The sequence below is a fragment of the Ruditapes philippinarum genome, unplaced genomic scaffold (assembly GCF_026571515.1).
Source record: "Ruditapes philippinarum isolate M1 unplaced genomic scaffold, ASM2657151v2 ctg102_1_1_1_1, whole genome shotgun sequence".
In the NCBI taxonomy this organism is placed as follows: domain Eukaryota; kingdom Metazoa; phylum Mollusca; class Bivalvia; order Venerida; family Veneridae; genus Ruditapes; species Ruditapes philippinarum.
This window is the reverse complement of record NW_026856168.1, coordinates 155,489-213,074: the sequence shown is the minus strand read 5'-3', so window position 1 is coordinate 213,074 and position 57,586 is coordinate 155,489. Positions and strand designations below refer to the sequence as shown.

Sequence of the window (57,586 nt, the reverse complement as noted above, 5' to 3'; positions counted from 1 at the left end):
CAATTTTTTAAAGTTTAAAAATGACATAATTAATCACAATCAGTAAAGCTTATTATTGAAGATTTATAAACTCAAGACAATACATGACCCTCGGAAATTTCAAAAATGATTTTAGATTGACTGTACGAAAAGATCGGATCGTTCGCATTTAGACCTAGACAATTTCAGAAACCGTTCTTGAGGGCACAAAACTTCATAAAAAACTGGCACTAGATCTGAATGTAATTCTCACAAATGTCAAGAGTATGATTCTGTATTTATCTATAAAACCAACAATAAAACAACATTTTCAAATATTTTCTGTTGTCTTGTTATGTGGTTCCCAAACTTAAAAGCGCTGCGCATTTTGCACACGGCAAAGCTGGAGCCACATTATCGGATGGCTTCGGTCATAGCCGACTGGCACGTTTGAATTTATCGAAATATAATGTCATTGAAGGAAAACGGCGATAATCTTGATATTTATTTCGGCTGTTGCGTTGTTTATATTACCGTTGAAGTTAAAAATTGACCATCATCGTGAAGAATTATATCTTCTGTGTCGATGGACCAAAGGATTATGTGAAAATATTGGAAATGGAATAAAATACATGGTGATTATGACGGTAGGGGTGCGGATTTTTTCCGGCGAACATTTTTATCTTGTGTATTATTATAGATGTTGAAATATGAATTTTTTTCAAAACGGCTTATATTAAGTTTTTTTGATATATATGATCAGTACATGTGCTGGGATTGACAAATATGCATTTTATTTGGATTTTAAAGGCGTTTTGAGCTCCAAACCCCAAGTGTCTGTGAAATTGTACAGTATGACAGATATTTGTTTACATTGACAACTGTCCGTTTCTTAGAAAGGGCGACAACCAAGATTAGCGGCGATGTCTAAACGCCGTATTTCGGACATAGGTATTAAAGACGTTAATACTTGGTTGCTGCTCGCAATTATGCGATAATGGCCCGAAGATGAGCATAATGGCATAAGGGCCGCAGGCCATTAATGCACATTTTCGGACCATTATCGCATAATGGCGAGCAGCAACCAAGAATTAACCTCTAATTAACGTCCTTATTCTGGTACGAATAATTGTCATCTTTAGTATTTCTTTAATTAAAAGTTCAAAATTATTCTCGTCTCTGTTCGTCAAGCTTCGGAAAATAGCTTCGGTTATTATTGGTAATAGCCGAGATGATGGTTCCGATTGAATTGTTCTCCCGCAAAATTTAAATGTTTACACCATTTTACAATATTAGACTGCATATTTGCGTAACGATATGAAATTATATAAAGTAAGGCCTTATCTAAGTGAGCTGCACAAGTTTTGGGGGAATCATCGTTTAGTGCCACAATAAAATACTGTGACGTGAGTAAATATAAAGTTCATTTGTGTCTCTTAAACTTTTTCTTGTAGATGAATTACGATTTCTTAATAATAAAAATAATATTATATTATACAATTATAGTTGCATTATTTAACTTAAAAGTAATAAAAACAAATTTTGCATGGTAAGTGATTTAAGTCACATACATGTACACTGTGAGGGCATATGACAACATCCAAGCTTTGTGGAGACTCGTTTCTATATGCATTATTTATTATTTTGTTGATTTTTTTCTAATGTAATTGCTTATTCTGACGCCTTTGCACGAAATGCTGTACATGGGATCACAAGTCAGCCACTATGAAAATGAAAAAGGAAGAAAGAAAGAAGAAAGAAAGAAGAAAGAAAGAAGAAAGAAAGAAGTGACATGAGTTTATGTTCAGTACAAACCGTACTGAAAAGAAAATTACATTTTATTAGTGAAACTCGGTGTAAAGTACCCATTTCAGTACGATATTTGTGCAATTGTAAATTACCACCTAACATAACAAATAGAATTGATAACGATTCACACCACTGACGATTCGCCTAATAACGACTCGCCACACCTTAGTGTCGATTCGTTGTATTACCAACACATCACATTGTCTTCATTCAAATCATCATCGTCAGAACAGTCATAATATTATGGTTGTTTAAAGCAATTATAATAGTTATAAAGCATGCATCCAGATTCATGCAAACTTCCATGAACATTTTGAAAATGTGCATAAAATAAAATAATAGGAAGTAAACAAAGAAAATTTACGTAAATAACAAAAAAAAAAGAAGAAAAAAGAGCCAGAATATGCCAAAATATTCCATACTGCGTTAGTCACGCTGTAGATATACAGTGCTTTACAGTAAAATTAGTCATTAATCGCAAATAACTTAACTATTGCTTGAATCTTGAATCTTTTTACTTTTCTTAAAACCTTAGTACATTTATATCAAATCTGACTGTCTTGAAAACATATTGGCTTATCTGGATGTATGTAGCTTGAACAGACAATACCGGGTACCGCTTTTTGTAGGTATAATGTACCTGTTTTTTCTATGGTTGCTTTTAACCATCCATATTTAAAGATATTTTCAAAGAGTAAGGGATAAGTATTTACTGTACAGATAATTTATTTACATCTTCTTCACAGACAAAAGATGTTGTCTCTTCTGCTGCTTGTCTGCGTGACGTCATCACTCGGAGCACCTGTGAACATTTTGAATTCATGGAACGGTGGATTTCAAGGAACGTTCACAGTTCATGCTGACCATGCTGTTCACGGATGGAAGGCTCACCTTACATTTGATAAACCCATTGATAGCCTCGAGGTAAACGGAAAATTACGGAAACATTGCAAAAACTCGTAAATTCTCAACAAATTTCGGCAATTGTCGCATCTTTTCGTTTCTTAACAAAATTACATAAGCGTTCAATTAAATTGTCCGGGGACAGCCAGTTTGATTTAATTTTGAAATAAACAAGATACAAGCAATAAGTTTTGTTTCGTGTATTTGAATGGCTGAAATATGTAGGGCTTTTAACTAAATCAAATAAGACATTGATGATTTGTATAACTGGTTTTTGAATTGATATTCACGAAAATAAAAATAAAATCGATCTACAGAATGTTGGCCGTATAGGAAAGAGGTCCGAGTCCGATCCACACCAAAAATGTCTAAGATTTTAATATGAACTTGACATTTAAGAAATTATTATGTCAATGCAAGTCTTAGTTTTTGACCCAAGCTTATTCTATGAATGTCAGGGTCCGATTTTAAACACTGTAGATAACCTTGATTATGTAATTGTCTTTATATAGTATCTCCATTTTTCTTGTCCTTGTTTTGAATCATTATAAGGCAAATAAAATTTATTCTTGTAGTGCAGTTTTTGAATGTATGGAAGTCCACCGACGCATGTATTAAATACTATGTAAAAACACAAAGTATTCGCGTCTGTTTGTTTGTTTGGTTTGGTATTTACAAACGTACGTCGATATCAGCACATATTAGTCATATTACGGTGGTCGGTCTATTAAAACGGCTTTTCTGGATAACTAACCAGAAATTGTCAATTTCCCCGCAAGAGACCGACTTCTTATCACACACGATATATGAATAAGCAGCGAGGAACAAATTACCATAAGACCAAAAGACGGAGATCAATAATCACGAAGGATACTAGAATATGGAAGACCGCTATAGCATTCACCTAATATATGAACTTATTTAATATCAATTTTTATTTATGGAAAACTTCAGGCGGTTACAGTTTAAGGTTTCAAACGACTTGAATTTAGGATGGCCATTTTCATCTTCAAGTTTTGCTTTCAGGAAGGAATTGCCGATTTATACAAAACTATTTTACGAAGCCAAACATGGAATTGCAAAGATCTATGCAAAACATTCGTGTCTGGAATACATATTACATATCCTAAGTCTAGATTATTTCTTATCAATCTGGATTATTTCAGTTTCTATTGTTTGAGACATGACTTGGCAAACGCTTTTGTTACAATAATAATTACTATGCTGCTATTTTTTTAAGATATGGAAAGCCACTGTCGTATCACACAGTCCCACAGAATGGGTCGTGAAAAACATGCCATGGGACGCGGATCTGAAGCCTGGAGAAGACTTAGTAATAGAATTTATTGGTCATATGTCAGGGGATCAAGCACCGCAATCAACTTACGTTATTGAAGGTAGGGGTGGAAACTCTGATGTTATAAGACATTATACAATGTAAAAACGTATTTCTGTTTTTTTTTTAATGATCTTTAATTTGAAGTTTGCAGTTGATTAAATTTGAAGATATCTTAGTCGTGATGTATCGTGTTAAGTAAGACTTGAGGTTCATCAGAAATGGTTCATCGTAAAACGCATCGAAACGCTACAGTTAAACATATTATTCATGATTATTTACGACAAAGATGTAAGTGAAAGTAAAACAAACGCTGTTTACTTACTTACAGGAGCCGGAGCAGGTTCCAGTTCAGGCACAATTGGCACAGGTGGTACCGGAAGTGGTACCACTGGCTCAGCAACACAGGCACCTAATCAGGCAAATACCCAGCCACCTGCAGCTCATACTGGTAACCCAATAACTCCCGGAAGTTCTTCTACCGGAGGTAAACAAATTTAAACTTTCTTTCATTATACATCTAAAATAATAATAATGATGATGATGAGGAGGATGATGATAATAATAAAAAACAAATAGACATGTAAATAAATAAATAAACAAAAAGAAAAACCTGAATGGCTGAGCAAATGTTGTATTCTATGGACTCAGGCTTTTAGCGTTTGATTGCTTAAGTAAGAAATATGACGTCACAGTAAAAAGAAGTGATCTATGATATCTGAAAATATTTTAAAGAGTAAAATTTATTATTAAATATATAGGATCGGCTATGAAGTACGATTATGGCAAAGCCCTCGGTCTGTCAATTTTGTTCTTCGATGCCCAGCGATCCGGTAAACTTCCCGCCAACAATCCAATACCATGGCGCGGTGATTCCGCTGTAAACGATAATGACCAGGGTCATGACCTTAGCGGAGGATGGTACGATGGTAAGTCACGTGTTTACAAAGTTCAGGATTTTTGGTGCCAATAGGCTTAGTAATTAAATCACGTGTCCATAAGCCTGTGAACACCTTGCAGATAGAGCAACTTAATGCATACTAATATCTACTCCCTCACCCCATCCACCATTTTTCCACTTGAAGCAACGTTAGTGTATAATTTCGTAAAAGAGTACTGCGATTCTTTCCGACTGAACTAGATATGAAATTAATGAAAATATAGCAGAACATGATAAGTTGATAAGTTGAAGTGATAACTTAACGTGCGATGATGTACACCATCTTGTGTAATGAATTTTCTTGTCATTTTATCTTAGATTTAAGTCCATTTTGTACTTGTTTTTAGTTCTAACATTTTCATTTAAGCTCGGTAATGAAGTGAAGTCTAGCAACTTTGAATCTTAGATTGATACCTTTTAGCAATGTAGCAATGTATGAGATTATCTTTAGAAAAAAAAAGAGCGAATGAAAAAAAAAAAAAAAGAAAAAAGAAACAGGATATCAAATACCGAAAAAGAAAATCTAGTTCCGTCATGTAAAAACTATATTTTTTCTTCCTTCAGTAAACAATATCTTATTAATTTGTTATAGTAAATTTTAACTCGTGCATACATGTATATTTTCTACAGCCGGAGATCATGTTAAGTTTAACCTTCCAATGGCTTTCTCCACGTGGGTGTTGGAATGGGGCATGCTAAAGTTCAAGGACGGATACGAGGCTGCAGGTCAACTTGACATGGCTTGCGATATGATAAAATGGCCGCTTGAATATTTCCTGAAATGTTGGGTTCCAAGCAAAAACACCTTATATGTTCAGGTAATGTTTTTAACTGTCAATATATTAGCGACTATGTCCAGGAAAAATACGTGATTATGGGACTGATTTTCAGAAGCCATTCATTTAAAAAAAAAAATATTTAAAATATTTATATTTTACGTTTGTAGTTGTAATGAAACGGTTTATGAATATTTTGACAAGTAATCCTTGAATGTATGATTTTTTCCGGATTTTATTTGATGTAAGAGCGAAACTATTAAAAACATTGGCGTGATATCCAATAAAGTTCTTTCTCGACATATTTTGCTACTTAATTATGTTTTGTTAGCTTCAACATCACATTTAAACAGCACTATTCAGTCATTAGTTTCCTAATTTTAACGCATTTTAACATCTTTGGTTTTCCGCCAAAATAATAAGATCTATATTTTTGATTTGTCAGTCATATTTTTGATATAGTGCAAAACTCGATGCTTTATAAAAACAAACTGAAAAGGAGAAAATTCTATAAGTTTTAATTTTCCGTTCTTATATAAAAAAGATATTAATTGTAAATGTAGATTCTATATATTCATATGTATATATTCGGGAAATTAAACTAATAAAGATTTTAATTATTAGCATCAAAATCAAAAGCGATTTGAATTTTCAAAAGTCATAAATGTTTTCAATGTTCAGGTTGGTGACGGTAACAGCGATCATTCTTTCTGGGGTCGACCCGAAAACATGAACATGGCACGTCCAGCGTTCAAAGTAACGCCAAGCTGTAAAGGAAGTGACGTAGCAGGTGACACGGTGTCTGCACTGGCTGCCGGATATCTCGTGTTCAAAGATGTTTGTCAAGGTATTATGAGTCATAAAGTCACCATTCAATGTCGTCTGCGACAAAACGAATTTTACAAGATTTTTCCTTTATAATATTTCTTTTAATAATTTCATTGTATGACATTTAAAATATTACACATATTTTACTTGTATAACCAGTATCAAGTTTATATCGAATATTCTAATCTCTTGTTTGTATGCTTTTTTCATTGGATCCTGGAAAAAATATTACTATTGACCTTGCTCGACCCTGGTCTCGATAACAATTGCATTATCAGTGCTCTCAGTACTTTGATTTTGATAACATTTCTTTTTACAAATTCTAGACACGGCCTTTGCGTCGAAGCTATTAACTGCAGCTAAGAGTTTGTACACGTTCACAAAAAGCAACCGAGGAATCTACACACAGTGCGTCAATGCTGCAGCCCAATTCTACAGGTAAAATGGCATTTTGCTTTCAGTGATTTCCCTTATCAGCAATACTTATATTTTGTGTTTTTTTTCTAACAAAAATAAGATTGTTTTTGTTTAATTGTCAGTCGTTAGAATGACTTTATTGTCAGTTAAAATGGCTTAATAACGTAGTAAACAGAAAACAATTATAAGTTTACACAGTTTAAAGAATTAAAAAAATGAATGGGCCTCTGTCCGTAGTGTTAAATGTAAAGTAAATGATATTTTCCGATTTTTCCTTTTCCCAATTTGTTCAACTCGATGTTAATTTTTTCGTTTAAAGGTTCTAAAGATTTTAGGCTTTAAATGAGATTCACTATCTTAAATTTGATACTCAAAAATGGATGCCGCTAGCAATCATTGTTAACACTGTGGAGAGGTCTGATGATCTCTCTAATAAAGGACCATAAACAAATGCAGAACTGCATAACTTAATATTAAGGTTTGTTATCATTTTAGCTCGAGCGGAGAGAAGGATGAAGTGGCCACTGCGGCTGCGTGGATGTACAAGGCAACTCAAGAGGACAAGTACCTGACCGATGCCAAATCCCTGTATCCTGCTGGAACACCTTGGGGCTTTGCTTGGAATGATGCCAACTCTGGTGCCGCTGTATGTTTCCTTTTTATTTTCAAAAATACTCGTTACACAGAAAACACTCTACCCAATCTTGCGTGCCTTTAACATCCAATGTGTACACTTACTTGCGATTATACGTGTTACTTCCAGTTACTGTACCTAACTTAGGAGCCTATTTTTTTTAACTTGAACCTTCCTTGAAAACTTGTTTATAAACTGTCAGTTAGATATTTTAATGGTAATGTATTAGATACTTTCTAGTCTCATTTGCACACTTATATATCGGGAAGAGGTGTAGTTTTAAGGACCAACAAATCGTAGAGTTTTTGCAGATTGTTTTATTAAAACGAATTGTTTTCATAATAATTTGATAACGATACAAGTTTTATGCTTATTTAACCTTTTTTTTTTCGGACCGGTGACGAGCACTAGTACCATATAAGGAAACATGGTCTAGTTCCTAGCAACTATCCATAGATGAAGGAACCTCTTTACAAATAGATAACCTCTTTGGATCGGCACTTCAATAATGTTGAATCATTTTTTAACATAGTATGTTTTTTTATTGCATTCGGGATTGAACTTTCAAACTCGTGTTCAGTGGAAATTACTCTCGCCCCTTCCCAACCAAGAAGGTCCATTGAAGCAACATGATTGGCAATATATTCATGTTTGTAATCCGCTCCTGGATTCTTTCGAAACTTTGCACTACCTATTTGAAATATTTTGGAACGTGTGTGACACGTGACAGTGTTCTCTACTGTGACGTCACTTCTAGTGGAAATTCCAATATGGTGGCACGCATCTATACAGTAATCCTTGATTGAAACAAGAAAACTTACGTTTGATTTTAGTTGTTGTTGTATGAAGCCACAAAGGATGATACCTATAAGAGAGACATAGAGGCATTTGTAAAGAGCTATTTGCCAGGTGGAGGTATTCAGACCACGCCTTGTGGGCTTGCCTGGAGAGACCAGTGGGGACCAAATAGATATGCTGGTAAGGGGTCATAGATGTATATTTTGTATATTTTTCTGTAGGTGTTTTTCTATGGTTTATAGAGCTAATTGTTAAATTATGGAACAGGGCGGGAAACTGGAAGACTCGCTTCTACCGTTATAATATCAAATAATAACTGTTATATTTTATTTTCATCTAAAAAATAATTATTTTTTCAATTGGGTTAACATAATCATCAATAATGCATAAAATTTATTAAGAGTTTTAATGGTTAAAACCTTGAAGCAATACATGTATGTTTATTGGTTTACCCAATCGACAAATGGCATAACGTACCTTTTCCTCATAAAATGAAATATATTAAGTTTAAGAATTATTGTATCAGCTAATGTAATCTAATTTGTTAGTTAATTCAAAGCCTATATATCATTAAGAATTTGTTTGGAAAAAAATATAATTATTTTCGTTTTGACAAAAAATAATTATTTTCGACGAAATTATAGTTTTTGTTTCCAGCGAACGCAGCGTTTATCGCAGCTATAGCCGCTGAGGAAGGTATCGAACCGGATTCCTTCAAGAACTTTGCCATGAGTCAGATAAACTATCTCCTTGGAGACAATAAATATCATATGAGTTATGAGATAGGTTTTGGTTCCAAGTTCCCTCAACATCCGCATCATAGAGGAAGGTTTAGAATTGTTTTTTTAATTATTTATTTTTATAACAAACTGGAGCTATAGAATATTGTCATACATGCTTGGAAAACATTCTTATATTGCAAACATGGAAATACGAACTCTGAGTTAATCATCACATGATATTGCACGGGTTTAAGTCTACAAATTTTTAATAATAATTAAAATAAATAATAATACTTATAATACTAATAATATTAATAATAATACTTATAATACTAATACTAATACTACTACTACTACTACTACTACTACTACTACTACTACTAATAATAATAATGATAATAGTGATAATAATAATAATAATAACCATCATCATCATCATCATCTTGATCACCACCATTTTCATCTTGATCAGCAGCAACAGCAGCAGCATAGTCGTCATCATCATTATCAGCAGCATAATTTTAAGATAAACATCATTATTATCATTACCATCATCATACTCATCATCTACACAGCCATCATCATTATCATCGCCATTTTTATTATCATCATTATCATCATCATCATCATCATTATCATAATGACCATCTTCATCATTATATTGATATTTTCACAATTTTTATTAGCGTTTTTAAATTTGACTATATAGATGTGAATTTTCTGCAGTTCTTGTCCTACAACAACAACACAGTGTAGCATAGGTGATCCAGGCCCAAACCCCAACGTCCTCAAGGGTGGTCTAGTAGGCGGTCCTGACAATGGTGACAACTATGACGACAGGCGTGACGATTATGTGAAAAATGAAGTCGCGTGCGATTACAACGCTGGTTTCCAGTCGGCCCTAGCAGGTAAATTTTGACCTTCATCTCAATATGCCTGAATGAGTTGTCCATATTACACTTTAAGTAGGACAAAAGTATGCACAGCTTTTAGGGATTAAAAAATAACGATCATCGTATTCAATACATTTAAGCACATTTAGATACCGAATTTGCCTGTAATTTGCTTTTATAAGTATATACGTTTTTCTTTTAACAACATGTGGATACTTTCAGAACGATTTTGTTTTTCCGAAAACGTATCATTATTGTACATGTATCACTATGCTTTCCAATTTTTGCAATGTTAATTAATTTTGTGTGACGGGACAAAGGTGATAGTTTTGAGAGAAATCAAAAATTACAATCGATGACGTTTTTCACAGTTTTCGTACTTTTATTGTTTCGACCCGTCACAAGAAAACTCGTTAATCCACTAGAATGAGCATGTTGGAACTATGACATTATTTTGTAAATAGCAAAACATGTGCACAGTTGATGCACTGTCTTTCAGATGAGAAAATAAAGTTTTGTTTGTCAGATTCATATAAAATTTAACATTTATATTCTTTTTATTATCATATATTATTTTTCTTTTATTTTCAGGATTGAGACATTTTGCTGCAAACAATGCTCTGCCACCAGCACCAACTTCCAAATGTTGATTCTATTTCTTATGTTACACATGTTTATATAAAAAAATGTTTACATGTTGAAATAAATTGTTTTAATGATATAAGACTTGTTCAGCCATTTTGGTATCACACCAACCTGACTAGAATAATTCATTTGAACCACATATTTTTGTATATACCGAACAAAGTAAAATAAAAAACCCGGTCTTTTCAAACAAACTCGTGAAACAGTCGGTCTGTTTTCCTGTGAACACAGTCGACAGTCTGTCTGTCTGTCTGTAGTCTATGCTAATGAGGGTCCATCCGCCTGTAAGGGCACACAATATTGCTTACGCTACCGGGTACGGACTTCGGACATTCCACCAGTCATGCTCTTAAAGAGTTAATTTTGAAGCACCCTAGCATAATTATCTATTCTCGTCGTCTTATCCTTCTTTATAGGGTTACTCCCCTCGGAATTAGTCAGGACATCGGCAGCTGGTGTGCAGTACAAGTTTCGATCTTTTGCGCCATCACAAGTCTTCAAATCTAGTGCCGATGTCCTGTGCCTCCTCAGCGACGAGCACGCTCCAAGGGGAAGTGAGAACTGATAACGACAGTACTAATTTAGTAACTCTTTGTATGTTTATAAGGGGGTTAATCACTGTCTAATTTTACTAGAAAGTTTGAAACAGTTATTTGCCCTTCTACAACGTTTGAAATGTCGCATGTATCTCACACATGACTTGATTTTTACCTGTGCTTTGCCGTGTTTCTAAAAATATTGGTAGTAATATTATTCATTTTTGGGTAATGTGCAAAAATATTACCCCGAATTCTCCGGTGGTTGGTCTTGGTACGTTTAGCTATATCACCAAGAGCGTGAAAATCGTGATAACCTTATGGACCTAATTACATTATATCGTAAGCATTAAGGACTTGTAAAAAATCAATTAAATACGAATGGATAACAAGTCGGAGTAGCTCAATTGTTTTCTTAGGTTTTATACAATTTCAGAAGACTTGGTGGAGTGGGAAAGCAATATCGGATTTTCCAGTTAAGACAATTATGCATCTTAAAGTTTGTTACGATTAGAAAGTGTCAGCTTAGGCCTCTTTCAGTTCCGACATTCCAAATGGACCTTGCACACCTACTAAACAATGGCTCTTTCACATTTTGCTGATCTTTTTAAATGAGAGCCATCGACATTTCCGTTGTAGAGTTATTGATCAAAACAAAGCTGAAAAGGGTCAGGTGTGTGTTTTTGTGTGTGTGTGTTTTTTTTATCGAAGAATGCAACGTCGAACTTTTTTCTCATCATTTGGGATGCAATTCCGATACGTAAAACCTCCAAAATGAATGACGTTACTGGAACTTTTATCAAATATCAACACTTGTGTTTTCTTTCAGGAGGAGCCACATCTTGATGAATTTTTTCTACTGTAAGGCTAATGATGATCCACATAATCTTGCATGTAACAGGCAGAGATACCTTCTTATGAAAGAAAATGTACTTTTTGCAATGCTGATGTAGGTGGCGAATTTCATTATTAGTTCACGTGTCAACAATTTTGTTGCTGAAAGAGAAAAATTGCTAATTAAGTAGTGGATACAATGTCAAAATAAAAACAGAACTTTGGAAACATATATAAAAATTAAGTATTGTTCTGTATGATTAAAAAAAAACCCTCAAATGTTGAACATTTTCAAAGTATGATAAAACATGCATATCAATGAAAGTAGTAACAGGTAATATTTAAAAACAAAATTCTAAGATTTAAAAAAAAGATGAAAATTATAATATTAGATAAGATGATATGTAGGAATAAGGGGGTGTTTACATGTTGAAGAAAATACTTATCTCGTTACATTGGCTCCAGAAATAAACTCCTATTTTAAGAGGAATATATGCAATATCCGAATTATCAACTACCTTCTAGTAGGTAGTTGGGGATTCGCGCAAATAACAAGCTGAGTCCCCTAGTAGACATTGGAAGACGGTGGTGTTTCCTTGTTGTCACGTTCTCAACTACCTTGATATAAATCCGATACGAAAGATGACGCCCTAAAAATCCCCCCCCCCCCCAAAAAAAAACCCCCAACAACAAAAAACAAATAAACAAACATGACCTTTAAAATCGGCGTAAAATCAGAACAAATCGTTCAAGAGCAATTCAAGGTTATTTTCATACGCATTTTCATTGCAGCACGTGTGCATGTATTATCTATAGATAAGGGCTACCTACATACCAAACCACGTACTTAGGACTACAATTTCATCTCATACTTTATTTCAAAATATCTATGTTCCTTTGACGAGGAAGTCTATCTGACATTTTTATCAGATGGGGTTCTTTCGTAATTGACCAATACCAGTAAAAACATATAAAAAGAAATACAGGCACAATACATGCATAGTTGTGAAGACTACACTTGTAATGATTTAAGAATGTTTTTAAGAAAGTGTATACAAATTTAGAGCAAATTACAAGCAGTGTATATTTTGACTATATACGTGGTGTATTTAAAGCATTCAACAATGTTGCAGCTTGAGACGACGATGTTACTTATATTTGGTAAGCATAATTTTGTACAATATACAGTTTTGTTTGAGAAAACAATAAGTCATCCACTGAACTGAGAAGGGTTTCATTGATTTTGTATCAAAGAATATAAGTTATTTGATAATTTAGATTACAATATTACAATATAACACATTTTTTTTTTATTTAGTAATTTATTTTGTATTTCTTAACGTGAGAGATGTTGCCTTTTCTGTTGTCCTTTCCGACATCTCTCTCATGAACATATCCAATCAAACAGAGCCCATTATTTTCACTTTCAAACTTTATGTTTATTGCTCTCCAGTGCTCTTCCCTTTTCAAGTTTAAAAAAAAACACATTTGTCAAATAATCTCACTTTCAGGTTGATGTAATTTTGACTTGTATTCAATTTTACTCATACAAACAATCAATTAATACATTTTCAGTCAGGTTTGACACGGTTACATTAATATCATGACACGATGAATAATATGTTAGTAAGATTTCTTTATAGAACAACTGAAAATAAGAAGCTATAAATGTTTGGTTATTGTTGCTTGAGTAAATAGCAATCAACGTAACAAACAGTATGAAACATAAAGGGTTAGACATTCTTCATACTAGGTTTCTTCACATATCATTGTGCGGCGTCATGCAACGGTCAGGTTCGTGTGCTAACAGATGTCAGTAGAAGAGGGCCTTCGTATGTAATTAAATCGTCTTCCGAGCCTTCTATATCCGACTCTACACTTGCGTCTGGGTGGTACGTGGCTAAGGACAGTGCTAGATACTACACGCTTGTTAATGGAACGTCACCTAAATACGCACATTGTGGAACTGCAAACCCGATTTATATCAAAGGTAGTTTATCATTTGTATATTTGTGGCAACTCAATTCTTTGACTTTATACTTAATTTCTTTTCTGTTTGTTAAGCTAAACAGGGAAACTATCGGATATGTTATTCAGGGGTCGTTGGTTCGACCCTCGGGCGAGGCGTTATTTCTCATTGAGAACTGTTTTCGGATATTGTTTCTAACATGTAGTCATTTGTCTCTGACCTGTTTTAGTATTCATGCGGTTATTACTGGTTAGTTATCCAGGAAAAGTGGTTTGATGGATCGACCACCGATATATGACCAAACAATGTGTTACAATCGGCGTAAAAACAAGAGGACCAAACAAATTTTACCATGTTTACACCCAGGCGTTTATTGAATAACAGCAACAAGATCTGCAGCATTCAAAGATTTCTAATAAAGTTTAGTAAGAGCTGAAATTGTTTCAAATTAATGTCTATACATTAACATAAACGATTGTTTTTGTCCGTGACATTTGCATGGAATCACAGAAATGCAGAATCACATTCTTTTTAACTTCACCTCTAGACAAGCTTGGAAAACTTGACGAAGATAAAGAATATTCACTCATTGCATGCTTAGTTGATTTTGACAACAGTTGTAAACAGCGTTATAACATAAAAGTTCGCAAATGCAGACAGGGAATTCAGTATTATCTTACTCCAACTGATGGGACAAGTGCATACTGTTTTGGTATGAACATATTTGATATGAATTGGTTAAAAAATTTATATTTTTATGAAATGAGACATATGAAAACTGTACTATAAACATCATACATGGAGAAACATTTCAGTTAACTAGACAACTTTCCTGGTCATTTTTTAAATTTAAAATTGCATTTTGTAACTATCAGAGAGAAATTTTGAATTCTTAATGTATATTCTTTATGGAATTAAGAATGGTTTAATGTAAAGGCAACGGTACCTTAACAAATACATAAACTTTTTAAACCTTCTAAATAATATGAATAAAAAATGTGAAATGAAAGTAATAAAACAAATGTTATGTGAAATATTATAAAACATATACTTATTCTTAAATCCTCTTTTTTACAGAACCATCTTCTTTGTCAGGTAAGTTTAAAGATTACACGTTGATCTAAATATCTAACTTAAATCAACAATAACATTTTCTTTTAACTCACAAACATTTGCATATATTTAGAATTTTCATTGTCTTAGCCCTCGATATTTTATGTTTATTACTTTACACTGGTGCTTGGTTTGAAATTGTCATATATTTCAGTGGAGGCAGCTGCACCAAATTACACAATTCCTGGTAACATCCTGGTAAGCGTTGCACTAATGTACAGACTGACAGACCAAAGATTGGAACCGGAACTTGACTTCAAATGTAATTTCGCATCAGAAAACACTTCATATTACTATGAAGTCAGCTGGTAATAGTTTGATAAGCTTATCATTTATTTCTTAGAAATATAAATAAACTTTATAAATATAATTTTAGAATTATAAATACAGTGTAACTTCTGAATTCCGGAACTTCTAAAATCAACATTTTTCAGGGTCCCGAAATTTCTCCTTCTGTTTTCTTTGTAATCAAAACCTCTGAATTACGAAACTTTTAATTTCTGAATTCCAAGCTTTTTTCTGGTAAAATTTGGGTTAAATCAATTAAAATTTACTTCCAAAATCCGGAAATTAAAAAAGGTGTGGAGGAATATTATACTTGTAATTGAAAAACCTTCAAAATGTCAGTATCTTCCAATTAACAGTACCCATTTATCTTGACACCTATTAGAATTACAACCTGTCAAGCATATCAAACACTTGTTTAAAGTGTGAAGGTTAAGACATTGAAAAAAGTAATGTGATGAAATGAAAAAAATACAGGTAAATAGCAGGTACTACATGTATATGAAATATACTAAATTAACATTTTGCCCTTGTATCAGCAAATTCAGTTATAGGTGATTATGAAATTTAAAATACTAAAAGTCCTATAATTTTGCTATTTTATCAATTTAATCATCTTCATATATTTTTCATCATGTCTTACTATAAAACAGTTCATGTATAATAATTGTACTTTGTTCAGATTATTCCGAACTTCTGAATTCCGGAAACTTTAAAATTCCGAACTTTTTGGCTAGTCCCACAGGTGTTCGGTTTTCAGAAGTTACACTGTAAACGATAATATAGATGTTAACAAACAAATACATTCACTTTAAACTTAATCATCTTTATACATCTGCAAATAATACCGTTTATCACTACTGAAACATTTCTCGTTGACCCGGGTGTATATAATGCAAAGTTCGCTTTAATTATATTGAACAACGGATACTTGCATCATCTTTACATACTCGTCAATAAAATAGAAAGTGATTAGTCTATAGTATTGAAGCCAGATACCAGCTTCAATGTTGAACTGTAGTGTTAAAACAAACCTGTTGCCATACTTATTGATTTATATAAGGATAGTCTCATAAGAAAATAAACTAGTAAGCTTTTCATATATTTTCTCAAACGTGGCATTTGTATCATATCGTATTAATATAAAGATGTATTAGGGAATTTGTATAATCAATATCATGTTATTAAAGCAATGCGACTTCTCTCTCCTTTTGCCGCCCTTATGTCCACTCCAGGGTTTTGTTGGGTGTCTTCTTGGTGCCCTACTTGGGTGTGTCGGGGCTACGTCCTGTGAACGTTAGCTTTACCTTGTTGATCTTTATTCTTGTTTTTTAAACATATATGTAATCTTAAAGGATTATTAATGGGCGACTCGAGAAGACATTTGCACCAGTGAAGATAGATGATGTAGATGGTACAAACCTTAATGAGACGACTTTTCGCAGCTTGGGATCCAAATTTGGAATATCTGTATGTATTAACTGGAACACGACATGCAAGCGGTCAGTTACAAAAGAAATGATTTGTATTTTCCAAATATTGAAATACAACACATTATTTAGCCTATTAAAAATGAATACGTTAAAATAAGTATGTTGCATCCAAAATTCTCGTAGCAACTTCGTTATTTAAATAAATGTGTGATACGGTTTACCATTTGTATGTGAAGTTCAAAACACTGAAAGGTCCGTTGATGCCTCAGAAACGCAATTATTTTAATTTCCCAAAAGCTTTTTATCTTTGGTGCTCTCTCATAGTTTCAAGAAAGTTTCTCGTTGGTAAATTACCTCAACCACCTAATGCCTTTGTTGCCTTTTGGCAATGAGATACGGGTATCAGATGTGGTATTTTGTATGGAAGTCAAAATACTCCTTTGTTTACATTTTGTTACTTTAATGACAAATAATGTCACGTTTAACACCACATTCTTCATGTGATAAACAACTAGCTCAAAGTGATTAATAAAAAAATCATTCTAAAAAGAAAATATGTATTCGTTTCTGAGGTAAAATGTGCCTTTACAAATATTTACACGATCACCGTTTTCAATATCATTTGAAGGATAATGTTATCTTTAACAATGGTCCTGTTTCGCAAGTGTTTTTTTTTCTAAAAATATTTCAAAAAGATGTTTAAGAATTGTTAAGTATTGCATGTCTTTAGAAATTTCTTAAATGACACATAATGTTTTCAACCTTTTAGTGTTTAAAATACAATACGATTAAAATGAATTTCCAATAGATTTTTTTATTATGTCTCCAAAAATATTGGGAAGAAACATTGTTTTTGCCTTCGCCGTCTATCTGTCTGACTGTCCCGTTATCCGTCCGTACGTCTGTCATTCCATCCGCATTCAGCTTAGCTGACTTTCACAAATCAAACTGCTGGCAGGATTTCAATGAAACCTCATAGGAGTGATCAGTTCAAAACCTAGCTGTGCATATCGTCTGTACGTTCCGCTTCGCTGCACAAACTGGCCGCAAGAACTATAATTAGAAAAATCTTGTCCGGCTTTCACAGGTCACACTGCTTGCGGTATTTCAGTGAAAAGTCACAGAAGTGATCAGTACCATCCCTATTTGTGCATATCGTCTACACGTTCAATTTGGCTGCACAAAATGGCAACCCGAGCTAAAAATGAAAAAATCTTGTATGACTTTCACAAGTCAAACTGCTGGCGGTATTCCAATGAAACTTCCCAGAAGTGATCAGTACCATCCCTAGTTGTGCATGTCGCTAGTATTTCTTTTGCTCAGCTTCATAAAATGGCCACAAGAGCTATAAATAGAAAAAGCTTGTCTGGTTTTAACAGGTCAAATTGCTGGCAGGATGTCAATGAAAGTTGACAGGAGAGATAAGTACCATCCCTAGTTGTACATATCGCCCGCACGTACTGCTTTACCGCTTGGCTGCACAAACTGGCCACCAAAGCTAAAAATATAACAAATCTTGTCCGGCTTGCACAGCTTAAATTGCTGGTGGGATTTCAATGAAACTTCTCAGACGTGACCAGTACCATCCCTAGTTATGCCCCCTTCGAAGAAGAGGGGGTATATTGTTTTGCTTTTGTCGGTCTGTTTGTCTGTCGGTCCGTCGGTTTGTCGGTCCGTCGGTCTGTCTGTCGGTAGACAACATGGTTTCCGCTGATTATCTTGAAAAGTATTCATCACAAAGTCTTAATATTTCACATAGTGATTGGGCATAACTAGTTAATGACCCCTTTTGATTTTGGGGTCACTAGATCAAAGGTTAAGGTCACAGAGACCTTAAATGTCAAAATGGTTTCCGCTGATTATCTTGAAGAGTCGATGACCCCTATTGATTTTGGTCACTAGTTCAAAGTTCTAGGTCACAGGGGCCTTAAATATCTCATTATCTTGAAAACTATTTATCACAAAGTCTTCATTATTTTTCTTTTTTCCATAATTGAACACTTCCATGTACCCATTTATGGCAAGTTTCTGTAACAAAATTACCAATTATGTGAGTCAAGGGCAAGAAAGGGGGCATATGTGTCGGCACTATCTGCTCCTCTGCATAAAATGGCCACCAGAGCTTAAAATAAAAAATATGTCCGGCTTTCACAGGTTGAACTGCTTGTGGGATTTCAATGAAAGTTGACAGGAGTGATCAGTACCATCCCTAGGTGTGCATATCGCCCACATGTTCCGCTTCCCTGCACGGAATCGCCACCAGAGCTATTAATATATTTTTTTATCCGGTTTACACAGGTCAAACCGCTGGTGGGATTTCAATGAATGTTTACAGGAGTGATCAGTACCATTCATTGTTGTGCATATTGCCCGCATGTTCCGCTTCCTTGCACAAAATGGGCCGTCAGAGCTTTACATGAAAAAAAAATTCCGGCTTTCACAGTTAAAACTGCTGGCAGGATTTTGACAAAATTACAGGAGTTGTCAGTACTATATACGAGTTAAAATGTCACCTAAAACGTAACATTATGTACTCGTATATACCTTGTTTGGGAGACATATGATTTTGTGACAAACAACCCTTCTAGTTATCGAATTAATTCGAAAAATATTAACCATATTAATTTTCATAATTGTTATACCAGAATAATTTTTCATTAATTGTTACCAGATTCAGTGCGCAGTAAGAGTATCAAGTACTTTTACCGGGAATCAAACAAGCCCTCAAATGAGTGATATATTCTACGCTGGTGTAAAGGTAAAATTATGTTTTAAAGTCTATAACTGTAACAGCGATAAACAATCACACTGATAAATGTTATTATACGTAAGATTGAATAGATTAAACCTAAAAATGAATAAACGACACATTCAGATAATAAGGACCAGCAATAGATATCGTTAATCTTAATAACAACCACAAAAATTGTAAAGAACAAACACTTCTTAACCTAGCAGAAGAAGACTCAATTAGGTCAAACTCGGATTTTGGAACGGTTTTGGGTGATCTGAAAACTTTTATAAAACTTTTTAATGAACTTTCTATTGAAGAATTATCTTTTGCAGAGACACTCTTGTAAGCTAGATGTTGATGATTATGTTTTTGTTTTATAATATTAGAAACATATTATACTGACATGCACGCATAGGTTCAGATGGTTTAGGTCTGTATATGTGCTTGTTACATACCCGCTTACCCGATGGGATCTTCACGATATATATGACTGCACACTATCTTTAATAGTATCTAGTATAGCTGAAAATGGAACAGTAGACTAATGCCAAAACTTTCTGTATTGGTGTGAAATATTAAGCTAAAGAGTATATAAATATCTTTGTGAAGAGATATTTGCAGTTTTATATACACTTTCTTGTGTGTTTGATTGAAAATTGGGTACACTTAAAATTTACTATAATATCCGGATGTTTTGTACAAATGTTCAGAATTATATGAAGATGATTACTTTTGCAGACATAGCAATGCCCCATTAGTAGATGATATAATCTGACGGGTTTTTAAAAAAACTACCATCTTTCTGTTTTATCCAACTGTATAATCAACAAAAAATTTTTTAGATATGTTTTTCAGTTGTGTTTTAATTTTTTGCGGATGTGGCGTTTTTACTAATCAAATTGAAAAAAAATTTTTATATGAAAAAAATTCTTTAACTATAAAAATAAAAATCTTTTTTTTTGTTGTTTTTTTGTAAATAAAAATCTTTTTAACCTTTTAGTTTTTTTTCAAACAGAGTGATTTTTTTAATTTTTGTTTTTTGTCAAAAATATAATTTTTATAACTTTCATAATGTTACGTTTTAGGTGACATTTGAACTCTTATTTGAAGTTACATAATATTCAAACTGCCTTATTCCTCTGTTAATAATATCATTTTTAGACAAAACAGTAAGGTTATTACATAACACTTGAAAAGCTGAAACACACATTACACGAAATATATAATTCGAATTTATTTACATCGAAATACTTTTATTATGTAGTCCAGTAAACCTTATACCATTTCTTATTATTTCAGATTCTTACACCTCAGATAACATTATCAAGCGGATCGTCAGATAGTATTCTACAACCAACCATTCCTCTTGGGTGTAGACAATGGATAAATTCCTCAGATGATATCTTACCATGTTTTGTTGATATTGAAATGTTTGATCCTAATTCTAAATATACAGTAATAATTTTACCTATGTCAATATCATTCTGTCAAACGTTCAAAATATTGATATGCACATTTATTATGATGGACTTAAAGAAGAAAATCAGCGCCATGTAGATGCAATCATATATCATTTTTGAATATTGTGTGCTTTTGGTAATCCTACAATGAACAAGAATATCATCAAATATTTTCTAGTTTCCAAACCTTTAATATATATTGGTGTTCTACCAATCGCCTTATTTGTGTCTGTTTTTACTTTTCTCTGACTTTGCACATATAGTGCTAGTCAATTAACTAGTTGTACAAATACATATCCTTTTCAGTGTCACGACATTGCTTTGACTTCCCTAGATAATCAGAAACTATGTGGAAGTAGAATTACTGGCTGGAAGAACGCATCCTCACACGATTGTATGCATCAACACAATGTTAGCTACTGCAGCTACGACAAAATTTTAAATAGACTCACCACCTACTCGATTAACATTTCAGTGTCAAATGATCGACTTCAATATCCAACAGACAAAACATTTACCTTACAGTTACAAATTTCCAAAAATACTAAACACCCATTTTGGGAAAATGTCATTCTGGATCATGTAACGGTATGAAGTTTTTTTTATATCTATTCTTTTATTTATGTAAGAATTACACTTGAAGTGTAAAAAAGAAATTTACTCGCAATGATGAAATTTCTATATGATATGTTGCTTGGTTCTTCTTGTTTAATGGATTAAAATGTAGCAATAGAGAGGAAAAAAATTAAATAAGTTTTCTATCATGCTGAATTGATAAAAAAAAAGATCAAAGATGTTTTTTAAACAAACTGATATGGCCACAAATTTGTTTTAAATTATAGCAAAACCCGAACTTAAAATTATGTGTAACTTCTTTATATCAAGTCGATAATGGCAACTTATTAACTTCATCATACTTCAAGTAGCTGACATGCAATAACAATGTATCAAAACACATGTCAATTTATAATCTGCTGTGCCATGCGCCCTGTACACATGGTGAATTACAGATGAACTGCATGGTGGGTGTACCTTTGACACTTTAAAAATAATCAAGTATTGTTTAAAATATGTGTATCAAAGACAGTATTAATACTTATACACTCGTCATGATTTTAATCAGTTATAAAATATTTTTATTATGGAGATATTAGCACTTTATCAGTTTATGAAAGCAAAACTGTGGATAATTTATTTTTAATGATTCAATAATCTTATTTACAATCATCATGCTAATATTCAATTAAAATGCAAATTGCTGAAAGGAGAAGCGGTGATCTTGTACGTAATGTGTCTGTCTCTCTACAACTCGAGCCTACTGTTATTAAAACAATTTAAATATACGGCGTGTAAACTAAAAAAAACACAAACAAGTGCGATGATACCTTCCTTTGGCAGGTAGCGCTTCTTTAAAAGTAATCTCATTATTGATTTTCTGAACTTTGATATCAAAAACGTGTATTGTTCTTTCTTCGTAACGCTTATGCTTTCTGTGTTCTGTTAATTAATATTGTTTGTTGTTTTCAAAGATAGTAGTTGGATTTAACGACCGCCTACACGTTAAGATAGCTTCCTCACATGAAAGATTTAAAAGTCCCTGGAGAGATTCGAACCAAAAGTCGTGAGGGGCACATGGACAGAGAATTTAAATTCAAATTAACTGACGTTGACTATCATTATGTTTTGCGTACGAATCGTATATATACTAATTTGGTTGGTCTTTAAGATCAAGTATTCGGGAGGAACTCAAAATCTTGAATGGAGAGGAAAAATATGTTCGGTTCAGAACGACCCTTGGTTAAATACATTTGATTGTCCATGGTCTTATATTGAACCATTTAAGCATTACCTTTTGTATAAAGACAAGATACATTTTGCGGAAGTACAAATAAAAACTCAAAAGTGTGATGCTGATCCTGGACATAATTCGTCATGCACTTGTGCGGCTGCAATACAAGCGGGTGGTGATGTGTTTGTAATAGATATATGCCACGCAGTTAAACGAGCATCATTTGTCCATTGTCGTGGAAATGTACTGAATGTTAGAGAAATAAATAGCAACACTTATCAGGTCTGTCATTATTTTTGAAATATTTTTTAAAAATATCTTCTCGTTTACACATTATTATCATATCAGAAATTACTTAGTGATGGTGTAACGAAGTGAAATGACCACGACAATATTTTTGATAAAGACTATTGACGCCTCTGTCACAAAATTATGTCCACTTCGGTCAAAGTCTAATGACCTCCCTACACGTTAGAAAATACGAGAAAATAATATAGGTTTGCAAATAAGTAATGAAGAAAATAGAAGCATGAAATTTTCCTTTTCTAGTAATATCATGATTAAATTTCAAGTCAAATACTGCAACTTGCGTTAAACGATCTTTGCAGATGCAATTTTATCTCATTGGTTTGAATTGTATTTGGAGATCATTGGTTTAAACATTAATGGGGTTACGACTATCATTCTTTAAATTTTACCAGTTCAGGTTATTTCAAGAAAAGTCTTTTGAAAGAACGAATTAAGCTTTAGGCTTTCATATTTAAAAATGTTTCACTTTTTTGTTGAACGGGAAATGCTTTCTTTTAAAATCTGAAATCTTTCTAGAGTTTCTAAAATAGAGAGAAATAAAAATCCCTAAAGAAAGCCCCAGACGGCAACATTGAAAATGTTGCCGGCTTGGTTTGATTTTATGGAAGGGATTATCCGCCACTCTAATTAATATGAATACATTGTAATTAATATGAAGAAATTCTTATTATTTTGAAGGCATTCTTATTGATAGAGAGACATTATAATTATTATGAAAACATTGTTATTAATATGAAGACATTATTATTAATACGTTGTAATCATTATGCAATATTAAGATGTTGTACTTGCTGACGTAACTCGAGTTCTTATTGAAATATGCGAACATTCAATTAACACTTCAGTTCTAAGGCTGTAAACATGCAAACTACAATTAGATATTTAATTTGCTGGCTTTCAAATATTTTTCCTTTATTTGAATTTGCTTTCTAAAATTAATTTGTCACACATTTTATTCTTACAATGTTTCAGTATTTTACAAAAATCATGGTAATTTTAGCCCCATGCTGACATTGTGTATTATGTATTCGAAACAGCAGTTTGCATAGCACACTGAGAGTTTCGAAGTATAATTCAAAATTAATTAGGTTTTTGCGTTTTTCCCCTTTTAATCAACGGGGAATAACTGGTAAAAATGTAAAAAATAATAACCGCTCGCTGACCGGTGTTCACAAATCTGATACTACGAAAACTAATCCGATCATGTGGAGGTTAATGGCTACCAAATATTTCCCCCCATATATAACGTATATTTGAGGCAAATATCTCAAAATCCGCCGCATAAGTATGCCACATGCATACCTTTACTGAAAGATCTATTTTAAGAATAAAAATGATATGTTGCGCATTATGCAAGATAGAACATGTTTGTTGTTGTATATAGGGCAAGTAACAGCTTTTTTCAAGGCAGGGTATCACGATGTTTGATCGGATCTTTTCCATGAGGTGATTTTTACGTCTGCACCGAAAGGGATCAGTTTGTATTAAACAGCGACCTCTGTCGTAAGAAAACGCACTACAAAAATTGGTTCCCCGCTTCGTTTTTTGATAACGTCAACATTGTTATGAAGACGATTTTGTTTTAATGAGTCAATGTTAAACAGCATTTTATACTGTGAATGATGTTTCGATTGTTTTGATTCTATTACAAATGAAGTAACACATATTCGGTAGCGTCTATACACTGAATACCAAATGTTGATTTTAATGTGTGATTTTGAATTAAAATGTATTAAATATATTTTAAGAGAAATCATACCAATTTTTAGAATGAAACAAGAAAAACGTGTATAAAAATAAAATAAACGTATTACAAAGAAATATATTTCAACATACTTTGATAATTATAAAGATACTAAATACACTAAGTCTTGAAAATAACCAAAATCTAACATCATAAACTATCACAAAAGTAAAAACGGAAATTGGAATGTCGTAAAGCATAATAGGTGAACTGGCATTCGGAACTGCCTCGGCTATTATCTATAATAACATCGGAAACAATACGGATTGAAAGTAGTTCTACCACGTTGTTTCATTTGTAAACAGAAACAGAGATAATGTAAAACGAATGTATATATTTGACATCTAATGTCTGTTCCGGTACTCTTATGCTTGAAAATATGTCTGACAACAATTTGTAATTTCAATATGCCTACTGATGTTCAATTTTAAACAAATCCGACTAAATGTCAACAGGTTGGTTTTTTGTACTTTCGGTTTCTACAACTATAATAATAAATATATAATTCTAACACTATCGGATTTTTTTCTATATAGACAAAGAAGGCCGGAAGCGTGCATTATTCTACAACAATGCACTCGCCGTTCTTATTATCTCCCTGTGTATTTTCACATTGAAGGCGCCATTTTGTTTAAAAAATCTGATAAATTAAAACAATTTTTTTCGAATTTTGTTGTGAAAACTATCTAGAATGAAAGAAAATGGTCTAACTAAGAAAATTAATCCGAACACCAATATCTTTAATTCAGTCGTTAACGCTGTACAGACGTTTAAAGTGTTGTTTACGTGACGTCACAATGTAGCGCCAAACAGCACGTGCAAAACAATCAAATCAAGTCGCTATTTAATGTCGCAAACGAGTTTAGTTTTACATTTATTTCACTTTTAATAATTTGTATTTCGCTTGGAAAATTATAAACTGAAATAAATAAACAAACAAAGTTGTATCAACGTTTTCAAAATTCGTTATTTTTCAAAATGTTTCTACAAAACGGTAGATTTAACAGTTTTTTTTCAACCCACTGGAACGGCCTCTAAAGAACGTTTCTATTGGAAACTCTGAGGCGAAAACAAATTCAACCACCAAACATAAAGTCCAACGTTATAATAAAAATTATATTTTTTCTTGACGTATTAGAATGGAAATAGATATCAATTCTTCGTGCATTATTGTATAATAATGCACGTTTTTCGTTCAAATGCTTTGTAATTAATCACTCAGGCCTATCGGCCTTCGTGATTATATTACTACGCATTTGAACTCAAACCGTGCATTATTCTACAACAATGCACTCAGAATTGATATCTATTTCCTAAATAATGTATTGTTTGCTTTTGTACCTATGAATTCACTTATTTTAGGTGGACTTTTACTACATATATTGGAAATAAACTTGTTAACAACTCCCAACATTAAATTGATATTTGTTTACATGTTTAGTTTCTTAGCATAGGTTAGACCGAAATACCGCATCCGTTCTGTGTATTCATACTATTGTATTCGAGGTCCTTATCCGAAGACTGACGGAAAGGGCCGAGTAGTTGCGATTGGGTGAACTGGCGGATAATCCCATCCATATGATTGAGCCTGTTCAAGGCTGGATTATTATTTTCCAGCTGGAGTTAGTATGTATACAAATTACACATCAAGACATTACAGTCGTAATTCTTTTTTACTATATACATGTACATACAAGGAAAATCAATCACCCGGGGGGTGGGGGGGGGGCAATTTTGACACTATGGATTTTGTTTGAACAAATTTGTTTTATGCCAAATGTCTAAGCTCTGAGCTTTCTGATTTGCACAAAAAGTTTTATTTTAGTTTTTACTATATACATATAAGGAAAATCTATGACCCAATGGGGCGGGGCCAACCCTAGGGATTTTATTTAAACAAACTTGGTAGACATCCAATAGAATATGTTTCGTGCTAAATATCTAAGCTCTAGCACTTTCGTTTTTTTTACAAGATTGTTTTTTTAGTTTTTTTTTTATGACCAGAATTAGCATGGAATAAAATTCTTTGAACAATTTTTAAAGGGCTTCATGCAAGGAACATTCTTGCTTAGTTTTTACAGTAGTTGTTTTTTAAGATTTTGACGCAATTTTTTTGACTCTCGACGCCCGACGCATGACAGACGCAGAGTGGCCACAAAAGCTCACCTTGGAGCACTTTGTGCTCAGGTGAGCTACATGGGGTCAGTTTCTATATAGAAAAATGACAGGAGTGTCAATATTCCAATCCGTTACATTCAGCTAGCTTACGGAACGTCGGTGGTTCTACTCAGGTGCCCGTTTGTGCCTGAAATAATGCACGGAAGGGCACCTGAGGTCTTCCTCCATCAGTAAAGCCGGAACGTCGCGGTATGACCTATACTGTGTCGGTGTGACGTAAAACCCGATCAAAACAAAACAAAAACACCCATTTCCTGTTGGATGGACAAGTCTATAAAGTTATGAACACCTTCGGTGAGTAATGAACAACTTTTGCAATAGTTAAATAGTGTTTTAGTAAAACTTTTGTGCAGAAATCGTATGTTACACTTACAGTACCTTACAGAAAATAGGTCTCATTTACTATAGAGTTATAACCTCTAAAGTAAGTTTAATGACCGCCGGTCATTATTTTTATTAAAGAATATTGGCTCCCCCAGGCATAATATTATGCACGAAGTAAAGTGGTCAGAAAATAACACTGAATATATAGCACGCAGCATCTCATTCAAACGTGAAATACTAAACACTTGTATAAACAACATATGCACCCTGTTAATTAATATGTTACGGCCCAGTGGCGCTTATATATACACATCTATTTATCTATGAAATGAGTTACTGGGTATAGTCTGATTTTATTGACCTGTCAATTATGCATACATTATAGAACTCATTTAAATATCCGATCCCACTTCGGTTTCGTCCGTGTAGTTTACGAGAATTAATGTGGAGTATATTAGTCATGTATTGAAAGTCACGCCAGCTTAATGTAAAGGTTTTCGTTAATTCACAATAGTACAGTCGGTTAAGAGAATGCCTGATAATTCAGAGGTCTGTGGTTCGATCCTTGCTGTTGCCATTGTTTTAGTACTCTTTCTTTATTTTTGCCGTATATTTTAATGGAAAAGTTTGTAGTGTGTTTTACAGCATTGAAAAGACATTTATTGATTTAAATCCGTTTTAATTTTAAACATGAATTCTTAAAACATGTTATTTAAAAAGAATATAGATATAACAAAATTAAGTAAAACATAATAAAACAAAACGAACAACATAAAATAATCATATATAGCTCCAATATTGTTGAAAGTATTAATAAGAAAATAAAAACATAGACCTACGCGGTCTCGAACTTAAAACACGTGTGGCACTTAGAGTATAAACTCGTGCTTTACCCTATTGCGCTATAACGCTGAGTACACTTTGTTGAGAGATACAAATTAAATTAAATTCCATCGTACAGCGTACATCTCACGGAACTTACCGAAAATCTACCGAAGATTAATATACTGTGTGCATCGACCGTGTAATCAGTATGTAATTGACAGGTTAATAAAACCAAACAATAAAGGTCTTTATTTTTATAACCATAAGAATAGATTTTTAATATCAAAATTATCTTATTATCGTCAGTTGAGAATCTAAAATTATAAATGTCAATGCCATATGGTTTTCGTTCTTTCCGTAATATTTATAAAATTATATCCTTCACTGGTTCTTTGAAGTAATTTTTAAAATAATCAGTAAGTATTGACCGAATGCATTCTGCTATTGCTCTATCAAAGCTTGAAAAACACTCATTGAAAGACATTGGCAATCTTATTTTCATGTTTGTCACAAATACGCCGGAATTTTCTATAAATGACAGAAAAAACACAGAAAAATAGAAAATGTCCATTTAAATTTATAATAGGCAATTTCAGTGTGTATTAGTGTTTATAGAATATTAAAATTTGATTTAGTTACTAACTTTTTATCCTGACATTAAAGAAAATATAGATGTAATAAATATATTCACTTTGAAATTCCGCTGTTTCAATCCGTAGCGAGAATTAATCTCAATCTATGTTTTTGTATTTTTTCTATTGTCTTGATATTGAATTTATATATGCATACGTAAATTGTTACATGTTATAATAATAATTTAATGATCAGTATTTACGCATTTAACTTTTCAATAAGCTAAAATTCTATGCGGTCTGCATAGTATTTACGTCACATCCGGTAAGGGAAGTAACTCTTCACTTACTGTTATCGCTTAAATGAAAGGGTCTATAGCATTGTAACTGTTGTAGTTGTCATTCCTGAAATTTTAAACATGGCAAAGATACAATTCAGTGTATTTCTAATAAACAACAATTGTATTTAGTAATTACGAATATAAAGAGTAAATATTTCTCCATTTGATTTGAAATTAATTAGGAGTACTTATCATGAACACCTGAGTAGTGAATACCATTTAGACAAAATGACAGTGTGAATAAAATGACAGTTTTAAAATCTGACGACTGTAATATATTGTCCCGTACTTCATCAAATTGTCTTAATATTTTACATCTGGATTATTGATTCCATTACTTTTGCTTGTTGAGGACTGAATACCACTTCTAGGATGCGTGAACGATGTGTTACCTTTTCATTATGTCTCATGAACTGTCACGACCAAACAATAAAAACAACAAGAACAGGACGTTAAAGTAAGTCAGTCTATGTAAGTAAAATCTAACTGTTAAGTTAAGGACGTGGGTAAATGGTAATGTCAAGGTCAAATAAAAGTCACAGAATGAAGACTTATGTTGCGACAACAACAACAGCTTCCAGTTCCAGTTCTTTTTGAGATCGAATATTTCTTCAGAATGAGTCATTATTTATTAGGTACAGTTCATTTTGTCCGTAGAATATTGACCGGGTCGTATTACTCTAGGTGGGGGGGGGGGGGGGTCATTTTACTTTGTTACATCGACTCTATGGTAGTGTTACTATAAGATATCTAGTCCTTAGGATGATTGATGCCAAACGTTTGAGTTAACGATTATCATTAAATCAGTTACATTGTTACATTTTCCTTGCTTCGAACATTAGATCTCATTGATTCCATTGCTTAAATATGATCAGAAATAAAACAATAAAAGGTTATAACTATGAAATATGTTTTATTAGCTTTTAATGCGTTTCCTTACATTATTATTTATAACTATCTGCGAATTATGTTTTACCTTCATGTCTATTTTACGTCAGAAATGAATAAATTGAACACTTATTGCCTTTGTGACTTTTAGATTTACCTCCCAACTGGGACACATATAAAAATTTCTAGGGAGCATTGGCGTACATCAGCTTATCTTAACGTCGAGGTCAACCCATCTCCCTCTGATGTCAATAACGTGGAAGGGTTGTGTGGAAACCTAAACGGAATTTGTGACGAAAATATAAACACGGAATATCTTAATAAATGGGAGTAAGTATTGATCAAGATATTGAGAAAACAGGATTACTCTTCATCCAACTTGTGTTACATGCTGCAAAACAAAACATTTTGTCTTGTTTTAAGAACTGCCATAAATTATTCTAACATAGTGACGCGGGAATTCTGTTTTTCATTTTAAAAATTCAAGAAATGTTTTCTTCAATTCATTTCAAAATTGACACTGTATTCATCCGCTACGAAGCTTTAACATAAATAATTTCTACCCTAAATAATGTCCATTTTATGCTTAAGGTATAAGAAGAACCAAACTCTCAGGAAATTCGCTTAAAAACAATTATCAAATTAAACTTTATTTCACGTGACTATGTAATAATATGAAATAAACCAATTTTGATAATGAATTTAATGTAAAATAGACGATTAATATGTATTTGATGCCACGAAAGGGCATTGAAAATACTGATTTGTGAATACTTTTCTCCTGATTATGATTTGTTTCCGAAAGTGAAGTCATATATTGTCAACATTATGTTGTTTGATATAAACAATTTATTTGTATGCTGTTTGAGGCTTCTTATTTAAGAGAACATGTTCAAGTGTCAGAATTGGCATGCATGAGATAGTTAAAGAGAAATATCATTACTGATAAAAAGGTCAATTTCTACAGGGTATTTTGAGTAACATGTACAAATTATAAGTCATGTCCTAAAAAACTAAGTAAAACAAATACCTAGAGATTTTCAAGTAGGTGATGGAAAAGCAATAACATGTTTTTTACAGTTTCAAAGGGGCATATTCAAAAGAATAAAAATAGATAATTTTATCATTTATCAATCTTTATTGATACTTTCCCTCAAGAAAAAAACTAAAAAAGCTTCCAATCAGTTGTGTGAATAAAAAAGGTAGATGTCAATTAGATTTGTGTAAGTGTCATTGGGGCCTAAAAAAGCATTGTTCTGAAAATCAAAATATTTGTTCATATGAATGTTCAAAAATGTACACAATAAATATATAAATGTTTGAATTGTTTAACATTAATGGTGTGCTTGCTTTAAAGAAACAATTCATGTTACTTTCATCATGATGCTATGTTAGGGGAAACAATTTGAAATAAAATATTTACTGTGTTGACATATCTTTATATCAGTATTTGTATTTGCTTCTCGAAGTATCGATATTTATGTATCTTTGAAAAATCGATACAACGAGCGGAAATTGTCTGTAGGCATTTCTTTGGATATCCATTATTATGAACATAGAATTATGAAAGCAGAGGTAAGACAGAATAATTTGTTAGTCAATCAATGTTTGGACCAGTTTTGTTTATATACAGGTAGTGATATTTAAGTTATATGATAGTTCAAAAAATCACTGAAATGCATACATCAAGTCAAGTGTTAGCTTGTATTTTTCACACACATTTGTAATGCAATTCGTATTTCTTCATTTTAACTTAATTGCAAACCTATTATTCATCGATAATAATGGTTGATCCGTTTTCGTTAAAACACTATGACTGTACATCATTTATTCATATTTTAGAGCAAACATCAGTTTAGATATGTAAATTTATTATTATTCACATGTTCATAAATATAGATGTGCTTTATTCTATAATTTTAACAGGAGTAATATTCATATTTTGAACTTCCCTAAAAAATGTTGTACCTTTTTAGGGCCTCATTTGGACATGTTTGTTTTCTCGGATAATTTTATCAGCATGACTAGTGGCATATTTTTACACCTTTTGCAGAAAAATACCACCAGAGTATTCAAAAATAAACAGTCAAGTAACACAAAATTTGCGGAAAAAATATGTAAATACATGTATATATTTGCAGGTTACAACAAAGTTTGTTTAACACATTACTTTACTATCTTCCACCATCTTGGACGTACGATCATAACGTTTGCATATGTCCTAGGGTTGTTGAACATTTAGATCAATTAATCCAAGGTAATAAAGATTCAAGGGCAACATGTTTCTCCCAGCAGTATGCGACGTGTACAGAGCATATTGAACTTCAAGGAGAACAGAAAACTTGCACGATAAGAAACAAAAGATCTGTAGTGAGGCATAGAAGAAATAATGAAAGGTTGCTTGCTCTTTCATTATCAAATGATAAATTGCATAGCCGAATTCGTAAGGTGAATATGGCAATATTTTTTTCAATTTGGATGCGGTCATGTGTAAGAACTTTACATTATGTATAGTATAAGAACTTTACATTATGCATAGTCTTCCAAATATAAGATATCAGCGCAAAGTGAAATTACAATCATTGCTTGGTAAGAGTTAGAGAGAGTAACATACGTATCAAATGGTGAATACAAAATATATGTTGATATTTGCTATCACCGGATTAAATAAATACAATTCTTACCAATAATTAGATTTAAAGTTTTTGAACATTTACATATTTTGGAATATCAGCATACATTATTCGGTGGTGACCATTGAATCTTACCTATCACTGCATTCTGCACTCGATATAAAACGTGTCATAAAAGATAAAAGAATGAACTCATGTATTCAGATGATATGAGAAGTTAAGACATCTTATCATAGACAGTTGTCTGGAAATAGATTGAAACAAAAAAGGCAACATATCTACTGGATGTGAGAATAACAAACTAGAATATTTAATCTACATAAAGTGAAATAGTATTGTGCGTTTGTGAATAATGTCAATGCTTCAAAACACGAGCAACTCCCCCCCCCCTCACCCCCCCCAAAAAAAACCAACAAAAAAACCCAAAAAACTATAAACTGTATGTACTTCATGTTGTTAATAGTTTAAATCTTTACAGAGAACTGTCAATACTCACATGTCTGAGGAGCAAGCTTACAAAGAGTGCCTCGATGTATTCAGATCAAAGCCTACATACAACATGATAAATGATTTACCTGACATAGCTTTGAATCAATCTTTATCTGCATGCGTCAATGATATGATGGTATGTTGATTTTGCACTTCAAAGACATATTTATGTTGTAACAAAGAAGTGAAAACATTTCCAAAATTGATAAATAATAGAATGCAAATATTTGATGTATTCATCAAAAGAATGTTTGAACACGTGAATTTATATATCGTTGACTTCCATTCAAAATGCCGAAGTTACTGAAATTCACTTTTTCAGGAGAGGCAAAAATATCATTGCCTTGAAATATATCGCACATCAGGATTGTTAAAAATACATATGACATTTTTACATGTTTTGAAATATGTTTTGTGTGTTTTATGAATTACAAAATAAAAGATATTAGAGAAAAAGTAACTTCGGCATTATGGCATTCGAAAAATTGCTCTTCTTCGGCAAATGACTTTATAAAAACACTAAGCTGTGACGGAACAGATACAATGATGACAAAATATCCTTTTACAAATCACTGAATCTGTACATAGTAAACAAGTTATAAGCTGTGAACAAAAGTTTAAGTGATAAAAGTGACATCCACCGATAAAACATGCTTAAATGTGCACTTTGCATACCGTCTATATACAAAGGATTTGAAGTTGATAGGTAGATATATAGGCAGACGGAAATGTTAAGGTATTGTATTAATAAAACAAAAGACACAGTGTCGAAATTTCTAATTTTTATTGAATGTTTTTAATAATCCACCCAAAGCTTTTATCTAGAAAAAATAAAACAAATCATTAACACTCTGGAAATATTGAATAACGATTACCTTTCATTATTCAAGAAACACAACTATAGAAAATAGATTTGAATAAAATACATTTCTCAATGGAATAAAATGTAAAATAAGTAGTAAATTGAACGATCAAAAGTTTAACAACATTTCTTATTACGAAAAGTCCCATTTTATATACATTTTGTATGACACCCTATGAACCGTTATCGAAACACTTAACATTCATATCTTACTCTAAACTAAGCTAAGAAAGTCAAATTCTGTAACAAAAACGTATCTTTTGCTATGTTGTGATCTCAAAGGTTACTGTACAATAATGCTAACTGATACATAATAAAAATGTACTGCTACCTGCGTTTATTTTCATAACTGAAATAAAATGTTCAAATATTGTAACTCTCAAATCACAAACATCCATGAATAAAGAAATCAACATTGACGTTTAAAACTAATTAAGTTGAATTAACGTTGTCACGTAAAAGTCTCTCCCGATATGTTATGATCAATAATGATGACATTACTAATACAGCATAAAAATGTAATAACATCTGTGTCTACATGTATCAGTAAAATAAAACTATTCAAATGTTGTACCTGTCCAACCTTTATGCTTAAGACATTTTGATGTAGTTTGGTACAACAATTTTATTACTCATGAGGCAAAGTGTCGTAATAAGCATGATAGTCGCTTGGGATGACAGCTTTCATTTGCTGCAGGTGCTGATATTTATTCTTTTTTAATTTTATTTGTCTGTTATAGGCAAATGGAACATCGTCGAAAAAGGTGCTGGTCACTGTTCGAGGTTTTCGCAGTTCAGTATACTCTTGATCTGAGTGATTTATCATGTAACAAATATTCCCGTCTGAAGTATATTTTAACACCCGAATGTCTGTAACTACTGCAGAACCAACTCCAACACCAGGTCTGATGCTATTATAAAAGAGTATCTTAGTATAATCTTTAAAGAATGTGTGGTCGACATACTTAATGTCATATGGTTTTTTTCTGGCTCCTTGAATTGCCTCAACATACTGCTGCGGTATAAAAATATCACGGTTCTTCACTTTTCTTTGAATGCTAGCATGTATGCTGTCGCACTCCATGTAGGTGTGGCCCTTTTCTAAATATTTTTGCACAATCTCTATATTATGCGTTACGGAAAATTTAAGTAATGCGTTAGCAAGGGTAGCATTCCGATTCTGGTACGTGCAGCCATCGCTGTACAAAATAATTTTCTCTAACCCACTTAAGTTAATGTTTTGTAAATAGTCGACAATGCATGAAGCAAATGTGCTAGCACTTAGGTCCGCTGCCGTTTCGTTCCAGAAATAGCACATAGCCTCCCTTGTCGCCAAGTCATATAGAGTAAAATTATGGCAGCATAACTTTGTCTTATAGTAAAGGCAACTTGCTTCAAGCTTTGGGCACAGAAGCAGGCTTTGAAGGTCCATAGTGATAACTTTCTGTTTACCATGCAATATAGCATTTTCTTTGTCGAGGGATTTAGATTTTGTTGCTTCTTCCTTTCGTCTGATATGTTGTTCGTATTCTTGTTTACCTAACGTACCTGCTTTAAAGGAACAACATGTATCGCATTGGTCTTTCTTTGGTTTGAAAAACGCTATTTTTTTTTCATTAAACATTCGAGTAAACTGTGAGATACCATAACTAGGCTTATTACTTTGTTCCATTAAATATTTGTATTCTGCATATAATTCACTGAGATTTGTGTGTGATGATTCTAGGTACATTTTCGATGACTGAGCTCTACAATAGTGAGACGGGAGTTTTGGAATATCATGGAAGAACTGTTCAGCAGCTTCCTTTGCTGCACTTTTCGAGTTATGACCCACTCTTGTTTGCTTTGAAGTCTGACATTTTGGTATACCATGTGATTCACTTTCTTCACCTATCCATCGGTATATTGTTTCATTTCTCAATCCAAATGTCGACAAAAATAACGATTGACAAACCTTGACCTTTGTGTTATTTTTCTTAAGATAAAATTCATAACTATATTTTCGTCTGCTCTGAGACTCAACTGTTTTTCGTTGTATCTCTTTCTTTTCAACAAGACTTATAACGTAAATTTTCTTCTCACCCCATGTCATTGTCTCCCAGAACATCCGAAAAATTTCAGCTCTAATATCTTCGTCAATATCTTTGCATCTTCTCCCTCCCCATCCCTTTTGACACCTTCCAGTACATGTTCTTGGTGCTAGAATACGTTCTGCTCTTTCAGCACAAAGTGTAGTTTTTCCATTCTCATTCCTCCTAATACCTAGGTAGGCCTTACCTTGCATTCTGAGCTTTTTATGTTCTGACCTTTTGTTTAATCTTCTCCTTTTACCATTACTCGAGCTTCCTACTACTTCTTCATGATCAACACTATGTACATTCGCATTTCCATTGTTTAACGAACAGTTGCTATCAGAATCTGTCTCTATCGCTTGATCATCATCTTCAGGCTCATAATTTGGATCTTGGTTGCTGTCATGATCAGCACAATCGTCATCATAAGGTTCTCCGTCAGACATTTTTTCACTAACCTTGTCGTTAAAGGTTGCTGTGCACTCTTTGTCTATTTGGTTCTCTGTGTCGTGTTCTAATTCAAATCTTACCTCTGAATATGTATTTTCGGGGCCATTATCTGTTGTCATATTCTCAAAGTTGTATGAGTCAAAGATCCCATGTGCATCATAACTGTCAATGTCAGAATTAGGAAACAAACTATCTTCCTTTTCTGTACTATTGCTTAACTTCGAACTATCATCACTTAATATGCTACATATACCTGTATTATACTGTATGTTTTCGGGAAGAGTTTGATATGTTTCCTCTAGAACATTATCGGCTTCTATAATTGCTTCTGCGATCTTAGTGAGACCATTAGAATTATTGTTTATATCGGCCTTACTTGTGTCAGGGTTAATATTATTTGTATCGGAGCGACCATCATCTTTTTTATTATTGTCAGCGGTTATTGTGTTACCCTGAATGATAAAATTGTCATGTTCAGTAGATGCTTTAAACTGTTTTTGAGCTAATTGCACTAAAAATTTCCCTCGTGAAAACATGTTTATAATCTAGCGATATCTTCTTGTAATATGTATTGAACAATCAATATATCTATTTCTAATTTCTTTCAAATCATGTTCATTTTCGTTTGGATCCAGTGACATGTACCAGAACGATAATGTTTGCCAAGTGTTTCCAAGAATACGTTCACGGTTTGTGTTTGACAAAGAAACTCCTGTTGTATCCAGAACACTAAGACAGATATCTTTACATACTTTAACAAGAGTTGATGGTTTAATGCTTGTGAATGAAACATACAGCTGATCAAGTTTAACGCAAGAACTTAAAACGTAAAAATCATCATCCAATAAGTTGAAGCAACCAGAAAGATTAAGAATTTCTAGATCTGGTAGGTATTCTAAAAAGCACAGTGTGGATAACTTGCAATCGGTCAAATCTAACCAATACAGCCATTTAGCTTTCGGTAAACATGTAACTAGACTGAAGTCCAAAGCCGGTGTCAAACAATTCACCTCAGCACCTGGGATGTGGAATTCCCAAAATCCCCTTGAATGTTCTAGTATATTATCAAATTGTTCTTTAGTAAATTCCAAAGGTATGTCAAATGAAATATGTTTCCACAATACAGAGTTATTGTCAATGATATTTTTTAATCTTTTACAACTTCTATTTACAACTTGTAGTAAATACTGAAGATCCAGGAACATCAGTATGTGTAACAAAAGTTCATCTGGAAGGCAAAGGATGCTTGATAACCTGCAAAAGAAAAAAATGCATCTTTACATTTTTTATGATATAGCCCCTTTAACTATTGAGAAATTACTCACAGTAATAATGAAACTAATGTTATAAAACAATCCTTATCATTAAGAATGAAATGAAATATTTCAATTGCATATACACTGCATGATTGTCATACTTGCAAGCAATGAGAGAGAAAGAGAGAGAGAGAGGGGGAGAGAGAGAGAGAGAGAGAGAGAGAGAGAGAAAAGGGAGAGAGAGAGAGAGAGAGAAGGGGGGGAGACGGGTAAAGATTAGAAGTTATTTTACGGGAATAATACATGTCATGTCTATATATATGATAGCAAAATGACGAAACTACTTGTTTTTAGTTAAATTTGATATACATAAAATGACGAACCTACATTTCTCCCAAAACAGATGACATGTACACACAAAAAAAACTGTTTTAAGTTCATTTTTAACAGTATTTACTTATTACAAACTACATACACATGTATCACTTGCGAAAGACAGATTTTTTGGCAAATTGTTTATGTTATTTCAACAATATTGAGGAGTCATTTGGATACATCATTCTAGAACATATTAAATAGCTCGTTTAAACGATAATTTTACATCAAAATTTACAGCTTTAATCTGAGAACAGTTTAATTTATACAATTACTGAGTTACATAATAAAAATCTTACTTTTTCATTGTACATTTCTCAATAATTACTCATTCGTCTTTTCGTCAAACAATAAAGTGTTTACATTTGTTCGGTGCAGGATGCCGAAGTTGCAATTCTAGACAGGTTCGTAATTTTACATTTTCTATTTTCAACCAATGAGTCTTCGACATTTCATCACATGGTCCGACAACGCTCATCTCATTGGATTGGTTGTTCGCTATTTTACAACATAAGTATAATGGTTTCCCGCGAAAAATGATACAAAAATACCGATTTTGCCAAAACTGTAGCTTCGGCATTTTATATGGGGACCAACGATATGTTTGCTTTAATATAGCATACAAGTACAATTGGTTTCTTACATAACTAGCATGCATATGAATCAAAGTAAAGTGATACACATTTCTTTATTTAATATTTAGGTCGACGGTCGAGATTTCTGGAAAGAGAAAAGTTATAACAGTTGGGTGAGTGTTGTTGCTCAAGAGATCGCTCGGAACGGAACGTTCAGAGAAGAAAAATCAGATGTCGTTCGTGCATTTAATAATGTCACATGTCCGTCACAATGTAACGGTAATGGCAACTGTACCAATGGTATGTTGTGAATGATCATTCTATAGTAGTAATAATAATGATAGTAAAACATCCATTAACTTAACAATGTGTAATTTATCTAAAAGGTTCTTTATAATTCTTTTATTAATTATGTCAAGAATTGCTTAGTTTGAATAAGGCAATGATAACAACCTTGTAACAGATTGTAAATTTAACTGTAACATTTGGAAAAGTACGAAGACGACGTATTTAAGTAGTTAAATAAGACCGATTACACCTACAGATATTATTTACGATGTGAAGATGTGAATAAGCACTATAATTCTTGCTTAAAAGATTGCGTTTTATTCGGTAGTTTTTCGTTTCGTTATTTGCTCTTTGTTTGTAAATAGATGCTTTTCACGTGCGTGTGACAGTTATGCTTTAATAATAAAATAACCGGGGCAGTCTTTGCATTGATTTATTTTACATGGCGTCCTGAGTCACGCATATTAAGAGACATAAAACAACGGCACTTGTTGTTATGTAGAAATGTGATTCATTCAACAACATTTAGTCGTAACATTTTGAATATGCAAGAGGTTATATTCTTGTGTCAGGAACGTGTGTATGCAAAGGCGATTACGTTGGGGCTTCTTGTTTTGTAAAGAAATCAACACCTTTAGAATTTACTGATATAGAAGGTGGGGGTGAATGCGATCTTGCAGACGGAGATGATTGTCATGAATGCCTCCAATTTCACACACAGAACCTCCTGAAAGGATTCAAATGCAAGATTGACATCGACGAAGTAGGTTCATGACCTCTGTCGGAAAGCATGGCCTTTTACAGGCCTTAAATATCAGTTTTGTCTTCTAACTTTCATTTCTTAAATTATAAACCTTTAACTTGGTTAACTGATAATCTAAGATAATTACTTGATACAAATTGCTTTTTTTTTCTTGACCATTATACAACCCAAAGGTAATGTTTTATTGATTTACTAATATCGAGAACATTCAAGCAAAAGATAATCAAATACCTTTTGTCGAATTTAATATAAATTGTAAATGTAAACAGTCTTAGATTAAAAAATATTGATTTGCAATCGTGCTGAATCTATATAGCTTGATGTAAACGGAACAGTGGTCCATTCTGATAAGCTCGAGCGTAACGGAGAATATGAGAGTGTATTCGACGGATATTGCTGTCCCTCAGCTGCAGAGAAAAGACGAAAGAAAAGGGATGTAACATCTGATTGGTTCACTGTTAGATACTCTGTTTCTATAAGCAACGATGGAATACACTTCGGTCGGAGTAGAAATGTCCACGTCTTTGATTCGACGTGTCAGTCATTCGTCATGATGCAAACGGGCGATCTTCTTTTCAGTTTGAAGGTGAGAATCATCATATTGTTTAAAAAGATAATTCTTTAAAGTTTTTGTCTGAATAAAACAAAGGAAATACATAACTGCATAAATGCATAAATATAAATAAATAAATAAATGTGTAAATAAATTAATAATCAAATGAATGAATGAATGAAATGAATAAATGAATGAATCAATGAATGAATACATGAATGAAAAGCAATAAAGAAAAACTGTACATAAATATTATATAGAAATTTAAGCTTTTAAGCAGTGTTTCCTTGATTATAGTCCTTCGGTATTGTAGGAGAAAAAATATCAAGTTCCTGAATACCTTTAAAGTATCATAGATGGTTTTCTGTTGAAATATGTATGAATATCTGCAAAACCGGTTAACATATAGCCTATTTTTTGCAGGCAGACACATGCTATATTGGTAACCAGTGCTACAGGGATGGTGACCGAAGTCCTATAAGTTCAAACCTCATTTGCTGCCCATCATTTGCTCGTTTTCAGTGGACGACACAGCAAGGTAGATCATTAGTATATCAATTTTAACTTGCATTGATATCCCTTAAGTCAACAAGAATCTGAACTAAATAAAATACGATCCAAGAGAACCGAAAAACTAGTCAAAAATATCGTCACTGTGACCAAACAATAAGTGTCATTTAAGCATTCTGAAACATCTATTAGTAATCGATTTTCGGTCGAGGTGTTATTTCTTTTTGACAATTGATTTTGGACATTTTGGACATTGAGTCGCCATTTGTCTTAAGTTTGCAAGTGTGATTAGTTGTCGATAACTTGCTAGAAATGTTGGTATTTACTTGAAGGTTCTCTAGAAAAACCGGTTTGTAAGATTGACTGCCGAGACCAAAACATTTACTGACACGGTGTGAAAATCAGGAAAAAAACAAATTCAAAAAGTGTGAAAATAACAGTAACTTATGTGAAGTTTATAATTATGTTTATTACATATAATCCCGACAGGGACTTTGGATTCTTTCATGTGAGGAAGCTATCCAGCTAGCTTACGGAACGTCGGTGGTTTTACTCAGGTGCCCGTTCGTGCCTGAAATAATGCAAGGAAGGGCACCTGAGGTCTTCCTCCACCAGTAAAGCTGGAACGTCGCGATATGACCTATACTGTGTCGATGTGACGTAAAACCCAAAACAAAACAAAAAAAATTATTACATATATAAAAGTAAAACAAATATCTGAAATAATATAAATATTAGTATATATAATAAAATTATAGATATTATAATTGAGAAAACATCTCTGACTATAATTAAGTATACATCGAAACAAGTATTGATAAACTCTGTTTGATTTTTATTATAAAGACAAATAAACAAATTCTAGTAATATAACAATGTTAAATTATATCTCATTCAACATCAGATATTTACTATATCACTAGTCACATAATTTTCAGTACAAACTATAATGATAACATCAAGGAACCATTGATATTTGTTTACGGGTCTTTTTAAAACTTTTATAAAATCTGTATCATTACGTATTTTCGTTCGATATGAGATTGTAATATTATAGAATATAATCCTGAAAATGGCAAGGAGAGCAGCAAGGTTGATGTTGTTACAGTATCTGTATCAGTGACAGGAATATTGATAGTTGCCTGTATTGTTGTGTTTGCCATTTGGACCAACAAAAATAGAAAGAGGTTAGTTTGTTTAATTTACCATTCTATACAAATGTTGTTACAATTTAATTTATTCGATATAACATACCGGCATTGTTTATTTGAAGAGTTTAATACATATTTCTTATATGTAGTCGTTACATAGTGTTTAAAAGATGTGAATAATTATAGTTTTTGTGTTCATTTTAAGTAGTGAGTTATGCTGATTCAAGCAGTTTTAAGTGTTGAAAATTAAATAGGAATGATGAATATATTTATTATCCCTCATGAACAGACTCAATCAAACCGAGTATGCATTTTTCATATTATTTTTTTGTTTAAATCCTTGCGAGGGATCCCTTTTTTCCAGATACATGTATTTGTCAAATACACTGCATATTACGGAAATCCTGACGAGTAATTCTATTTACTGAAAGATAAAATTAAAATAAAAAATATTATGAAGGTTTCAGAGAGTCATCCATTTTAACAATTCCTGTGACGATTGGCATGTTAAATGTAAACTAAAATTGTATTTATGTTTCCACCAAGTTACTTTTTCGACAATTGATATGTTTACATACATTGAACAAAAGTTCTAAGTATTCCGGTGATATATACTAATATTTTTCTCTCATTATTTAGAATCATAACATACATTGTTTTGTTATCATTGTCTTAAATCTAACGGCAATATGCATTTTGATTAAAAAAATATGTAACATATTTTGAAGATAACGGAGATATTAATTGAAATGAGGAAACACTGCGAGATTTACTCATATTGCATGTGTTTGTTAACTGAAGTCAGATCTTTTAAGACGTGATCTAGAATAAATAATTGTGGGAATCATTCATTCAAATACCATACAAATATGAATGTTAAGGTGGCAGAGATTGTCTCTTTAATCACTTACAGTTTCTGTTTTATTAATCAAACAAACAAAACAGAACTCAGTCAATATTTTTGTAAAGTCGTCTATGATGTTTGAGGTATTAACCGAGACTTATTCAAAACTGCATGCGGCATACAAAAATTGTGATATTTGTAGTTTTGACTGACAAGACAAGTCGTCAATACAACATTGTCAGCAAAAAAGTAGTCTGAAACTTTCAAAATTTAATTCAATATTTCAGGGCTAAGTTTACAGTACGTAAAGAACGTCCAAAGTGTCCTGATTACCCTCATTTGGACTTTAGTAACAGACTTTACAATTAGAAGTCTCAAAGAAGAGCACAATCAGAATTCCAATCTGGACAACCAGATCACATCTGATAACAAGCACTTAAGAAAGTAAAACAGCAAAATAACACTAATACAAGGAATTAAATAGAAAAAAACTTCATTTATCATGATGTGCGCTTCTTTTAAAATGAATTTGTTTTAAGGTGTGAACTATTTCAATGAACAATACATGAATTATTACTACATTTAAAATGTAACCAATGAACTTCCAGCATTTGCACTATGTGATCTCCAAATATAATTCATTATTGAATACATTCTTACCAATTAAGCCTGGTTATCATTTTTGAGACCCAAAATCTATATCAAATCACTATTGTACTCCAATAGCCTTGTTTTTATTTCAAAGTCATACAAATCATTCCGTATGTCTAAAATGCATTTCTGATCATCATTTTACGTCGGTGAGCCTCGTTATTATTTTCAGGGTTCGAAACTTATATCAGGGTCCTGTATTCCAATCACGATTACTTATTGTGTGACAAGGACTTTCGCGGGCGTCATGTTAAAGTGACATTATGCCCATCCAAGGCATCCAAGTGTATTGATAGTGAACAGGTGAAAGTAAAAATAAGTCACATTTGTCCATAATTTCTTTTAATACGATAAACTATTTCTGACAACAGTTCCAAATGTCATACCCCGGGACAACAGTTTTCGATGTTCCATGAAATGATTGTTTTATTAACTAATTCTTTGCAATCAAACTGTAATATATATGTTGCAAAATCATACACTACCGTACACTGAGCTGAGCGACGCTCGTTTAGCGAAAAGTAACACACGGCGTTCACTGAAATACCCGATGACAGGGGTAAAACAGTAAAACAAATTGACCGGTCAACAGTTAATTTCATCACTGCGAATGCACATGATTTCAACGATTCAATGAAACAGTTGTAAATACTCGAACCCGGGACCCTCTGAATACCGACTGAGCTATCCGTCCGCTTAAATATCGTGTCCCTCAAATAATAAACAGGTCTGAACCGTGACATGTCTAGAGAACAAAAATTGATTTAATTACAAAAATTCATTAAATAAGCTTTTGAAATTCGAAAAAAGATACCCTAAGCACTGTTTAATAAATGTCGATTATTTATGTATTTTATATGTATTGTGTGTATTGATATGTGTTTTATGTACTTATATGTGCTGTATGTTTTGTCATACTTCGTGTTTTACTATGCAAATGGTCAAAGGCGCTTGTGCTGGTGTTGCTAATAAACTTGAAGCTTGAATGAAGTTTACTTTCACTCGTCTGTAAACGAATGAATTTGCAGAAACATGTATTTAATTATATCTACTGATGACTTAAATCTTGCATATGTGATAAAGATGATGCCAATCACGGGGCATCCGTAGCCGAGTGGTTCAAACTACTTGCCACTCACCGCTGTGAGTTCAAATCCCGCAAAGGAGTTTGGATTCTTTCATATGATAAAGATATCCAGCTACCTTAAGAAACGTCTCTAGTTCTGCTCAGGTGCCCGTTCGTGTTTAGAATAATGTATGTAGGGACACCTGCATGAGGTCCTAAACCACAAGTAAAGCTGGTGTGTGGCAATGTGAGCTCACATCGACCTTTGCATTATAAAATTGATACAAGGGATTTAATGCAATTATTAAATTGGTGATATTTTAACTGTATTTTGTTTTTGCAGTTAGCATGTTTATAATCATTACAATGGATACCCTATGTATAAGTGGTTTGTCCCTTATACATCTATATATGAAATATACTAAACGTTTTGCCACATCTATATATGAAATATACTAAACAGATCAAAAACACGCGATAAATATATTAAATAATAAATGAATTTCTGAAATATATTTCCACAAAGCTTTTATATTAATCATTCTTTTACGTCTATCTGGGTGCCTAGGAAATGTAGGTCAACGACGAAAAACAAGCGTAAATAAGACGCTCATTAGAAAAAAAATATTAATACAATTTATGCAGCTTCAGTCGCTCCTACGCCGCTCTTTTTTGGGCTGTTTTAAACGTAAATGGTTAAATGTATTCATATTAATTTTAAAAAGCTGCTTGCCTCCAGATGAGAAAAATCTTTCAACCTTGAGAAAAATGTTCTATGAATCTAGGAAAAGTCATAAGATTCAACATTGAAGCAATAATTTACATTTAATAGATGTTGCAGTATTTATAATATAGTTCAGCATATTTCCACACCGTGACTAAAGTAGTAGGGCTATGTTTACATATTTGTTAGTGTCATTTGCATTGTGAAATTTATTTCCTTCATCAGTTCACGATATTTTACTTTTAAATACGTGTTTTAACGAAAACAAGAGAAACTGGAGGCATCCTGATATGTAACCTAAGTATGTACAGTAGTAAAAGATATATATTTGGTACTACCTGATAGTTCCCTAATATTTCGTTTTGAATAAAGATAAATTTAACCACACACAATGGCATGTGCTATTTCGTTAACACATAGGTTGTGTTAAATATTTTTATTCTAATCCTCCGGTCTAATCATTCGGATAAAACATATTAGGGTCATGTTCAATGCTTGAACCGAGAATGAATACCAAGGATTAACTTAGATGTTTGACAATTGTAGTTTTGCCTAATTAAGATATAAATAAACATTGCTTTATCTAAAAGTCTCATTAATCATAACTCATTATTTTCTTTGAATTTGAAATGAAAAAAATATAAATATGCAAATGCTGTTGTTTTCTTTTACCGGAATAACCTGTGCCAAAAAGACATACAATACATGTACATATATATTGAAATGAAATTTAATAAAAAGAAACACATATATTGCACATGCATTTACGGAAATTAACCACATTTTAACTCAATTGTGCAATTTATCTCTCCTTTGACTGTGTTTTGATGATTCACCACAAATTGTAGAATTCATATTCACTATCAAATTTGTTACAGAATCAACATCTACTATTGTTGAATGTCTCATTATTTCTCTTTTCCGATCTTTGTTGTACCATAACAAATGAGGAATTTTTCTCCATCTAGCAAATGTTACAAAATGTTTTTTGTCCTTTTTCCAGTAACTGGGACATAGTTCAACAACCCCGGCATGCTTCGGTAAAAATAGGACATGTGTCAATCCGGCACCATGCATGCCCACAAGAATGTCCGTGTCTACAATCATTTTAAGTTGTTCAGTCATGTTATACAGGTCAATTTGAACACCCCTTATATCATGCCCCAAGAAAGTCGATTTTATTTTTTCTAAAAATTCCTCCTCATTCTTTATTTTTCTTGTTACAAGACCAGAAGGTTTTCGAGGATGGGCCAAGTAATCTCGTCTCCAAATTACTGTTATTTTCAATCGTTTACAATTTAGAACACTTGTTTTTGTGATGCCGTGAGATATTAAAAAGTATTTTCTAAACTCTTCTAAATAAGGTGCACTAAAAGCAGCATGTCTAGTCAACGGACTGTGGTAACCCATAATTCCCCATACCATGTGCTCAAATAAACACGGTTTCTTTATATCCCCCGCCCGTAAAACTTTTCCAAATAATGTTTCCCACGTTGTATCCAGACCGCACCATGGATGTCCATCTAACCATAAAATTGTCATGTGACCTTGCGTGATGTTAAATACCTTGGCAACGAGGAATGTATTGTAAAAGTCTGTCATGGTATGGTAAAGGTTAACATATTCATACCGTATTACAGCAATCGTCCACCCCGGTATTACTTCACCATACCTTGGCATTGCTCCTATAGCAACAGCGTCATGCCATGAATTCAAATGTGAACGCGAGGTAAAGTTATAGTCCACATGTTTCTTACATTGCACCTGAAAGTATCCAGGTTTTAGCACAAAATATTCATCTTGTTCCTTCTGGTTTAGAACGTCAGATACATTTTCACCACCTCGTCTTCCTTTTCCCTTACTGGGATCAATAACAACGTTTTCAAGTTTAGCAAAATCTTTATTATACCCAATGAATGTTTTACCACAAATCTCTTCACTTTTATTTAATTTCAACATGTATGTATCTTTTAAAGAATTCTTCCAGTGCCACTGTATACCACGAAGTGGCTTGTGTCCGACAGACTTTGTATCATCAGTACTTGAATTTGCCACTGTCACTTTTATGGTACTTGCTGTGGTTTTCAACTTGTAAGTGTCCAAAGGTTGTAAAATGTGCTCCTCCTCATTTCTGATCCACCATAGCACTGTGTTTAACAACAATGTGCAATAAAGAAATGCTGAAAACTGTATATACCTCTTCATTACGCATATTGCTTCCAGAACACGCCTATTTACTTATTTTTAACAGACAAATATTGCCATGATTAAATCAAGCGTGAAAACACAATTTTTTCTCTCTTCAGTAGCTATTAATTATAACCGAGAGTGAAACGATTCTGTGCATTTATAATAATATATGAAAAATCAATATAAAGTTAACCGTCAGTGTATCAGATGGGATTGTAAGATATTGAGTTTAAATCACTACTTTTTATATATATCATCTATGTGCGTATGTATAAAGTAAATGATTGAAATTATATTGCAATTCTTGTTGTAAAGATAAGTTTGATATTGATCGGTCACAGGAAATACATGTAGTATATTTACTTGTCATAATTTTTATTGATATGTGATATGGCCGATTCTTGAAAGTTTTTTTATCAATTCCATTCGATCACACTTTAATGATTTCATTTAATTTATTGCAAGTTTAACATTTTGTGTACATGAATGATCTTAAGTCAGTACCGAATGTATAAATCTAACATTTTAGGAATTTCAAATAAGTGAATTCTTGTAAACGTTTCATCACCATTTAGTTCATAAACTGTTACTATAGCCTACGAATTTAATCAGAATATTTGTTAAATTGTTTAACAGAAATAAAATTTATTGTTTTACGATTTCATCGATTTGGTTTTTACCCTACGTCTCATTGATAAATGACTAATTTCTTTTTGATAATATGAAAGTTTTTCAATAAATTAAAAGGCGACGGATGCCAACATATTTGGATTTATATAGGCATTTTTACTGTAAATGTATACATACAAGATGCACTGATGCGTTTTAGTTGGATTGAATGGCTCGCAGATTACACTCGACATAAGTTGTTATTACCAAGGAAAGGAAGGAAAACATGCTACAAAAATGGATTGAAAAAGACGTAAGTTATGAATTAGCATCGGCATTTCTGTTGTTTTTTCATGGAGCCCAAAAAGCAAAAGAATGACTTAATTTGTTTCATTTATATATTTTTACTATGTAAAATGTACAAGAACGATCAGTGGAAACATTAGAAATGCATGATTTTAAAAGTGAGGTACTTATCTTAAATATTTACTCAAACAACCTTATATTCTACATTTTTCTAGAAGTTTAATCGTGTCATACGTAAGACTAACATCTTTTTGATATATTTTAGTGTTCTTTTGGAAAACATAAGATAAAACAAACTTAATGATGAAGTTCAGCTGTAAATTTTTATGTGCATCAGATGCATTTAAGCACATACAAATAAACTGAACCGCGTCATGACAAAACCAACATAGTGCGTTATCGACCAGCATGCATCTGTGCAATCTGATCAGGATGAATGCTGTTCGCTTACAAACCTTATTCTGTTCGCTTACAAACCTTTTTACAATTAAAGGAGCTGATAGCGAACATCTTGGATCCAAACGCACTATGTTGGTTTTGTGATTGCGCGGCTTCATTCAGCTAAAATCAAAGCGCACGAGATTAATGTTCAATATCCATGTATGTTGTCTTATGCTTTATATCTCTAACATCGATATAAATATACTAGTATATTAAAGCGTGATATACATTATACAGTATAATTATCCAAATAATCTCCACATGCATAAGATAACCTATGGTCTCAACTCAGAGTTCATCTTATTACACTATCGAAAGGATACTTATTATGCGGCAAGCCTCTGTAGATATATGTAGATACATTTATACAGACTGACTTGCACCTTCACATACAGTTATTAATTTTTAGATAAATTGTGATCACAAATGGCACAATTATATGTTGAAAATACTACACAGTTCAATCGCTAAAGATTGAATCTTTATTCCATCCAAAAAAAAACAGATTTTATGACGGGCCCACTGGTTGGTTCAAAATTAATAAGTTATTTTTAACGCCTATATAAGAAGCCAAGCGGCGTGGTAGCGGTGACTTTCGGATAAAAAGTTCGAAGAAGGTAGCATTTAAATTTTCAAATCATTTAAACTTGAATTATTTTATTGTACACAATAATAACCAAATCCTCCCTCCCAACACACATATGACATCAGCTGTCGAAAGTTTATTGTATTTTTCAGGGTATTACAATATTGGAGCTTTTCGTCATGGCTGGAAAGAGAATTGTTGTCTGGTACTTATAATCCTTGGAAGAGGTTAAAACTAATAAAGACATTCTTGACCATCAGCATTCCGTTAACGGCGCTGTCATTGATATGACATGAAGTTAACTTCACTTCATTTATATGGAACATAGATCCGCAATTTATATGATTTGAAGCATGATTTACGTTTTCCTAACTTATAAAGATCACATTTATTTATTGAATTTGCGTTAGGCATATTCTATCATAATATTACGTGGCCGAATACATGTAACATAACTTCGTATCGATTTTTTTTTCACCAGCCGTTGATAAAATTTCGCCAAACCTTAAAATACGAGGGTAAATAAATCGTGAAAATCAAATTTGTCTTCTTGTTTTTGTGTTTGAAAAAAGAGTAACTATTTGTATAGATTATAATGTAAATATAATTATACACATTGCACTTTCAAAGATGCATTGCGTTTCTAGTGTCAAAATCATATTTTTAATTTATCTATTCAACCTTTATATAAAAGATTCCAAGAATCACTTACTACAATCTGATTAAAATCAGCTATAAATAATGCTCCGCTTTTAGATCTGACCGTGACCACAACGAAGTCATTTCTGGTGACCTTTTACACAGCCAATCATCAGCGAGCTTTCATAATTTTGAAAGTGATGCGGTTTTAAATTTTAATCCTTGGAAAACCAATACTGTGTACGTTATTTTGACGATTTCAAGAACAAAAATGACGTTGTCCATATATCCGACAGGTAAACTGGCAAGACTAATAATATCTGTCATATTTTGCGGTTCGGATAGGAATATCCGTCCCGAGGTGACCCGCCCATTGGGCGGTAACGAGGCTTGTCGAGTTACCGCCCATGGGCGGGTCACCGAGGGACGGATATTCCGATCCGAACCGCAAACATATGTCAGATATTTTTTCTTGCATGTTCTACCATATTCCATTATATTTTAAATTCTTTATCTTTATTTTCAATGAAAATTTATATCATTACAACTGTAACTACTTTCATTCAACATCGTATGAATTACAAAATCATTCATAACGGTAAAATGACGTCATCTTTATCGTGCCATTGTACAGCACGCGACTCATCTGGAACCCCCCATGCCAGATGAAATTTCCGGCATGGGTAAAACTAACGGAAACGCCAGTCTGATATGCAAGAAAATCTTGCCCATTAAATATTGACTCTATTATTTCATGTAATTTTGTTAAAATTACTTCAAACTTTCCATATCCAATAAATATCAACAATTTGTTTAACTTCCATGGATAACGCTATTTTTATACTTCTTCTAATATAAGAACAGGTTTGATGGCATGGCTCAAAATAGCTTTTTGTATAAAGAAGGTTAAACATATTCGGTGGTCATCAGATTTACATATAAGAAATAAGTAGATTTTAACTTAAGTCAGATTGCGCTTACTAAAGATAACACTATTTTATTTGTTAGAATGATTTCCTGCTATCCACCCCGAAAAGAAAACTTAACATGTGAAAGCAACAATTTCATTCAAATCATGTACATTTTATTTACTATAATTACAATTACTTCTTTTTTGGTTACTTACGTGGATTGTTAGTGCTGTTTGAAGTGTACAAATTTTTTCTTTTATTTTCTTTTTAAATACATTTAAAAAAATCATGAATATTAGCTGGAATCTGCAGGCGTGCTGCGTTAAGTTTGAAATGTTATTTGCACAGCAGTGAAAAAAAGTTATTTTTAACTGCTTGGTAGTTACCCAATCCTTCCATTAGAATAACAATAAATTTAACCACACACATTGACATGTCATCTTTTTCAACTAATACATTTTACATAAGTTTTTATTGTAATCCACCAATGTGTATCAGACAGATTAATGTCATAACGTGAACTATAAATAATTCCCGGTTTTCACAATAATTACCTCCTTTGCCAAAAGTGGCAGCCATTTTGGGGGTCAATATTCTATAAAATATAACTGACAAAATTTAAATGAAAAAGTCAATAAAAACTGCTGATTTAGGTGCATTGTCAAATTCTTTAAATAAATAAGTTTATATTATTGAAACACCAATATAAAAAAATGTGAATTTTTTATCAGCTTTCATGAAGATGATAGAATTTATAGAGATGAGCATATGATATATTGGAAATGACCTTCAACATGGCGGCCAGGTGGGGGTGCGTAATAATTGCTATGTGAAAATCATCTTTATCTTGATCAAGATTAAACAATTAAAAAATTTGACGACTTTATAATCGGCTGCCCAAAATCGCGTATAAAACATAAATCTTTATCTTCTATGAATTTAAAATTTATATATATAAATGTTAAAGTCGTTTTAACCGTAATGAGCCTTGAAAAAGGCAGAGAAAGTATATATAGTGAAATAAGATGTAATAAACATATAATAGCCCGTGATATGAAGAAAAAAAAACAAATACACATCTTTGTGGACATTTACCATATTTTAAACATACTAATCATGCAATGTTATGTCTCTTATGAGTCTGTTTTAATGATTCACTACAGATTGTCGCATTCATCTTCACTATCAAATTTGTAACAGCATCAACATCTACTATTGTTGAATGTCTCATTATTTCTCTTTTCCGATCTTTGTTGTTCCATAACAAATGAGGAATCTTTCTCCATCTAGCAAATGTAACAAAATGTTTATTAGCCGATGACCAGTAACTGGGACATAGTTCAACAACCCCGGCATGCTTCGGTAAAAATAGGACATGTGTCAATCCGGCACCATGCATGCCCACGAGAATGTCCGTGTCTACAATCATTTCAAGTTGTTCAGTCATGTTATACAGGTCAATTTGAACGCCTCTGACATCATGCCCCACGAAAGTTGATTTTATTTTTTCTAAAAATTCATCCTCATTCTTTATTTTTCTTGTTACAAGACCAGAAGGTTTTCGTGGATGAGCTAAATAATCCCGTCTCCAAATCACTGTAATTTTTAATCGTCTACAATTTAGAGAACGTGTTTTTGTGATACCATGAGATATTAAAAAGTATTTTCTAAACTCTTCTAAATAAGGTGCACTGTAAGCAGCATGTCGAGTCAACGGACTGTGGTAACCCATAATTCCCCATATCATGTGCTCAAATAAACACGGTTTCTTTATATCCCCAACCCGTAAAACTTTTCCAAATAATGTTTCCCACGTTGTATCAAGGCCACCCCATGGATGTCCATCTATCCATAAAATTGTCATGTGACCTTGCGTGATGTTAAATACCTTGGCAACGAGGAATGTATTGTAAAAGTCTGTCATGGTATGGTAAAGGTTAACATATTCATACCGCATTACAGCAATCGTCCATCCCGGTATTACTTCACCATACCTTGGCATTGCCCCTGTACCAACAGCGTCATGCCATGAATTCAAATGTGATCGTGAGGTAAAGTTAAAGTTCACATGCTTCTTACATTGCACCACCTGAAAGTATCCAGGCTCTAGCACAAAATATTCATCTCGTTCCTTCTGGTTTAGAACTTCGGATATATTTTCACCACCTCGTCTTCCTTTGCCCTTACTGGGGTCAATAACAACGTTTTCAAGTTTAGCGAAATCTTTATTATACCCAATAAATGTTTTTCCACAAATTTCTTCACTGTTATTTAGTTTCAACATGTATGTATCTTTTAAAGAATTCTTCCAGTGCCACTGTATGCCACGAAATGGCTTGTGTCCGAGAGACTTTGTATCAGTTCTTGAATTTGCGACTGTTACTCTTAGGGTGCTTGCTGGGTTCTTCAACTTGTTTATGTCCAATGTTAACGTTTGTGATGTATTCTCCTCCTGAGTTCTGAACCACCATAACACCGTGTTTAATAACAGTGTGCAATAAAGTAATACTGAAAACCGTATGTACCTCTTCATTACGCATATTGTTTCCAGAACACGATTATTTCCTTTTTACTAACTGACAAATATTGTCATGATTAAAATCTAATAGAGAAACACATTTATTTTTCTATTTCCTATTAATTATATCTCAAAGGTGAACAATCAATATAATATAAATTTACACTCAGTGTATCAGATGGGACTGAAATATAATGAATTTGATTAACCATTTGTTTATGTATATATACTTAAATGTGTATGTATGGAGGATATGTATGAAATTATAACACAATTGTTGCTCCAAAGATAAATTTGCAAACAATCATTCACATGAAATATACAATAATTAGTTTTAAGTCTTTTGAATAAGTGACATGGTCGATTCTAAGCGGCTGCAGACATGTTTTATCAATTCCATTCAATAATAATGGTTTTAAATAACTACTTGTCCATGATTTTTCGCCTCGGGAAACCTTTTCATATGCATGCTGCGATATTGGTTGAAAATGCCGGACAGAAATACTTTAGAAATGCGTATATACGGGTCACTCTTTCATGATGTCCTTCAATTCTTTGCCAGTTTATTATCATATATACAGGAATGTCAATGTATGTCACATGTATGAATTGAACATGTCATGAATTTCAGACAAAAATGCTTCGTGTAAACTTTGCACCACCATTTATTTCATCAACTGTTAGTATACCCCGTGGATTTGATCAGAATACTTGTAAAATGTTTAACAATAGTAATTATATTTATTTTTCACGATTACATTGATTTGTCGTTTGTCCTATCCAGAACGCGTATGCGCGCAATGTCTTTTTTCCTATGTGTAATCATTGCCAAAGCTAATAATATTTTTGATAATATGAAAGTTTTGTTTATAATTTATAAGGCAAAGGCTGCCCACAGATGTGAATTGATGTAGTCATTTTTACTACTAGAATTCCAAAAGACACGTGGGCGTTTAATTGGGGAAATTGCTCACAGGTAATTTAAACGACATAAGGTGTTCTAACCAAAAGAAAGGGCAAAAAAAAAAATATTCTACATCCACGCATTGATTATGACATTATATGAGATAAGCATCGGCATTTTTAAGAACAGGGCAACAGAAACAAAAAATGACTATATTTATCTAGTTTCTTGTTTTTCCTACAAACGTTTGGTGACAGCATCAGAAATGCATAATTTCAAAGTGAGATCCGCGTATGTAAAGCATTTACTCAAACAACCTAGAAGTCTATATTTCATGCAGTTCCAAACAGTGTAATATGTATGACTTATATCTTATTGATACATTTTAGCATCCTTTTAGAGAAAATAATGATAGATAAAAGTAATTATCTATTTCAGTGGTTAAATTGCCGTGCAACAGATGCTTTTAAACATATTGAAAGATTTTGTCCAGCTGTTGTAACCAACTGTTGTAACCAGAAAATATTTCAAATTTGTAGCCAGTTGTCTGTTTTTGTTTTACATCATTACAATACATTAAATTTTCTCCTGTGTTTCGATTTGATGTGACTTCCATTATCATTTTATATATTGTTATTGTTGTGACTTTTGTTGTTACTGTTGTTGTCTAATAGTAAGACTATGTATTTGTACATACATTCATTATCCACTTCAGCTTTGTTGCTACCTTTCAAAAATAAAATAACAATTACATTTTGCATTATCATCATCATCGTCGTCGTTGTCGTCGTTGTCATCATTATTATTATCATTATTATTATTATCATCATCATCATTATTTTTCATCAATATCACCATCATCATTATTATTACTATGACGTGTTTAGGGCTTCTCAGACTCAAATCAATGAGAGATTTACGTTCCATATACATGTAAGTTATCTTATGCTTTTTATCTTTTACATTTATCAAAATATATTAATGAGTGATATACATTATATGATTATCAAAATAATAATAATAAATAAATAAATAATTATCCTATGGTCTCAACTAATTCACCTGATGGCACTTTGGTTAGGATAACTGAGGTAGAAAAGCCTAAAAACATAAAATTTGAATTTCCTTAATAGATTACATTATGCATTAAAAAGAAAAAGATATCAGCAAAATATTTTAAGAAATATACAGAAATATAATCAGAATAATTTGAAAATCGTATCTGTGCGCTATTTTATCCTAATTTGAGTGAAAAGTGTTGCAAAGTATTTCAGTTTTACATCATTTTTCACAATCGAACGAATGATCTGAAATTTTGCATACAAGTTTTTTGTCTAGACCTACATGAAACGGTTCATTTATATCAAAAAATATTTCCAGTCCCGTCATGTAAAAAAAAAACTCAGTGGAGTCCCTTTTATTATACATTAGATACAAAATGAATTTTTATCACAAATGACACCAATTTATCTTCAAAACAGACCGATACCACTAAACCGTAGGAATATTTGTTAGATGTTTAGTTTAAAGATGTCTTGCCTATCATGTGTCAAAATAATATTTTTTTCAATTTATCGATTAATCCGTTATTTTACGATTCCAAGAACCATTATTTAAGAGCCAATCCATTCAAAGAAGAATCCAAACGAGAAAGAAAATTAACATGTGTGTAACTCTGATATATTAACCACAAATTATGGCGGCTAAAACAGTCTTGCGTCAGTTTTAACCCACTTTCAGTGTAAAAATAAAACATACGTTACAGAAACATACGTTATCAACTTTTTAAAGTAAGTTTATCAAAAGGGAAATTGAAGTCAGAAAGCACGTATAACATCAACATTAAGTTCTATTTGACATTAGTAAGTAAATTTTGTTAACTTTGGTCGTGTTTTTACTTGTTTAAGTAACCACAGTGAAACAAACGTTACTTTTATCAAACAGACTTTATATTGTTTACACATGCATATATCAAAACATAAAATTGCATTTTTATGACAATAGAATGATGTGCATTTGATTCCTAAATAAAAAAGTCGATTTTACATGTAAGTTTAAATTCCGTAATAAAGTTCATAAATAAGCGATTGTGAAACATACGTTACTCCAACTTACAATTCAACAATTTTTGAAAATTAAAGTTAAAGTTGGGATTAGCATGCCTGTTAGTAACGGTTACCTTGTATTAGATGTAAGAAGACACAAAATTGTTTTTACAAAGGAAAGATATGTTAATAATATGTTGATGTACCAGCAGAAATGTTAAAAATATATTACAAGATATTGATGTTCTCAGCAACAACTATTTCGTTTCTGCAAAGAGCTTACTGGCCGTATTTCATTCTATATATAATAATGTTAAAATAATATCCATAAATATAAATTATTTTACAAAAAATGAAATTGTTTTCTCAACCTTTACTTGCATTTGAATAAAATAAAACATACGTGACATCCTATATGGGGATAAATATCGAACTGTTTAGTACTAAATTTTTCAAATATTAAGAAAGTGGAAAGTTGAATATTTTGAGAAAAAAAAAAAAAATGCTAATACAAAATTTGTGTATGCATTCGACCTCTCATATATTATATAGGATATATATCATTTGAATGAAGACATAAAATAATCATTTTCAAAATTGACTATTTTTGCTTTCTACGAATATTTAACTTTGAAAAAATTTACTGAAAATTAGCAAGGTACCCAACTTCTTTGATTTTTCCTTGGTTAGAAAGTCCCTCTAGATAGAGAATTTACAGATTTTGATATATTTTACAGACATTTGTTATTAATTTGCAGCCAATATGTTACATTGTTAGATCTGAAATCTACGTTACCGAAGAAATACAGTGTCATTACCGAAATAAATGCCATCCTGTTATATCAATAAATCAGGCCTCGACATTAGCGGTGGTCCGTTGGTCCGAGACCACCAGATTTTTGCAAGGACCACCTAATTTTAAAAGCCGCTGGTCCGTCGGACCACTTGAATTTTCTGGTTGGTGCAGACTCATTTGGGAGAATGGTGATTTGGTCAAAAACATGTTCTAAACATTTTCTTTAAAATCATTTATCCGATGTCAAGTATATGGTTCATTAATTATCTGATTAGTTAAAGAAGTTCTTTAGTCAATAACTTTCATTTTAAGTCGCTAAAATTTGGTTTATGCAAGTTAAAAGAGTTTAGACTTTGTGATATCAATTAAGGTACAAAATTCATTCA

At 32.5% G+C, this 57,586-nt stretch overlaps 3 protein-coding genes across 3 annotated transcripts; 2 read left to right on the top strand and 1 right to left on the bottom strand.

Annotated features, from left to right (window-relative positions):
* The first annotated feature begins 1,275 nt into the window (after positions 1-1,275).
* LOC132745657 (endoglucanase E-4-like) lies at positions 1,276-10,730 on the top strand. Its single transcript, XM_060734604.1, has 13 exons — positions 1,276-1,364; positions 2,514-2,691; positions 3,911-4,067; positions 4,338-4,493; positions 4,768-4,935; positions 5,577-5,764; positions 6,404-6,569; positions 6,877-6,988; positions 7,463-7,613; positions 8,435-8,579; positions 9,057-9,228; positions 9,848-10,029; positions 10,606-10,730. The coding sequence occupies exons 2-13, from the start codon at positions 2,521-2,523 to the stop codon at positions 10,662-10,664; spliced, it is 1,827 nt and encodes a 608-aa protein (XP_060590587.1). The 5' UTR covers positions 1,276-1,364; positions 2,514-2,520; the 3' UTR covers positions 10,665-10,730.
* Positions 10,731-12,882: 2,152 nt separating this feature from the next.
* LOC132745655 (uncharacterized) lies at positions 12,883-43,475 on the top strand. The gene is made up of 19 exons (XM_060734603.1): positions 12,883-13,190; positions 13,783-14,019; positions 14,546-14,710; positions 15,076-15,093; positions 15,266-15,419; positions 16,752-16,866; positions 19,501-19,587; positions 20,863-21,018; positions 21,330-21,611; positions 22,750-23,094; positions 30,145-30,323; positions 32,135-32,441; positions 33,105-33,251; positions 38,834-39,005; positions 39,566-39,756; positions 40,073-40,342; positions 40,733-40,847; positions 41,877-42,006; positions 43,102-43,475. Exons 1-19 carry the CDS (start codon positions 13,154-13,156, stop codon positions 43,181-43,183), a joined length of 3,189 nt encoding a protein of 1,062 aa, XP_060590586.1. The 5' UTR covers positions 12,883-13,153; the 3' UTR covers positions 43,184-43,475.
* Positions 43,476-51,728: 8,253 nt separating this feature from the next.
* Positions 51,729-53,558, bottom strand: LOC132745648 (uncharacterized). Its single transcript, XM_060734597.1, has one exon. It carries the CDS (start codon positions 53,468-53,470, stop codon positions 52,052-52,054), a length of 1,419 nt encoding a protein of 472 aa, XP_060590580.1. The 5' UTR covers positions 53,471-53,558; the 3' UTR covers positions 51,729-52,051.
* Positions 53,559-57,586: the final 4,028 nt, after the last annotated feature.

What these genes read in the sequence shown, in the direction of transcription:
- LOC132745657 (XM_060734604.1), top strand. Translation starts at nt 2,521, where the DNA reads ATGTTGTCTCTTCTGCTGCTTGTCTGCGTGACGTCATCACTCGGAGCA. An exon ending in TAGCGGAGGATGGTACGATG is followed by an intron (nt 4,936 to 5,576) that starts GTAAGTCACGTG and finishes TATTTTCTACAG; the next exon opens with CCGGAGATCATGTTAAGTTT. An exon ending in CATCCGCATCATAGAGGAAG is followed by an intron (nt 9,229 to 9,847) that starts GTTTAGAATTGT and finishes AATTTTCTGCAG; the next exon opens with TTCTTGTCCTACAACAACAA.
- LOC132745655 (XM_060734603.1), top strand. Translation starts at nt 13,154, where the DNA reads ATGTTGCAGCTTGAGACGACGATGTTACTTATATTTG. An exon ending in GACGATGTTACTTATATTTG is followed by an intron (nt 13,191 to 13,782) that starts GTAAGCATAATT and finishes TCTTCATACTAG; the next exon opens with GTTTCTTCACATATCATTGT. An exon ending in TGCATAGCCGAATTCGTAAG is followed by an intron (nt 32,442 to 33,104) that starts GTGAATATGGCA and finishes AAATCTTTACAG; the next exon opens with AGAACTGTCAATACTCACAT.
- LOC132745648 (XM_060734597.1), bottom strand. Translation starts at nt 53,470, where the DNA reads ATGAAGAGGTACATACGGTTTTCAGTATTACTTTATTGCACACTGTTA.